Below are 70,082 nucleotides of genomic sequence, written 5' to 3'. Positions count from 1 at the left end.
TCAGTTTTCCAGGAATCTTCTCCACAGTCCTGTTTGCTCTTCTCAAGAACCTTTCCTGGAGAACCAGGTTGAGCTCCTGTCACAAGATGTGCCACCAACTGCAGCTTCTCTTGGCTTTCCACAGCGGGTGTGCAGCAGGACTCTTGCAGCAGAGCAGGACAAAGGTTTGGAGAACTTGACAGCTTGTCCTTTCTCTTCCTGGAGAGCTGGGGAGTTGTGCCAGTGGTGAGGTTTTCATTGTGACTGTTCCAGCCTTGGGAAACAGGAGGTGGAACCAGGACTTGTTAGGGAATACAAGCCTGACTGAATGCAGAGAAGGAATCTCCAGAGCCCGCAGCCAGAAATGGAGAGTTGTGTGATAATCATTCCCACATCTCCATGGACACCTGGAAAGTGATCTAGAACATGAAAATGGGACAGAGGGAGTTTGTTTTCTGTGTTCAGTTTGGGTGATTCTACATCTCCAGTGCTGGTATAAATCAAGAGCACAGTCAGTTCATGATAAGCACCAGAACAGGCTGGACCTCTGAGAGTAGGTGACCGAAAGGATTTGAAAAGGAGAAATGCAGGGAATAACTTGGTGGACTGTGCCAGGAGCAGGGCAGGTCCCTCTGCAGGAAAAGCCCCAGGCCAGCCCCAGCACAGGGAAGGCCTCGGGCGCAAGGGCAGAGTGCCGTGCTGGGAGCTGTGCCAGGGAGAGCCTGAGGCACCAAAGGCGCCTTGGCAGCAGCAGCTGCTTGCAGGGCATGGCCAGAAGCCTCCCTTGGCAAGCCGGCCTGGTGGCCAGCACTGCAGAGCTGCTGCCTCAGGGCTCATTTCTGGCTGGGCTCGGCCCCAGCCCACAGAGTGTGACCTCAGCCCTGACTCTGCCACGGCCCTTGTGCCTGAGCCCTGCAAAGCCCAAAGGTCACCTGTGCCCCCCTGGCTGTGCCAGCCCCTGGGGCAGGGGGAGGAAAGGCAGAAAGGGGCTGGGTTTGGCTGTGGGATGTGGGGTCCAGCAGAGACCATGAGGAGTCGAGGCAGTGGATGGAGTGCACTGAGCAGCCCCTTCTGCCCATGCAGTCCTGGAATGGTTTGGATGGGAAGAGCTCTGCAGTGCTCATCTCATCCAAACCCCGCCATGAGCAGGGACATCTTTCACCGGATCAGGTTGTTCAGAGCCCTGTCCCAGCTGGACTTGAATGTTTCCAGGGACGGGGCACTGACCACCTCCCTGGGAACCTGTCCTGGTGTATCACCACCCTCATCATCAAACATTTCCTCCTTATCTGTTCTTATCTGAACCTCCCTTCCTTTAGTTTAAAACCACCCCCCTTTGTCCCGTTGTGACAGGCCCTACTAAAACCTTTGTCCACCCTTGTATTTCCAGTGAGCCGGGTTTCCATGGCAACTGCCAGGACAGGTGACCCAGGTGTCACCCCCAGTGAGGGCTGCCATGGAAACAGTGCCCAGCACTGCCCCTTTCTGTCTGGCTGACCTGGCCTTTGGCCCTGGCCCTGGCGTTTGCTGCTGGTTCCGCGGCGCCTGACCGGCCAGCGCGGCACAGGGCAGGTGGCCGTGGCACAAGCCCCCAGCAAGGGATCCCCTCTGGCTCTGGGCAGTGACAGCAGCCCTGAGCAAGGGGCCAGGGCAGGTTTCCATGGCGAGCAACCATCACAACGGCTCCAGGAGCAGAGTGACTCTTGCCAAGGAACTTTGTGGTGCTGTCGCTTAATATTAAATCTGGTTTTTGCTGATCCCTTGCTGGGGATTTTTTCAGTGCTCTCAAGCCCTAGTTGGTAACAGGGTGAAGGAGCCCTGGCCCAGGCTCTGGCCCTGGGGGACACGGGGACGCTGCCGGGGGGTCCCTGTCCCCCTGTCCCAACCCCACAGCCCCAGCCCCCGTCCCCGTGTCAGGCTCTGGGGTCGATCTTGTGGAACATCCTCTGGGGGAGGCTGCGGTGCCGGGGGCGGGGGGACCCGGGGGGACAGGGGACCCCGCTGTGCACGAGCAGCGTTGGACTTCTCTGGGGGAACTGGGAGGGGGGGCTGGGGTGGAGTGACCTCCCCAGTGACCTCACACAGCCCCTGTGATGTCACACAACCCCTGTGATGTCACACAGCCCACTCTGAGATGTAACAGGCCACCTGTGATTTCATACAGGTGTCCTGTGAGGTCACAGCCGGCACTTTGAGGTCCCAGTCTGCTCTGTGATGTCACAAAATCTGCCCTGTGATGTCACAGCCCAGCCTGTGATGTCACAGACACCCTGTGATGTCACAGCCAGCCCTATGATATCACAGCCACCTTTGTGAAGTTATGCAGCCTCGCTGTGATGTCACAGCCTGCTCTGTGATTTCACAGTCAGCTCTGTGATGGCACAACCCACTCTGTATTGTCTCAGCCTTCTCTGTGACATCACACAGCTGCTCTGTGATGTCACAGAGCCCTTTTCTATGATGCCAGAGTCTTCTCTGTGGCCTCACAGCCCGTTCTGTGATGTCACACTGCCAGCCTGTAATGTCACAGCTGACTTTGTGACATCACAACCTCCTCTGTGACATCACAACCTCCTCTGTGATGTCACATCCTGCTTTGTGATGTCACATAATAAACCAGTGATGTCACAGCCCACTGTATGATGTCACAACCTGGTATGTGATGTCATACAATCACAGAATCACAGAATTGCTGGGTTGGAAGAGACCTTTAAGGTCATCAAGTCCAACCCATGCCCTAACACCACCTCAGCTAAACCATGGCACTGAGTGCCACATCCAGTCTTTTATTAAACACATCCCAGGATGGTGACTCCACCACCTCCCTGGACAGACAGTTCCAGTACTTCATCACCCTTTCCATAAAAAACTTTTTTCCTAATATCCAACCTAAATTTCCCTTGGTGCAGCTTAAGACACTGTCCTCTGGTCCTGTCAGTTGCTGTGAGGAGAGAGACCGACCCCCACCTGACTGCAACCACCTTTCAGGGAGTGTGGAGAGTGATAAGGTCACCTCTGAGTCTTCTCCAAGATAAACAGCTCCAGCTCCCTCAGTCATTCCTCACAGGACTTGTGTTCCAGACCCCTCACCAGCCTTGTTGCCCTTCTCTGGACACGCTCCAGCCCCTACATGTCCCTCCTAAATTGGGGGGCCCAGAACTGGACACAGCACTCGAGGTACGGTTTCACTACAGGGGAAGAATGCCAAGCACACTAGAGCCAGCTACAGGGGAAGAATGACCTCCCTGCTCCTGCTGGCCACACCATTCCTGATCCAGGCCAGGAGCCATTGGCCTTCTTGGCCACCTGGGCACACTGCTGGCTCATGTCCAGCCGGCTGTCGACCAGTGCCCCCAGGTCCCTTTCTGCCTGGGCACTGTCCAGCCACGCCGTCCCCAGCCTAGAGCTGTGCAGGGGGTTATTGTGGACAAAATGCAGGACTTGGCACTAGGACTGATAAAACTTCATCTTACTGGAATCTTCCATCTATCCAGCTGTTCCAGGTGTTCCTGCAGAGCCCTCCTGCCTTCCAACAGATGGACACATGCTCCAAGTTTAGTGTCATCTGCAGATTTACTAATGAAAGCCTCAATCCCCTCAGCCATGTGGTCAATAAAAATATTGAACAGAGCTGGCCCAGCACAGAGCCCTGAGGGACAGCACTGGTGACTGTCCCCAGCTGGATGCAGCACCGCTCACCACCACTCTCTGGGCCGGCCATCCAGCCAGTTCTGAACCCAGCACAGAGTGCTCCTGTCCCAGCCGTGGGCTGCAGCTTTTCCAGGAGTGTGCTGTGGGAGACAGTGTCAAAGGCCTTGCTGGAGTCCAAATAGACACATCCACAGCCTTTCCTGCATCCACCAGGAGGGTCACCTGGTCATGAAAGGAGACCAGGTTGGTCAAACACGACCTAGCCCTCCTAAACCCCTGCTGGCTGGGTCTGACACCCTGGCCATCCTGGAAGTGCTGTGTGATGGCACTCAGTGTGAACTGTTCCATGACCTTACCGGGTACTGAGGTCAGGCTGACTGGGCTGGAATTACCAGGATCCTCCTTCCCACCCTTGCTGTGAATGGGTGTCACATTGGGCAGCTTCCAGTCATCTGGGACCTCACCAGTGAGCCAGGGCTGCTGGTAAATGATGGAGAGTGGCTTGGCAAGCTCATCTGCCAGCTCCCTCATCACTCTGGGGTGGATCCCATCAGGTCCCATGGATTTATGAACATCCAAGCAGCTCAGCAGTTCTCTGACTGCCTCTTCTTGGATAACAGTGGCCCACTCTGCTCCCTGACACCATCAACCAGCCCAGGAGGAGAGTTGTCCTGAAGGCAAATCGTCTTCTCACTAAAAACTGAGGCCAAAAATGGCATTAAGCACCTCTGCCTTCTCCTCATCTGCAGGTATTAAATTCCCTTCCACATCTAATCAAGAACAAAGGTTGGTCTTACCCTTCCTTTTACCATTGATATATTTATAAAAACATTTTTATTAGCCTTTACAGAAGCTGTCATTTGAAGTTCAAACTGATCTTTGGATTCCCTAATTTCTTTTCTGCATGCCCTTGAAAGCCCCTTAAATACTTCCTGAGAGATCTGACCCTCCTTCCAAAGATGATACATCCTCTTTTTATTCCTAGGTTCCTTCAAAATCTCCTTGCCCATCCAGGCTAGATGTTTTCCTCGTCGACTCGTCTTTTGGAACACAGGGACAGTCTGTTCCTGTGCCCTCAAGATCTCTGTTTAGAAGTTTCCCACCTTTCCTGAACTCCTTTGTTTTCAAGGGCTGCTTCCCAAGGAACTCTCTGAATAAGTCTCCTAAGTAGGCCAAAGTCTGCCCTCCAGAAGTCCAGTGTAAGGGTTTTGTTTGTGTTCTTCCTCATCTCACCAAATATCGAGAATTCTATAATTTCATGATCACTGTGCCTAAGTGACCTTCAAACACCACATCTCCCACCAGCCCATCTCTGAGCCGCCTTTTCTCTTTCAGCTGCCTCAGGGGGCAGCCGGAGGAGTGAGCCCGGGGCCAGCACCAGGACGATGCCCAGAGATGCCGGATCACCCTGAGGATGCCCAGCTCCCAGGGGCAGCGGCAGCTCCCAGAACAAACGGCAGCAGGGAGAGAAAAACACGGGGTACACACCGATGGGTGGGTGGGTGGCGCCCAAGGCAGGGTGACAAGGACTAACGTGACACTGCTGGTGACAAGAGTCTGGACCTGTACTTTGTTCAGAGAACTGAATCAGCCCAGGCAGTGTGTCAGTGATATCCCGTACCCGGACCCCAGGGAGGCAGCAGACCTCTCTGTGGGGTGGGTCTGGTCGACATATGGGGCCCTCTGTTCCCCTCAGGAGGGAGTCACCCACCACGATTACCCTTCTTTCCTTTTTGATGTTAGAGGTGCTGATCTGTCTCACAGATGAATCATAATTGGGAGGCTCACTGGGCAGATAATTTTCTTCTAAACCATCTGGCTGACTCTCCAGATCCAGGGGATCATACCGAATCTGAAGTGGCACCTGGCTTGGGAGAGGGGGGTGGGAGGGATTTTTATTATTACCTCCTCGAGTAGGTACCCACTCCCACTCCCCTTCATCAGCCAGGTGTCCTTCTATAGCCTGACAGTGGGAGGTGTGGGAGACAGCGGGAACCAAGGAGAGCATTGCTGCCCTGCCAGACCTCATGGAACCAAGGATCCATTGTGACACTGCAGGGCCCTGGGGCACCACGGTGCCATTGTGACACTGCAGGGCCCAAGGATCCAAGGGACTTTGTGACACCAGAGGGACATTGTGACACTGGGAGGCCTCATGGAATCATGGACAGCATTGGGACACTCTGGGGCCTCATGGAACTGTGGTGACACCAAGTTGTCTGGGAGTGTTGATCTGCTGGAAGGCAGGAGGGCTGTGCTCAGGGACCTGGACAGGCTGGATCCAGGACCCAAATCCAACAAGGTGAGGTTTAACAAGTCCATGTGCCAGGTCCTGCACTTTAGCCACAACAACCCCTGCAGCGCTACAGGCTGGGGACAGAGTGGCTGGACAGCAGCCAGGCAGAAAGGGACCTGCAGGGACTGATGGACAGCAGGCTGGACATGAGCCAGCAGTGTGCCCAGGTGGCTAAGAAGGCCAATGGCTCCTGGCCTGGATCAGGAATGGTGTGGCCAGCAGGACCAGGGCAGTGATTCTTCCCCTGTGCTGGGCACTGCTTGGGCAGCACCTCGAGTGCTGTGTCCAGTTCTGGGCACCCAAATTTAGGAAGGACATGGAGGGGCTGGAGCATGTCCAGAGAAGGGCAACAAGGCTGGTGAGGGGTCAGGAGCACAAGTCCTGTGAGGAGCGGCTGAGGGAGCTGGGGTTGCTTATCCTGGAGAAGAGGAGGCTCAGGGGAGACAAGGCGGTGTCCGGGCACAAGGTGTACTTGATGATCTCCAAGGTCTTTTCCAGCCTTGCTGATTCTGTGATTCTCTGAAACCACCCTTGGAGCAGTTGCAGGAGGAGCCCTGGGCCTCCTCTTCAGAAGCTCCAGCAGCCCAGGTCCCTCAGCTTCTCCTCACAGCCCCAAAGCCCATCCTGTCAGTCCTGCAGAGCCTCTCCAGCCCCTCCTCACTGCCCAGAACAGGCAGCCCCACAGCCAGACACAGCAGCCCAGATGTGCCACCTGGCCTGGGTGCCTCTGGCAAGGGAGCAGCACCAGGCACTGCAAGAGCCTGCAGACAATTCCTGCAGCACTTGTGGGATGATCCTGCTTCCCAAGGGCCGCTCCCATGGTGCCAAGTCAGGAACTGGAATGGGGAGTGGGGCCAGACAGGAAAGGGCAAACAGGGATGGGCTGTTTGCAGGGGAGGGAACAGGGGTGGGCAATGGGAACAAATTTGTATCAGGAAGAGTAAAGAAAGCAAAGGTGAAGCCAAGGAAATGCTTAGGGCAGTCTGGGGGTGGCTGCCAGGCAGCCCTGGCTCTGAGCAGCAGCGTCTGCAGTGGGACAGGAAACTCCCAGCTGATGGGAACAAACTTTCTGGCTGACTGCAGAGGCCAGGACAAAGCTGAGTGGTTTCCCTGGCGTCCCCCAGCCCTTCCTGGCCCCAGAGGCTGATGGCATTTGTGCTCCCTCAGGTTCATGTCCCCACAGCAGCAGCATGGGGGTGCTCCCGCCTGCTGTGTGCAATGCAAACAGGGGCTCCTGAGCCAGTGCTGCCGTGGCTGTGCCTGCAAGGATGCGGCACCTGTGTGAGCTGGGGGAGAGGCCAGGGCTGCAGAGGGGGGATGTTGTTGGCAGCTCCATGAGGACGCTCTGGGACACTGCCCTGGGCTGTCCAGCGCACTGGGGATGGATCAGCCCCTGCTCTGCTGCTCCTTCCCGTCTCCCCCAGGGCCCTTGCAGAGCACCAGCCATGATGTTTGCCCCCAGCCTGCCCACGGCCAGCCTGGGGCTGCTCACGGGGGTTTTCTGTGCTGAGCATTGGCCTGGCCGTGTCCTTGAGAGAGCCTGGGCAAGGAGCCTGGAGCCCCCAGGCCCTGGCCTGAGGTGTCAGCGCTGCCCCAGCAGTGCCCATGGCCTGTCCCTGCTGCAGCCCCGGCACTGCCACCCCCAGGACTGTGCCCGGCCCCGAGAGCACTCAGGCCCTGCAGCAACACCAGGGCCACCAGGGCAGCGGGGCAGGGCCACGGGAGCAGCACTGGCAACACCAAGTGCTGCTGCTGCTGGGCACAGCTGCTGTGCCAGCACTGATCTGCCCCCAGCTCTGCACACAGACATTGCTGCTGCAGCTCCAGAGAAGGCAACAAAAGGGCATCTCTGCAGAAAACTTTGATGGGACATCCTTGAGTTCCTTTAAAGCCACCGAGACTGCAGCCCCTCATTGACACAGTCTGTGGCCACAGGGAAGGTAGAGAGAAATAAAATGAGAAATGGCACAAACAATGACATTTCTTTTTGGACTATACTGAAAAAGTAAAACAATGAAAAAGAACCTCCAAAACAAAATCAACAAGTAGTATCAAAGATGACTTTTATTAGAAGTGATTTGCTGAAACTGGCCAGCAGTTTAATGTTTCTGCAATTGCCCAGTCATCAGTGTCCACACTGCAGCCTTGAGCTCCTGGTTCCTCAGGCTGTAGATGAGGGGATTCAGGGCTGGAGGCACCACCGAGTACAGAACTGACAGGGCCAGATCCAGGGATGGGGAGGACATGGAGGGGGGCTTCAGATGAGCAAACATGACAGTGCTGAGGAACAGAGAGACCACGGCCAGGTGAGGGAGGCAGGTGGAAAAGGCTTTGTGCCGTCCCTGCTCAGAGGGGATCCTCAGCACAGCCCTGAAGATCTGCACATAGGAGAAAACCATGAACACAAAACAGCCAAGTCCTAAACAGGCACTAACAGCAATGAGCCCAAGTTCCCGGGGGTGGGATGTGGAGCAGGAGAGCTTGAGGATCTGTGGGATTTCACAGAAGAACTGGCCCAGGACATTGCCATGGCACAGGGGCAGGGAAAATGTATTGGCCGTGTGCAGCAGAGCATTGAGAAAGGCACTGGCCCAGGCAGCTGCTGCCATGTGGACACAAGCTCTGCTGCCCAGGAGGGTCCCGTAGTGCAGGGGTTTGCAGATGGACACGTAGCGGTCGTAGCACATGATGGTCAGGAGGGAAAGCTCTGCTGAGATGAAAAAGACAAAAAAAAATAGCTGTGCAGCACATCCTGTGTAGGAGATGGTGGTGGTGTCCCAGAGGGAATTGTGCATGGCTTTGGGGACAGTGGTGCAGATGGAGCCCAGGTCGCTGAGGGCCAGGTTGAGCAGGAAGAAGAACATGGGCGTGTGCAGGCGGTGGCCGCAGGCTACGGCGCTGATGATGAGGCCGTTGCCCAGGAGGGCAGCCAGGGAGATGCCCAGGAAGAGGCAGAAGTGCAGGAGCTGCAGCTGCCGCCTGTCTGCCAGTGCCAGCAGGAGGAAGTGGCTGATGGAGCTGCTGTTGGACATTGGCTGTGGCTGCACATGGGGACCTGTTCATGGAGAAAGGACAGTGACAAGTAAGGAGAGGTTGCTTGGAGCCAAACCTGGCCCATTCCCTGTAGACTGTCCTGCTGGGACTCACCCACCCTTGTTCCTGATCTGGGAAAACCTTCACCCAGGTCCCTGCCTGAGCTCCAGTTGTGCTGGCTGTGTGTGCCAGGAGCAGCCAGGGCTGTGCATGGGAGCTCTCGAGGAGACATCCCTGCCCCGCTGACCTGGGTTTGTGGCCATGTGGCAGAGCGACAAGGATTTCTCAGGGGAATCACTCCTAACACAGAAAGGGTTGGTAGCATCTGCACTCAGACTTCTAAGGGAAATAGATGGCAGGAGTTGGATTTAAGAATTGTCTTCCTACCCACACATCATTCCTGGCTCTCTGAGGTCAGAAATCTCCAGCATTCCTGATGCACTCAGAGTTTGCCACTGAGAAATGTGAGAGGCAAAGGATTACCTGTGGCTGAGGGAAGGTGAGGGGCTGGATGGGCTTGTTCCCCCTGCACTGCTCTGTTCAGCCCCCTCTGCTTCCCTGAGCATCTCCCTGGGCCTGGACATTCCCTCCTGAGAGGTGCCTTGTCCCTGCCAGCGCTCACAGAGCCCATCCCACCCTGTGTGCCCTCGGCCCGGCCCTACAGAAACCTGCCTGTGTGCAGGGCCCTGGCTGGGGCAGGGTCTGTGTGCAGCTGGGCGAGGGCAGCTCAGGAGAGCCCTGCTGGGCCCTGCAAAGGTGATGCTGCTGCTGTCCAGGGCTGAGGAGTGGCTGAAGGCCCTTTGGGAGGCTGCCAGCAGAGAGACTGACCACCCAAAGTCACAGCTCAGGAGTCTCTATAAATGTTCAAACATTGCTCTGATGATCCTGTGTGTGCCTTTCAACTCAGAATGTTCTGTCATTCTGGGATTACAATTCATGCTCTGCTTCTCTCATCCCCCTGTAGTTTATAATCAAAAGAGAAAAAAATCCCTTGTAATAGTGTTAGACCAGTAAAGTAAAAACCAGACCTTTATTGGAAGTTTCCAGGTGTCCCAGTGGGGATGGGGCACACCCCACCCCTGATTTCAACAATTTATTAAGGTTGATTAATCAGGATATTTTACAGGAACATCCAAAAGGAAATTCAGTTGCCCCAGTTAGACACCCCTGGCTCAAACCATTGGATTAGGTCCAAGGAATTATTTGCCCCAGTTTTTGTTATCACTGCTCACATTCAAAAACCAAGCCCTGGGCTGCAGGACCCTGCTCTGCAGGACAGCCCTGGGCACCCCTGGCTGCTCTGTACAAGAGATGATCAGAGAATGTACTCACAGGGTCTGTGGGCATTGGGATGTTCCAGCTGTAGGAGATCACTCCAGGAGCTGCAGCTGCATTGTCCTGCAGCCAGAGGTTCCTGTGCCAAGGGCTGTCAGTGATTCTGCCCCAGGCACTTCTCAGCACCTTCCCAGCCCTGACTGATGGAAGCTCTCTGTGCCTCTGTGCTGTGCCCGGGCTGGCTGCAGGCAGTGCCCCAGCCCTGCTGGGCTGGGAGAAGAGCTGCTCATCCAGAGAAATGTGCTTTTGAAGCTCTCCTTGGTTACCAGGATCACCCTCTGTGCCAGGAGCCCGGCCCAGCTCAGCAGCACAGACACAGCACAAGGACTTTAATGACCCTCTGGGGCTTTGTGCTCAGGCCCTGAACATCAGGCCCTGAGAGGGAGCTGCAGAAACCTCTCCAGAGCTCCAAGTCAGAATCCAGCTCCAAAGTTTCTTTGACTTTTAATGGGTCCCACTGAGGGACACGACTGAGAAAGTGTCCCCAGGCCCCAGGCAGAGCAGAGAACTGGAGGCACTGATGACAGGTGGGGACAAAGAGAAGCCAAGTCCTGGTGCCCTGGGGCACAGCAGGCTCTGTGCCACCAAGGGCTGTCAGGAGACACCTTGTCCTGAGGCACTGGGGCCTCCTGGCACAGCCCCAGCCAGGCTGGGCACTGTCAGCCCCTTGTCCTGCCCTCAGCATCCCCCCCTAGCCCACATCCCAGTGGCCTCAAGGATCTGCTGGAAGGAGTCCCTGGGGAGCCTTGCTCAGGAATGGCCCTGGGGGCTCCTTCATGCTCCCAGGGACTGCAGGTTTTTCAAAGCACGTTGGCTTTGGCTTTTGCCTTGCAGTCTCTGAGAGCTTTGTGCAATCATGGCCTCCAATTATCTGCTGTAATTAGTCCCTGGAGAGGCTTTGTCAGGAACAACACCCAGTGGGGCTCATAATGCTTCAAGGTACTTCAGTTCTTTTCAGGTACTTGGTGTTTCCCATTTGATCCAGACTCTGTGAGAGGTTTGTGCAATCATGGCCCCAATTATCTGCTTTAACGAGTCTCTTGAGAGCTTTGTACTGACACTCAGTGGGGCTCATTAATCCTTTGAGATACTCAACTTTTGTAAGGTACTTTGGATTTTCCTTTCCACACTGAGAGGTTTTTGTCCAGTTTGAGTCTCTGAGAGGTTTTTGTGCCATCCTGTCCTCTAATTCTCTCCTCCAAGGAGTCCATGAGGAGCCTGCGTTGGGGATGGACCTCAGTGGGTCCCATTTATGCTTTGAGACACTTTGGGGTTTTCTTCTGACTTTGGCTCCTGGAAAGGTTTGTGTCCACTCGGGCCCTGAGGTTCCAGGGCTCAGCTCCAAATGCACCACGGGGCTCATGAGGATCAAACAAATCCTGAGAAACCATGGCTGTGCCTTGGTTTCCCTCTTGTCTGAGGCAGTTCATCAGGAAGATTTTGCATTGGCTTTGCTTCTCCAATTTGAGATTTCTCAGCCAATGCGTTAATTACTGTGGTGGGTTCAGTGTTGGCTAATTACCTGGGCACTCACTAGAATATACTTACTAATTTCTTGCTCTGAGATAAGATAAGGAGAAAGGCAAAGTGGGCTCAAAACTCTAAAAGGGTATAAAGAAAATTTTATTAATAGTAACTAAAATAAAGAGTAATAAGAATCAGAACAAAACTTTCAGGACACTTCCTCTCTCCATACAACCTGACAATGTAAAGAAACAAAACCTAAAATTTTAAGTCAGTTTGGCACCTCTAGAATAGTCTTTCTTCAGTTCACTTAGGGAGAGAAGTTCCTCTTGTAAATGTTATGGAGACTTCTCCACAAGAAAACAGCTGTCTCATGGCTTTTCATTTCCATGAATAGCAGCTGCCTTCAATCGTGAAGTCCCTCCCATTTTTTCACAGCTTTTCCCACAGCTGTGTTTATGGGCCATGTCAACTTATGGGGTATGAGTTTCAAGATGAGCTGTTTAAAAGCAAAGGTTCTCTTCATTTATTTCTGAAATCATCTTCATCTCTGGAAACAGAGGTCTTCTTCTTCTGTCCCTGGGGGCATAGGTTCTCATCACTCTGCTCTCTTTCATTGTTCAAACTTCTCAGGGGATCACAGCTACTGCAACATTTGCTTACATTAGCATGGAGGCCTTTGCTGAACAAGTCATCTCCCAGTTATTTTCAAAGAGTTATCAGGAAAAAGAGAGTCTGATGTATCAATTACATCCTTCTCCATAGCTTTACCAGAGGATTTCAGCCCCAAGATCAAGGCATCTCCTCATCCCTCCACCTGGGACTCAACTTCCTCTTCACTGACCTCGGTGTCTTCATGTTGCTCCTCTGTGTGCCTGCACTTTGTCCTTTTCTCTCACTCGAGGGAGGATGGAAGCACTGGAAGAGTCAATATCTCAGCCGGGGCCTGCAGATGGTTCCGTGACCCCGGCTGGGCTCGGTACTTGCGGCCGGAGCTGTTTTACCATGGAGGTTTCTGCAGCGGCTGCGCTGGGGCTGTGTCAGGCTGGGCCGCGCTGGGGCAGGGCCAGGATCTCAGCAGCCAGGCCAGAGCACAGCAGCAGCACGGCCGGGGCCCATGGCTTCTCCTCCCCCTGCCCGCTGGTTGCGGGCGAACCCCAAGGGCAGCAGAACCTTGGCCGAGCCGGCCCGGCCCGGGGCTGCTCCTGGGGCCCGGCGGATCCTGGCTGGGCCCGGGCTGGCGGCGGGGCAGGGCTCGGTAGCGGCCAGATGTCAGCAACCGCAGCCACGGCCCGGCCCGGCCTCGGCCCCGCGGCCTCCCCTGCCCTGCCCGGCAGCCGATGGGGCCTGGCGGCTCCCTGGGAAGGGGCCCGGCCCCACGGCAGGAGCCGCCCGGCCTGGCCTGGCTGAGACGGGGCTGGGCCGGCCTGGTCACCTCTTTGCTGGCCAGAAGGGAAACAGACCCAGCCAGGCTTCTCCATCTTTAACTTGTGTCTTCACAGAGGCGTGTGCAGTTTCCTTAGTGGTTTAACAGATTGTCAGCTCTCAAAGCTAATTACTGATTGGTTTTTTGTCAGACACCGAGGAAACTGCTAGCAGCTTCTCTCAGGACATCACTTCCGTGATGCAAAACCACCACAACAGCACAGAGCACAGAGCTCCTTTGTCCATATGTAGTGGTCATGTGCCCAAGGCCCCAAAACCCCACCTTGAGAGATCTCTGGGCACTCTCCAGGGTGTTTTCAAATTAAAACATTCAGCTCATAATCGTAGAAAAACACCAGAGGACAGGGCCAGCCCGACCTGTCTGTCCTGGCTACTTTTGTCTGGGAGCAATCCTTGGATATACACAATTTGGGAGGCCAAATTCTAATTTTTGCCATGGTCTTTGGCAAGAAGGCTGTTTTTTATCCATAGGAAGGAAGGAACAGAGCCCTCTGTTTCAGGGGCAGATGAGAGGTGACCACTGGAGGCCAGGGCCAGCCAGAGCTAGCAGGTTTTTCTGAGAGATACCTTTGCATGGAGGAAATTTTAAGGGAGCTTACCAATTTTGGCAATGGGCATTTCAAAAGAGAGACAGTTCTTTCCCTTAGGAAGGAAAGCACGGAGCCCCAGTACTCCAGGAGCTGATGAGAGGCAGCCCTTGGCATTCCAACATCAGCCAGACCTGTCAGGTGGCCCCTGGGAGGCCAAGCCAGCCAGACCTGTTCCATGTTCCCTCAGTTCCATGAGGCCCACAGTGTCCCAATGGTCCCTTGCTTCCATGAGGCCCTGAGGTGTCACAATGCCCCCTTGGTGACACGAGGCCCTGAAGGGTCCTAATGGCCTCCATAGTTCCATCAGGCCCCACAGAGTCATAATGGTCTCTGGGTCCATGAAGCCCTGCTGTGTCACCATGGCCCCTTGGTTCCATGGGCTCCAGTGGTGCCACAATGATCCCCTTGCTTCCATGAGGTCCCCACAGTGTCACAGTGATCTCCATGGGAAGGAAAGAACCGAGCCCCAGTGTGGCAGGGGCAGCCACCAGAGGCCAAGGCCAGCCAGAATGGATGGTACTGGCAGATTTTGCCTGGGAGCAACCCTTGGATATAGGGAATTTGGGAGGTGGAGCCCCAATTTTGGCCATTTCTGCATAGATAAGAAGGACAGTTCTTTTCCACAGGAAGGAAAGCACAGAGCCCAAGTGTTTCAAAGGCAGAAGAGGAGAGAGGTGGCTCCTGGGAGGCCAAGCCAGCCAGACCTGTTTGTCCTGGCAGCTTTTGTCATGAAAGGATCCTTGTATATATGGAATTTGGGAGGAGGAATCTCAATTTCGACCATGGACACCTTGAGAAGAAGGACGGCTCTTTTCCATAGGAAGGAAAGCATCGAGCCCCAGTTTTTTGAGGCAGGTGAGAGGCAGCCCCCAGGGGGGCAAAGGCAGCTGAACCTTTAAGTCCTGGCTGCTTTCACTGGGGAGCAATCCTTGGATGTACTGAGTTTTGGAGGTGGAATCCCAGTTTTGGCCATGGGCGCCTGGTCAGGATGGATGGTTTTTTCCTATAGGAAAGAAAAGCACAAAATGCAAGTATTCTGGAAGAAGATGAAAGGTGGCCACCCTTAGGCCAAGCCAGCCAGACCTGTCTGTCCTGGCACCTTTCCTCTAGGGGCTATCCTTGGACACAGGGCATTTTGGAAGTGGAATCTCAATTTTGGCCGTGTGTGCCTGGAAAGGAAGAGGCGTTCTTTTCATTAGCAAGGAAAGCACAGAGCCCCAGTGTTTCAGAGCCACATGAGTGCCAGCCCTCGGGAAGCCAAGGCCAGCCAGACTTGTCTCCCCTGGCAGCTTTTGTCTGGGAGCTATCCTTGGATATAGGGAATTCTGGAGGCAGATCCCCAATTTTGGCCATGGGTACCTAGTTGAGATGGATGTTTTTTTCCCATAAGAAAGAAAAGTACATGGTCCCAGTGTCTCAAAGGCAGATGAGAGGTGGCCCCTGGGTGGCCAAGGCAGCCAGACCTGTCTTTCCTGGCAGATTTCATCTGGGAACAATCTTTGCATATAAAGACATTTGGAGAAGGAATCCCGTTTTTGGCCCTGGGTTCCTGGAGGAGAAGGACAGTTCTCTCCCACAGGAAGGAAAGCCACGAGCCCCAGTGCTTCAGGGCAGGTGAGAAGCAGCCCTTGACATGCCAAGGTGTCCTAGTTTAGGGCAAATTTGGGAGAAATCCTCCAGGAGGAGCCCCCAAAAAGTAATCCCCTCCCACGGCCCCTCCCCTTCCTGGTTCGGGAAGAATTTCCTTGGAGAGAAGTGGAAAAAAACCCTGTTATTCAACAAGCAAAACACTCCCCAATACAAAAAAACAACTAACTAATAAGCAAAAGCAAAAGCAAGGGCAAAGCGAAAGCAAGCAAGCCAGCAAGCAAGGAAGGAAACCTAGCCTCTCCTAGAGACAGACCATGGTGAGGGTGAGCTGGCTGATAACAAGACAAAACAAACGTTCACTTTCAGAGTCAGTCCTGAAGGCACAGAATGTAATATCAGGCACAAACAGAACACACGATTGGGGATGCAAGCACCATAACGTCACCCTAGAACATTCCACCCCATATCTCCATATCGTCAACGTAACTACCAAACATCATGTAAAAACTTCATCAAGTTAAAACTTCCATCTTTCACTTACCCATCCTTCCACCTCACTTGCTCAAACCTTCGACACTTACACATTTCCTTCTATCTCTCTTGCACAAACCTTTGACACTTACACATTTCCTTCTGTCTCATGTCGGTGTGGTTTAATGTACAGACAGTGGCAGTAACATCCAACAAACAGTGATATTTGCATATGAGTCTCACCCCACAATCAGATCTCCCTGAGGTGCACATCGTGTTCTTCCAACTCTCTGCATTATTCACCATGTACAACCTGGTCCCTGAGCAAAGACAATCCCACAAATGGGTTTGTCTGTACTCGAGGCAGAATTGATCCACACTGTCTTCCCTAACAAACCTCTGATATGTGCCACTGGGACTTTATCTCCGTCTGCTATATTCAGGGACTCAGACTGGGCAGGACCTGCTCCATTGGTGGAACCTCGGGTGTTAACTAACCAAGTGGCCTTTGCTAAATGCTGCTCCCAGTTCTTGAAAGATCCCCCACCCAATGCTTTCAAGGAGGTTTTTAACAGTCCATTGTACCTCTCCACTTTGCCTGCAGCTGGTGCATGGTAGGGGATATGGTACACCCACTCAATGCCATGTTCCCTAGCCCAGGTGTTGATAAGGCTGTTCTTGAAATGAGTCCTGTTGTCAGACTCAATCCTCTCAGGGGTACCATGCCTCCAAAGGACCTGCTTTCCAAGCCCCAGGATGGTGTTACGGGCAGTGGTGTGAGGCACAGGGGAGGTCTCCAACCATCCCGTGGTGGCTTCTACCATTGTGAGCACGTAGCGCTTGCCTTGGTGTGTCTGGGGCAGTGTGATGTAGTCAATCTGCCAGGGCCCCCCATACCTGTACTTGGACCACTGCCCACCATACCACAGGGGCTTCACCCACTTGGCCTGCTTGATCTCAGCACACATCTCACAGTCATGGATAACCTGAGAAACACTGTCCATGGTTAAATCCACCCCTCGGTCTCATGCCCACTTAGAGGTGGCATCTCTGCCCTGATGATCTGAGGCATCATGGGCCCATCGAGCTAGGAACAACTCCCCCTTGTGTTCCCAATCCAAGTCTATCTTTGAAATCTCTATCATTGCAGCCTGATCTACCTGCTCGTTGTTTCAGTGTTCCTCATTAGCCTGACTCTTGGGAACATGGGCATCTACAAGACAGACTTTCACAGACACATTTTCTACCCAAGAGGCAATGTCTTTCCACACATCAGTAGCCCAGATTGGTTTTCCTCTACGCTGCCAGTTGGCCTTTTTCCACCTTTCCAGCCAGCCCCACAGAGCATTGGCTACCATCCAAGAATCCATATAAAGGTCGAGCTTTGGTCACTTCTCTCTCTCAGCAATGTCCAGGGCCAGCTAAATGGCCTTGACTTCAGCAAGTTGACTTGATCCACCTTCTCCTTCGGTAGCTTGTGCTATGTGTTGTGTGGGGCTCCATACGGCTGCTTTCCACTTCCAGTTCATCCCTACGATGCCACAGGAACCGTCAGTGAAAAGAGCGTATCGAGTTTCCTCTGCTGGTAGTTGGTTGCATGGTGCACCTTCTTTAGCCCTTGTCACTTGTTCCTGCTGCTCTCCATCAGTGAGACCAAAGTTCTCACCAGCAGCCAGTTTGTAATTATCTCCAAAATCCCAGGGTGATTCAGGTTTCCAATCCGGGTGTGCTGCATGATGAGAGTAATCCATTTGCTCCATGTGGCAGCAGTGTCATGGAGGGTAGTGGGAACCTCTCCTTTAAAAATCCACCCCAGTGCTGTCAGTCAGGGTGCCAGGAAGAGTGGTGCTTCTGTGGCAATCACCTCGGAGGCAGCTTGAACTCCTTCATAGGCAGCCAAGATTTCCTTCTCTGTGGGAGTGCAGTTGGCTTCAGACCCTCTGTAATTTCAGCTGCAGAATCCCAGTGGTCGGCCTCAAGTCTCCCCAGGCACCTTCTGCCAAAGGCTCCAGGACAAGCCATTGTTCCCAGCTGCAGAGTAGAGCACATTCTTCACCTCTGGTCCCATCCTGACTGGGCCAAGGGCTACTGCCTGAGCAATCTCCTGCTTGATCTGGGCGAAAGCTTGTTGCTGCTCAGGGCCCCAGAGGAAATCGTTCTTCTTGCAGGTGACCAGGTAGGGAGGGCTCACAATCTGGCTGTAATTGGGAATGTGCATTCTCCAAAAACCTATGGCACCTAGGAAAGCTCGTGTTTCCTTCTTGCTGGTTGGTGGAGACATCCCAGTGATCCTTTTGGAGACCTCGGTGGGAATCTGACAATCCGTCTTGCAACTTTAGCGCCAGAAACTGGATCTCTCGGGCAAGTCCCTTGACTTTGCTCCTCTTCATGGCAAAGGCGGCTTCCAGCAGAAACTGGATGATCCTCTCTCCTTTCTCAAATACTTCCACTGCTGTGTTCCCCCACACAGTGATGCCATTGAGGTACTGCAGGTGTTCTGGAGCTTCACCCTTTTCCAGTGCAGCCTGGATCAGTCCATGGCAGATGGTGGGGCTGTGCTTCCACCCCTGGGGCAGTCGGTTCCAGGTGTACTACACACCCCTCCAGGTGAAAGCAAACTGAGGCCTGCATTCTGCTGCCAGAGGAATGGAGAATAACGTGTTAGCAATGTCAACAGTGGCGAACCACTTTGCTGCCTTGGACTCCAGCTCATACTGGAGTTCCAGCATGTCCGGCACAGCAGCGTTCAGCAGTGGAGTCACTTCATTCAAGGCACGATAGTCCACAGTCAATCTCCATTGAGACTTGTGCACAGGCCAGATGGGGCTGTTGAAGGGTGAGTGGGTTTTGCTGACCATCCCTTGGCTCTCCACCTAATGGATCATTCTATGGATGGGGATCACGGCACCTCGATTCATCTGATACTGCCGGCGATGCACTGTCGAGGTGGCAATTGGTACTTGTTGCTCTTCCACCCTCAGGAGTCCTACTGCAGATGGGTGCTCTGACAGTCCAGGCAAGGTCTTCAACTGCTTGATGTTCTCTGCCTCTACAGCAGCTACGCCAAAAGCCCACCTGAGTCCCTTTTGTTCTTTGTAATTGCTGCTCTGGAGGAAGTCTATGCCCAGAACAGCCAGGGCCTCTGGGCCGGTCACAATAGGATGTTTCTGCCACTCCTTCCCAGTCAGGCTCTGTCACCAGAGGACACAAGGAAAAACGACGCACCACAGCTTTGGTCACCATGAAGAGACGAATTTATTTCCTCTGACTCCAATCATTTATAGTTCTCAAAAGGTGCCAGTGGATTGGAAGGTGAACGTACCACCTCTCCAACGACACTGGACAAACTACCAGTCTGTCAAATTTCTCGGCCTCTATGAAAGAATGCAAAACAATAGGTTGTTTACAGAAAGTTGCGTGAGAAAGTTCTCTACAAGAATGTAAATTCAGAAGGCTTTAGAAAATCCTAAGAAATCAGGGTGACATCTCACCCTTCTCAGTTTAAAAAAAAGAAAAAGGAAAAAGAAAAATGAACAGTGTTCAGTGTCTATTCATGGAGGAATCATCAGAGTGATCACTCGCATTGTCTGCATCCGAGTCATCACTCAGCGATTCACCCACTTGATGCTTTTCAGGTTGGTCATGGTTTCCATGTTGCCCGTCGGCCGGATTCTGTCTCTGTGGTCGCATGTCAGGGCGAACACACTTCGAAGGTACCCAGCGTGCCCCAGTATCTGTGGACACACAAGCATACCCACGCCCTGAAGCGATAAGGTCATAAGGACCTTCCCACTGTTTGGTGACTAAATTCCGCACTCGAACCTTTGCTCGAGGCTGATGTGCCTCGTCCACGAGCCTGCAACGAAAAATGATGGTTCAAAATGACAGGGTTATTTGAGTTCTGTTGCACCATAAGATGATTGATGGTGTACAATGCTTTTTCCAACCAACTGTGTGGGGTTTCACCCTGCATTCCCCTTTTCTGTTTTTGAAGAACCCGCTTCAGGGTACCATGAGCGCGTTCTACAGTAGCTTGACCAGTCGGAGAATGAGGGATACCAAACTTGTGTGACACACCCCACAACTGCAGGAACTGCCGCACCTTTTGCGATGCGCAAGCAGGACCATTGTCGGTTTTCACAGCAGAAGGTACCCCCAGGACGGCAAAAGCCTGCCGCCAGTGGGCAATGACATCGCGGGCCTTCTCTCCAGTGTGAGCAGAAGCCCACATTGCAGAAGAGAACGTGTCCACCGTGACATGCACATACTTAAGCTGGCCAAACTCGGCAATCTGGGTGACATCAGTCTGCCAAAGCTCCAAAGCCCTAAGGCCTCTGGGGTTTACCCCTGCTGGTAAAGGTGGAGCAAGCGCATGGCAGTCGTCACAGGACTCGACAATGTCCCGAGCCTCCGTTGGCGTCAGCTGAAACTGCTTCTGCAAGGTATGTGCGTTCTGATGGGAAAACCCATGCGATGCCTTGGCCTGCGCGAATGTATCAGGCTGAGGTGCTACCCACGCCGGGTTAGCCAACTTGTCAGCCCTCGCGTTACCTTCTGCCACAAACCCTGGCAAATTGGTGTGACTCCTTACATGCAAAACATAAAATGGATGAACCCGGGCCTGAATGGCACACCACAATGTCTTCAGTAAATGAAACAAGGCAGGATTACTGACCTCCTTCAACACTGAATGACCCAATCGCTGTGCAATGTCAGCCACATAGGCGGAATCCGTGACCAAATTGAAAGGTTCCTGGGAAAATCTCTCAAATGCCGTAACAGCAGTCCTTAATTCAATCAATTGGGCTGATCCATCCTGACGACCTTCCAGAACCTGCCATTCAGATCCATCCTGCCAGGTAGCAATGACCTTTCCAGTCTTCCCCGAGCCATCAGTAAAGACGGTGGGCCCTTGCACGGGTTCCTGACTATTTTTGGGCCGCAAAGAAATTTGTGTGGATTTCGCCACCTGCAGTAGGTTGTGGCTAGGCAGATGATAAGTGATCTGCCCTGAAAAGTTTTCCAGAGCACATTGCAGGGATATGCTGTGTGCCAAGCTCCAGTCAAAATCCTCCTGGGATACCGGGAGTATGATCTTTGTGGGATCTGCGCCCATCAATTGCAAACACCGTTGCCGGCATTTGGTTATCAAGCGAGCAAGCAACTCAGCCAATTCAGTTGCCGTCTTCTGTGGCTGATGGGGCAGGAAAACCCATTCCAAGATGTGCAAGAGATCAGACCATTTGTCACTCCATTGGCCAATGATACCTGTGGGATGCGAATCTGGAATGGTAACGAATACAGTGACATCAACGGAGAAATCAATGCGATAAACTTGGCGGGCAGAAACAGCCCGCTGAACCTCCTCCAGCACCTGACGTGCCTCAGGGGTCAATGTGCGAGGTGACTTTAGATCAGAGTCTCCTTTCAACAAATCATACAGAGGAGACAGCTGTGCGTCGGTTAGTCCCAGGTATGGACGTAACCAAGTGATGACACCCATCAACTTCTGGGCATCGTTCAGTGTCTTCACCGAATGCACAAATTGCACCTCCTGGTGTTGGATTGTCCGTTCCAGAATTTTGACCCCCAAATACTTCCAAGGAGGTTGTCGCTGAACCTTTTCTGGAGCCACCTGCAGTCCATGCTCATGCAAAGCATTGAGCAACCGAGGCTGAATCCTCAGCAGCTCATCCTGGGTAGAAGCAGCCACCAAAATGTCGTCCATATAATGATACAGACGTGCACCAGGAAACTGCTTGCGAACTCCAGACAAGGCACGAGCCACATACCACTGACATATGGCAGGGGAATTACGCATCCCCTGGGGCAAGACTTTCCATTGATATCGCTGTGCGGGCTCAGCATTGTCGATTGCTGGCACCGAAAAGGCAAATTTTGGTCTGTCATCGGGATGCAAAGGAATTGTAAAGAAACAATCCTTCAAATCCACGATGAAGATTGGCCAATCTGCAGGAAGCATGGTAGGCGATGGCATGCCTGCCTGCAAAGTTCCCATACTTTCCATCACGGCATTGACCTTTCGGAGGTCTTGTAACAACCTCCATTTTCCAGATTTCTTCTTGATGCAGAAAACAGGAGTGTTCCAGGGACTGGTAGAAGGCTCCAGATGACCCTGGTCCAACTGCTCCTGCACCAAATCCCGAAGGGCGCTCAATTTATCGTGAGGGAGGGGCCACTGGTTCTCCCAAACAGGTGTGTCCACCAGCCACCGTATAGGAGGCGTGGGACACTCTGCGCCCTTCGTCGCAGTGGCCCCCATCAAAAACCCGTCCCGATGCGCACCCCCTATGCAGACAGAACATCCCTTCCCCAGAGGTTAGCAGGAGTAGAAGTAACGTGGCCTAACCCAGGCCGTCTGTCCCTCTGGGTTTGTGATCAGCACAGACTGCTGGCTCACGTAACATCGTGCCGTCCCCCCCAGTCCTGCGACGGATGTCTCCACGGGACTCAGAGGCCAGTCCGGAGGCCAGGTGGCAAGGGAGAGAACCGTGACGTCAGAGCCGCTGTCGAGAAGCCCGCGGAGGTGAATCTCCGATGGCGTCGCACTGGGGATGGACAGAGTACATGACATCTCGGGACGGTCTTTGGTCAGGACAGCGGTCCAGTGAATTTGAGGCGTCCCAGTGGACCCAAAACCGCCGACTCCACGTGACCGGCCAGCTGTCCTGCGAACAGAAGACTTAAAAGGTACAAGTTGAACAAGCTGTGTCCCTTTCGGGATCGTGACGGGGGGGTGGGTGTGGAAACCATTGCACAAATCTGCCCTGTGAAGTCTGCATCAATGAGACCCAGGTGCACAATGATGCCCTGAAGGGTGGCACTAGACCTTCCCATAAGGAAAGCACTCATGCCTTCACCCAAAGGACCAAAAGCATCCAGAGGAACCTTGTGTATTTGACTAGATTCTAACACAACTGTTGCTGCTGTGCAGACATCCACATCTGCTGATCCACGGGTGCTGGCTGCAAGCTGGCTGAGCAAACCTCCATGGGCTCCGGGGTCTGGAGAGGAACTTGTGTCTGGGCACGCTTCCCCTTCGCGCTCCGCTTCCCGTTTCCCGGGCCCGGCAGCGCCTGGCCATTAACATGAACAGTTGCCTTACAGGCGTATGACATATGGTCGGGCCTTCCACACCGGCCACACAAGAACATGGGAAATTTTCCCTTCTGCACTTTCTTTCCCTGTTTGGTGCTGGCCCGAGCAGTCCCCCGCTGTTGTTGCCAGCCCTGCGGCACCGCCCAGACCAGCTGCGCAACAGTAGTCCAGGCAGCCGTCTTTTGAACCGAGGGGCTGAGGTCTGCACAGGCCTCTACCATCTGTGAGACAGTAGCTGTACCAGGAAGAGCCCCTATGACTCTCCTACAGTCTGCGTTACAGTTGCTCCTGGCCAGGTTTGCAAGCACAATTCTCCTCGCCTCAGGATCTGCTAACTGCTCTCCACAGAGGCAGTCAGTCTCCCTGCAAATTTCATGAAAGGCTCATCTACCCCTTGGACAATGGTTGCAAACGGCTGCAGAGGAGCAGCCATTTCCAGGGTCTGAACCAGCGCTGCCAAGCCTAGCGTCTGGCACTGGTCAAGCACAAGGGGATCATATCCAGCTTGCCCCTGAGGATCAACATAATTGCCTGTGCCCAGCAACATATCAGTGCCAACCGCACTCCTGGGATCCTGTGGCCCCCGCGTAGCATTCTTTTGCACTGCGCTGGCTACCAAACGAGCCCACTTGTCCTCAAAAACGTCAAACTGCACAGGGTCAAAAAGAGCATGTGCCACAGAACGGATGTCGGAAGGTGTCAGCATCTCAGCAACAAGCATGCGAAGCGTCTGCATAACTTCAGCAGACCCGACACCATGCTGGGCAACGGTATCACAGACTTCCTTCAGTGTCTTAAATGGTAAAGGTTGATGTGTGTTGTGAGTAACACCCCTAAGCACAGGGAAAGCCTGGGGACCCCTTGTCAAGGTCGCATCACCCGCCGTGTCCCGTCCCGTGGGCTCCACAGGGACAGCAGCAGCCGCCTGACTGTGAGGCAGTGCAGCATCACTTGACACCACGCTCCCCGCAGCATCAGCAGAGCCAGAGGAGCCTCCCCCGCGATCCTGCAGGCGCTGCGAGGAGACAAGAGTCGCACATCTCCTCAGCCTTACCCAGGACCTCCTGCCAAAACCGCCCGTGGTCCCTCGGACGCACGGTCACCTGGCAGGGGGGAAGGGTCCACAGGGCTGATGGAGAGGATCCGCGGCCACGGGAACCCACCGGTCTTCCGCCAGCCGCGTCAGCAGTCGCGCCAAAGGTAAACACCTCAGAGCCCCGCTGTACCGCAACCTCAGCCCCCGCGGCAGGCGGGGAAGGCGGAGCCGAACCAGCCGACAGCTCGGCGGTGCCGCCCGCCGCAGCGCTGGCAGAGGGCACCGAGGCGGACACAGGCTGCGGCGCGGAACGCAGACCCGGCGCGGCGCCCCCGCCCCCGGCGCGGGGAGGGATGGGGCACAGAGAGAGACGCGGTGTGCGGAGTCACGTTATCACGGGCCGACACAAGGCAGTCCGGCACGGCCCAAGGAGCGGCGGAGCCGTGCCGCGGAGCCGCGCAGCGGACACCGCCCCCGCCGGGCGGAGCGCTGGGCCGGGGCCCGAAGGAACAGCGGCCAGCGCCCCGGCTCCGGCGGCTCCCACTGCCGCCGCACGCCCAGCAGGCTGCGCAGGCTCAGGCACGGGAGACGACCTTCCCCCAGAAGATCGAAACGGGCGAACCCGCTCTCGCTGCCCCCAGGGGATATGTGGTAGAAACACCGCAGTTTGGACAAAGTGTTGTCACCGAATCAGACGCAATCAGAGGCGAGGACTGATCCACGGGCCCCTCTTCGCCCCCGAGCGCCGGGAAGGCACAAAGAGAGGGCGATTTCTCCCCCGACTCACCACATCTGCGGCGCGGGGCGGGGCGAGGCGGCCCGGCCGGCCCCGCCGGCTCACTGCGCCTGCAACGCGGAGCGGGGCGAGGCGGCCGAGCCGGCTCCACCGACCGCTCGCTTAAGGCCAGCGGGCTGGGAGCCCGATCCACCTCAGAGGAGGAACCACCTGCCAGCTCACCGTCTCGGGGAGAAGGGGAAGCACCCGCATCCTGCATAAACTCAAAGTCCCCGTCGTCCACGTCCGAGACAGACGGTTCCCCCAAAGAGCTCCGAGAGCTACCAAATTCAGATCCCGGCCAAGCCGCGTCCACTATTTTCCATTGCACCAGCAGTGGTCCAACGTCCACAGAGCAGTCATCAAACAGGGCGTCCATGAGACTGACCCCCAACTGAGACCACACTTCCCGGGACATCACCTCCCTAAAGTCAGAAAAGAACCCCTGCCGCCTTGCCCACAAAAACAGCCTTTCAAAATCACTCCAGGAGACGGAAACACGATTCCTCTCCAGGACATTCCTCCAGAGATCCAACATCAGAGATTCCATCCCGAAACCGATAGAGGTTTCCATCACTAACACAGCAGGCAAAACGCCAAAGAGGAGGGGGGGGTGAGCTCACTCTCACCCGACCTAAGCTGTAGTACACGCCGCCGGCCACCAGATGTCACCAGAGGACACAAGGAAAAACGACGCACCACAGCTTTGGTCACCATGAAGAGACTAATTTATTTTTTCTGACTCCAATCATTTATAGTTCTCAAAAGGTGCAAGTGGATTGGAAGGTGAACGTGCCACCTCTCCAACGACACTGGACAAACTACCAGTCTATCAAATTTCTCCACCTCTATGAAAGAATGCAAAACAATAGGTTGTTTACAGAAAGTTGCGTGAGAAAGTTCTCTACAAGAATGTAAATTCAGAAAGCTTTAGAAAATCCTAAGAAATCAGGGCGACACCCAGGGGCTACCTGACAGGTCCAGCTGATCTTGGAATGTTGAGGGCTGCCTCTCATCAGTCCCTGGAGAACTGGAGCTCTGTGCTTTCCTTCCTATGGAAAAGAACCATCCGTCTTTCCAGGTGCCCACACCCAAAACTCATACTTCTCCTGAAAAATTCCCTATATGCAAGGGTTCTCCCAGACAAAAGCTGGCAGGGCAGACACCTCTGGTTGGCCTGGTCCTCTGGTGGTCACCTCTCATCTCAAGGAAGTCCTGAGGAAAGTATTTGAGCAGGTTTGACTGCTGGAACATCAGTGAGTCTCTCATCCTCTAAAAAACTCAGATGCTCATCTGATCACATGTGTCTTTTCTTTCTCATTGTGTCTTATGCATGAAATACTATTTTCAGCTAAAAAATATTGTTCTTCTCACTCTACCAGTGTTTGCTGGCACAAAACAGCTCGTCTATGTATGGATCCAGGTCACCTGTGTAAGCAAACAGGTTAATAAAGAATCCAGCAGGAATGATTTGTCTCTGCTCCCATCTGTCACATCTCCTCTGGAGCTGGAGGTGCAGCCCCAGCACTCGGGAGGGCTCAGGGGCTCACCAGCTCAGCTCCCACACTGAGAACTTGCAGACCCTGGGCTGCTCTCCTTGGCCCCTGCACGCTCAGCCAGGCTGGGATGGACACTGATGGTTTCTGTGCCAGGCTCTCTGAGCCCAGCCCAGCTCCCTGCAAGCTCTGCCAGCTGCCCTGAGCTCTGTGCAGCACCCAGGGCCTCTCCCCAGCACAGCCCAGCCGGCTCTGGCCCCACAGCTCTGCTCAGCCCAGGCTGCTCTGGCCACTGGCCCCACGGCCTCAGCCCCTGGCCAGGGCACAGCAGCAGCTGCAGCTCAGCCAGGACTCAGCCCCAGCCATGGGGGAAGGGGCTTGGCCAAGGCCAAAGGAGGCTCCCTGGGTGCCCTGCTCCCCTCGGGCTGAGGTGCTGAGAGCTCTGCAGCCCCTGCTGCCATCCCATCTGCCCAGGCCAGCACAAGAGCCCGGCCTTGGGGCCCTCCAGAGCTGCTCCTGCTCCAGGCCCAGGGCCCATCCCAGAGCTGGGGCAGCCACAAAGCTGTGCCCATTGCTGGTCATTGCTGCTCTGATGGGGATGGATCCTCAGCCCCTTGGAGGCTGGTGATGAATTTTTCTACTCCAGAGGCCTCTTCTTTGTTGAGCTCTTCAGTTCAGGAACTCAGTGAAAAAGGCTCATAACTATTTATTTAAAATTCCCAAACAAGAAATGCCGCTGGGGATAATTGAAGTTTTCAATCCTTCTGAGGTTAATTAGACAGATTTCAGAAGTGTATTTAAAGTGAATATACTGTTTTGAAAACTATGCAGAGAGAACTGTTTTGTCCTGTTTTCCTGTTTTTCCTGTTTGTAGTTTGATATCAGCAATGTCCAATTGATATTGACCCCCAGCACCTCTTAATGCAGTCTGAATTAATGTGTAAATCAAGACCCTTCATGGCTGACAATCAATCACACTTTGTCCCCAACCCCTCCCCACCATTTCCCTCATCCAAACCCTGGCACTCAGAGCAGCTGAGGAATGGAGTCACATCCAGGGATGTCCCCAAGGCTCAGGATTGGGGCCAGGTCAGTGAAATCTCTTTATTGCTGATCTGGACGAGGCCATCGAGGGCACCCTCAGTCAGTTCCCAGGTGAGCCCAAGCTGGGTGGGAGTGTGGCTGTGCTGGAGGGCAGGAAGCTCTGCAGAGGGATCTGGACAGGCTGGAGCCATGGGCCCAGGACAATTGGATGAGGTTCACCAAGGCCAAGGGCTGGGTCCTGCCCTGGGCTCACAACCACCCCAAATCCCTGGCTGTGCCCTGCCCCTGATCCCCACAGCCTGTCCTGTTTCCTTCATCCCTGCATTGCCAGGGACTTTCTGGGACAAGGGAGCTCTGCTCTGGGGATGGAGGGAGGTCCAAGCGCCACCACTGGAGTGGGAACCACAACTCATCAGGTTTGTGTCCTTTGGAGGTCAGGAACTGGTGAGACTCAGAGGCACAAAAAGTTTCTCTTCATGGCCAACAGACCATGGTTGAACAGGACACAATTTAATAACAATCACGCTCTTCCCTGAGCTATGTGCAACGTCCCAGCAGTGTCTGATGAGTCCAGCATCCACAATTGATTTCCATATTAAAATTGATTTTAGACAAACGTGGTTCTGTGATAGAAATAAACACAATTAAGTTCCTGTATCAGGATGCTCATCCTGGAGGGGGACCAAAACAGCTCAGAACAATTCCTGATTTGCAAAGCTGTCAGTGGTGGATGGAGAAGGGAGGTCAGGCTGCTTTTGGTGTTGAGGAAATGCTGAAACCAGCCTGACTCATTCCATCTCCTCCTGGCCTGGCTGATCCCCCCTCTTTCCCCTTCCACCCATTGGCTTTTGTCTCCCACCAGGCCTCCCGGTGAAGAGCCTGGCTCTGTGTTCTCCATCCCCTCCTCGCTGGCACTGCCAGGCTGGGATGAGGAGCCCCTCAGCCTTCCCTGCTCTGGGCTGGACAAGCCCAGCTCCCTCAGCCTCTGCTCACAGCCCAAGGGCTCCAGCCCCACCTTGGAGGCCCTTCCCTAACCCTGCTCCAGCTGCCAGACTTCTTTCCTGCCCTGGTGAACCCAACCCAGGCCACAGGGACCTGGATAATCCACATCCTTGATGTCCTGGTCACACAGCCCTGGCCCTTTTCCCCATGTCAGGCTCTGGGGTGGATCCTGTGGAACATCCTTTGGTGGAGGCTGTGGCTCCAGGTGGACCAGGGGGATACCGGGGGACAGGGACCCTGCTGGGCATGAACAGCATTGGACTTGTTGGGAGAAACTGTGAGGGGGAGCTGGGGCAGAGTGACCAACCCAGTGACCTCACACAGCCCTCCTGGGATGTCACACAGCCCCTCTGTGATGTCACAGCCTGCACTGACATGTCACAGCCCATTCTCTAATGTCACACAGCTGGTCTCTGATGTCACAGCCAACTCTGTGATGTCATAGTCTGTTCTGTGATTTCAGACCTCTGTCCTGTGATGTCACAGCCATCTCTGAGAGGTCACAGAGGCAGTTTATGTCATAGCTGCTCGATGACCTCACAAAAACCACTCTGTGATGTCACGGACCATTCTGTCATAGATCACTCATGTGATGTCATAGCCCACTCTGTGACCTCATGTTACCAGATGATAAATTGTCTCCACCAGGTGAGCTGACACCTGGAGCTTGTTCTCCAAAACCCCAGGCCTATGGAAACCACACAATGCCCATTGTGTCAGAAGGGGAACTGGAAGTTCACCAGCCTCAGTGTCCTGCCAGCTCAGCCAGGCCCATTGGAACATTGGGGTCCACGACCACCAGGCACCACCAGAGAGACCCCCAGGACAGAAGAACACATGGGTAAAGGGGAGGGGAAATATGTTAATGATTCTGGGGAAATGATTATCAGATGTGTGTTTAGTCCAGGACAATCAGTGAATATGTGTGCAAAATACAGAATATGAACTGAAACTTTCCTGCACTCAGCATGCTCGGCTTTGGGAGGAGCTATCCCCCGTGCACCCAGCTGAATAAAGAATGCTGCTTCTTAATGCTGCATTGGTGTGAAGGAGTTTTCTGTTTTACCGAATTTTTGGTAACACTCCCATGCCCAAGGAAAGCTCTGTCTCCTGCTGCTCACAAACAGAGAAGGGCTGGTGGCAGATGTGGGGTTCGTTGGCTGCCTGGGGCACAGTGACCATGAAATAATCAAGTTTTCAATGTTCAGTGAAAGAAGGAGGGGCAGCAACAAAACTTCCATACTGGAATTAGGAAGGGCAGACTTTGGCCTATTTAGGATGCTGATTTGGGAAGTACTGAATCAGGTACTGATTTTTTAATGGGAAACAGCCCTTAAAAACAAAGGGGTCGAGGAAGGAGGGACACATTTTCAGAAAGTAATCTTAAGGGGGAAGGAGCAGCCTGTCCCTGTGTGGCCAAAGATGAGCTGGTGAGGAAAATGACTGCCCTGACTGCCCTTGGAGCTTTTGTGGGAACTTAAGGGAAAAAAGAGGGTGTATTAACTTTGGACAGAAGGTCAGGCAACTTAGCAAGTGTTTAAGGATGTTGTTAGGCCATGCAGAAAGAAAAGCTGAGAGGTGAAATCTCAATTAGAGCTTAACCTGGCCACTTCTGTGAAAAAAAGTTAGAAAATGTTTCTATAAATAAATTAATAGCAAAAGGTGAGATAAGGAGAACCCAAATTCTTTATTGGATGCCGTGGACAATATAGTAACTTAAGATAGGGAAAAGTCTAAGCTACTTAACACCTTGTCCCAATTGTCTCAATTTTAATATATGGACAGGTTGTCCTCAGGACAAGTGTTCTCCTGAGCTGTTAGATGGACACAGGGATCCATCCTAGGGGCAAGAGGGAGCTGGTGGATGAGCTCCCCAAGCTGCTCTCCATCATTTACCATCAGTCTTGGCTCACCAGGGAGGTCCCAGAGCACTGGAGGTGCCAGTGTGAGCCCATCCCCAAGAAGGGCTGGAAGGAGGATCTGGGGAACTCCAGGCCTGTCAGCCTGACCTCGGTGCCCAGCAAGGTTCTGGAACAGATCACCCTGAGTGCCATCACAGGGCACCCACAGGATGGCCGAGGGGTCAGAGCCAGCCAGCGTGGATTTCAATGTCTGCATTGATGGTCTGGATGAGGGGTCTGAGTCCAGCATCAGCAAATTTGCAGATGACACCAAGCTGGGTGTGGGAGTGGATCTGCTGGAAGGCAGGAGGGGTCTGCACAGGGCCCTGGACAGGCTGGATCTAGGGCCCAGATCCAACAAGGTGAGGTTTAAAAAGTCCAGGTGCCAGGTCCTGCACTCTGGCCACAACAACCCCTGCAGCGCTACAGGCTGGGGACAGAGTGTCTGGACAGCAGCCAGGCAGAAAGGGACCTGCAGGGACTGATGGACAGCAGGCTGGACATGAGCCAGCAGTGTGCCCAGGTGGCCAAGAAGGCCAATGGCTCCTGGCCTGGATCAGGAATGGTGTAGCCAGCAGGTGCAGGGCAGTGATTCTTTCCCTGTGATCAGCACTCGTTGGGCAGCACCTCGAGTGCTGTGTCCAGTTCTGGGCCGCCCAATTTAGGAAGGACATGGAGGGGCTGGAGCGTGTCCGGAGAAGGGCAACAAGGCTGGTGAGGGGTCTGGAGCACAAGTCTTGTGAGGAGCAGCGGAGGGAGCTGGGGTTGTTTATCCTGGAGAAGAGGAGGCTCAGGAGACACAAGGCGGTGTCAGGGCACAGGCTGGACTTGATGATCTCCAAGGTCTTTTCCAGCCTTGCTGATTCTGGGATTCTGTGAAACCACCCTGGGAGCAGTTGCAGGAGGAGCCCTGGGCCTCTTCTCCAGCAGCTCCAGCAGCCCAGGTCCCTCAGCTTCTCCTCACAGCCCCAAAGCCCATCCTGTCAGTCCTGCAGAGCCTCTGCAGCCCCTCCTCACTGCCCAGAACAGGCAGCCCCACAGCCAGACACAGCAGCCCAGATGTGCCCCCCTGGCCTGGGCTGCCTCTGGCAAGGGAGCAGCACAAGGCACTGCAGGAGCCTGCAGACAATTCCTGCAGCACTTGTGGGTTGATCCTGCTCCCCAAGGGCTGTTCCCATGGTGCCAAGTCAGGAACTGGGATGGGGAGTGGGGCCAGAGAGGAAAGGGCAAACAGGGATGGGCTGTGTGCAGGGGAGGGAACAGGGGTGGGCAATGGGAAGAAATATGTACAAGGGAAGGAAAAAGAAAGCAAAGGTGAAGCCAAGGAAATACTCAGGGCAGTCTGGGGGTGGCTGCCAGGCAGCCCTGGCTCTGAGCAACAGCATCTGCAGTGGGACAGGAAACTCCCAGCTGATGGGAACAAACTTTCTGGCTGGCTGCAGAGGCCAGGACAAAGCTGAGTGGTTTCCCTGGCTTTCCCCAGCCCTTCCTGGCCCCCGGGGCTGATGGCATTTGTGCTCCCTCAGGTTCATGTCCCCACAGCAGCAGCATGGGGGTGCTCCCGCCTGCTGTGTGCAATGCAAACAGGGGCTCCTGAGCCAGCGCTGCCGTGGCTGTGCCTGCAAGGATGCGGCACCTGTGTGAGCTGGGGGAGAGGCCAGGGCTGCAGAGGGGGGATGTTGTTGGCAGCTCCATCAGGACGCTCTGGGACGCTGCCCTGGGCTGTCCAGCGCACTGGGGATGGATCAGCCCCTGCTCTGCTGCTCCTTCCCGTCTCCCCCAGGGCCCTTGCAGAGCACCAGCCATGCTGTTTGCCCCCAGCCTGCCCACGGCCAGCCTGGGGCTGCTCACGGGGGTTTTCTGTGCTGAGCATTGGCCTGGCCGTGTTCTTGAGAGAGCCTGGGCAAGGAGCCTGGAGCCCCCAGGCCCTGGCCTGAGGCGTCAGCGCTGCCCCAGCAGTGCCCATGGGCTGTCCCTGCTGCAGCCCCGGCACTGCCACCCCCAGGACTGTGCCCGGCCCCGAGAGCACTCAGGCCCTGCAGCAACACCAGGGCCACCAGGGCAGCGGGGCAGGGCCACGGGAGCAGCACTGGCAACACCAAATGCTGCTGCTGCTGGGCACAGCTGCTGTGCCAGCACTGATCTGCCCCCAGCTCTGCACACAGACATTGCTGCTGCAGCTCCAGAGAAGGCAACAAAAGGGCATCTCTGCAGAAAACTTTGCTGGGACATCCTTGAATTCCTTTAAAGCCACCATGAGCACAACCCCTCATTGGCACAGTCTGTGGACACGGGGTGGTGTAAAGAAACAAAAGGAGAAATGGCAAAATCAATGGCATTTCCTTGTGGTCAATATTAAAAAATAAGGCAAAGTAAAAAAACACACCCACTACCAAGCCAACAAGAAGTATCAAAAATTACTTTTATTTCAAGTGATTTGCAGAAATATGCCAGCGGTTTAATGTCCCTGAAAGCATCCAGTCATCAGTGTCCACACTGCAGCCTTGAGCTCCTGGTTCCTCAGGCTGTAGATGAGGGGGTTCAGGGCTGGAGGCACCACCGAGTACAGAACTGACAGGGCCAGATCCAGGGATGGGGAGGACATGGAGGGGGGCTTCAGATGAGCAAACATGACAGTGCTGAGGAACAGAGAGACCACGGCCAGGTGAGGGAGGCAGGTGGAAAAGGCTTTGTGCCGTCCCTGCTCAGAGGGGATCCTCAGCACAGCCCTGAAGATCTGCACATAGGAGAAAACAATGAACACAAAACAGCCAAATGCTGCACACACACTAACAGCAATGAGCCCAAGTTCCCTCAGGTAGGATTTGGAGCAGGAGAGCTTGAGGATGTGTGGGATTTCACAGAAGAACTGGCCCAGGACATTGCCATGGCACAGGGGCAGGGAAAATGTATTGGCCGTGTGCAGCAGTGAATAGAGAAAGGCACTGGCCCAGGCAGCTGCTGCCATGTGGACACAAGCTCTGCTGCCCAGGAGGGTCCCATAGTGCAGGGGATTGCAGATGGACACGTAGCGGTCGTAGCACATGATGGTCAGGAGGGAAAGCTCTGTTGAGATGAAGAAGGCAAAAAAAAAGAGCTGAGCAACACATCCTGAGTAGGAGATGGTGCTGGTGTCCCAGAGGGAATTGTGCATGGCTTTGGGGACAGTGGTGCAGATGGAGCCCAGGTCGCTGAGGGCCAGGTTGAGCAGGAAGAAGAACATGGGCGTGTGCAGGTGGTGGCCGCAGGCTACGGCGCTGATGATGAGGCCGTTGCCCAGGAGGGCAGCCAGGGAGATGCCCAGGAAGAGGCAGAAGTGCAGGAGCTGCAGCTGCCGCGTGTCTGCCAGTGCCAGCAGGAGGAAGTGGCTGATGGAGCTGCTGTTGGACATTGGCTGTGGCCACACATGGGGATCTGTAAGGAAAGTAATCATGGAATAGTTGGGTTTGGAAAGGAATTTAAGTATCCCAGCACAGCTTGGGGACACTTTCCCCACCCCTGCCTGCCCAGGGCTCTGCTGCCTGGAGCTGTCCCTGCCAGCAGCTGCTTCCCTGTGCCCAGGGCTGGGCCCTGCCAGTGCTGCCAGAGCCCAGCCCAGCCCTGGGGGCTCAGCTCTGCCCTGCAGACCCCCCCAGCTCAGGCACTGCCCAGGGGCAGCTCTGGCTCTGCAGGCTCTGATGGCAACGTCAGAGTAACCCTGAGGAGGCTGGAAAAGCAGCACTGATGCTGCCTGTGAGGGGCCCTGTGCTGATTTCTGTCACTGCCTGGTTTATTGACTCCTGAGAGAAAACTTGTTTATGTTTCTCAGCCTGAACTGAGTGATGAATATCTATGTGCAATTTCCCATCCAATCCACACAGATCAGTAGATTAAAAAAGCAGGATTTCCCCTTTTATGCAGCCCCTGCCTTGCTGAGCTCCCATATAATATACTTGGAAATGTTCTGCATTTAAATGCCATGCTGGGAGCAGTCCTGCACAATGCAGCATCCTCACCACACATGAAGAACACTTCCAAGCCCTACCAGCTGTCTCCTTCCACCCCCATCTTGTCCCCCAGTGCTGGGAGCAGCTCCCCGGGCCGGCTGAGAGCTGTCCCTGGCAGGCAGCAGAGTCCCTGGCCCAGCACAGCGCCCTGGGCTGCAGGACCCTGCTCTGCAGGACAGCCCTGGGCACCCCTGGCTGCTCTGCACAAGAGATGATCAGAGAATGTACTCACAGGGTCTGTGGGCATTGGGATGTTCCAGCTGTAGGAGATCACTCCAGGAGCTGCAGCTGCATTGTCCTGCAGCCAGAGGTTCCTGTGCCAAGGGCTGCCAGGGATTCTGCCCCAGGCACTTCTCAGCACCTTCCCAGCCCTGACTGATGGAAGCTCTCTGTGCCTCTGTGCTGTGCTCGGGCTGGCTGTAGGCAGTGCCCCAGTCCTGCTGGGCTGGGAGAAGAGCTGCTCATCCAGAGAAATGTGCTTTTGAAGCTCTCCTTGGTTACCAGGATCACCCTCTGTGCCAGGAGCCCGGCCCAGCTCAGCAGCACAGACACAGCACAAGGACTTTAATGACCCTCTGGGGCTTTGTGCTCAGGCCCTGAACATCAGGCCCTGAGAGGGAGCTGCAGAAACCTCTCCAGAGCTCCAAGTCAGAATCCAACTCCAAAGTTTCTTTGACTTTTAATGGGTCCCACTGAGGTACACGACTGAGAAAGTGTCCCCAGGCCCCAGGCAGAGCAGAGAACTGGAGGCACTGATGACAGGTGGGGACAAAGAGAAGCCAAGTCTTGGTGCCCTGGGGCACAGCAGGGTCTGTGCCACCAAGGGCTGTCAGGAGACACCTTGTCCTGAGGCACTGGGGCCTCCTGGCACAGCCCCAGCCAGGCTGGGCACTGTCACCCCCTTGTCCTGCCCTCAGCATCCCCCCCTAGCCCACATCCCAGTGGCCTCAGGGATCTGCTGGAAGGAGTCCCTGGGGGGCCTTGCTCAGGAATGGCCCTGGGGGCTCCTTCATGCTCCTAGGGACTACAGTTTTTTCAAAGCACTTTGGCTTTTGCTTTTGCCTTGGAGTCTCTGAGAGCTTTGTGCAATCATGGCCTCCAATTATCTGCTGTAATTAGTCCCTGGAGAGGCATTGTCAGGAACAACACTCAGTGGGGCTCATTAATGCTTCAAGGCACTTCAGTTCTTTTAAGGTACTTTCTGTTTCCCTTTTTATACAGATTCTGTGAGAATGATTGTGCAGTCACAACCTGAATTTATCTGTTTTAATTAGTCCCTTGAGAGCTTTGTACTGACACTCAGTGAGGCTCATTTATGCTTTGAGATACACAAGGAGTTTAAGGTACTTTGGATTGTCCTTTTCACTCTGAGTCTCTGAGAGGTTTTTGTGCAATCCTGTCCTCCAATTCTCTCCTCCAAGGAGTCCATGAGGAGCCTGCATTGGAGATGGACCTCAGTGGCGCCCATTAATGGCTCAAGAAACTTTGGGGTTTTTTTCTGACTTTGACTCCTGGAAAGGTTTGTGCTATCTCCTCTCAGGGCCTGAGGTTCCAGGGCTCAGCTCCAAACGCACCACGGGGCTCATTAGGATCAAACCAGTCCTCACAAAACCATGGTTGTGGGTCGATTTCCCTTTGCTCTAATGCAGTTCATTAAGAAGGTTTCCTTTCACAGTTATGGAGAAGTATTTTAACGAGCTGCTAAAAATATGTATTCCTATTTAAAGAGTGTCTTTATTACTGCTCTCTTTAGAGAAGAGCTGATTGCAGCATTCTGTGATTGATATTGATGTAGGGCCTCTCCTAAGGAGGTGTGCCCAGGTCAGAGAAGTTTTACCTTGAGGTCTGAGCCAGTGTGGACAACCTTGCCCCACATTCCCCAACCCCATGTGAGAAACAATTTTCACTTTTAATAATTTAAATGGTTTCATTAAGACCTTATCGAAATACAACAGACAAGTGAATAAAGTAAAGAATACAGCACCAGGAGCAAAGGATTCAGTCACCATGTGCTCATCTACAAAATGGATGTTCTGTCTTTTATACCTCCAGCCCCTCCCAAAGTCTTGTCAATCCACTCCTCCTTCGCTGTCCAGTGGTGGAGATCACTTTCTTACAGCTTGATTGGAGCTCAGGTGCTGCCATAGCAACAAGCCGACCCTCCCAAATGCCCTGACTACTGAGGGCATCCCATGATAACAATGCAAGGGGGAAGGGAAAGATAACTATACACCTACACAACTTCTCTTAACATATACTTAATATTCACCCCTTAATTGTGAGAGTCAACCATAGGATTACTCATCTATAACAAATCCCCCGTTTTCTGTTTTTACAAGTCATTTTGCTGGAACTATTAAGTAAAAAAAATTCTCTCTCTCTTGAAAGAGTCATACTAGCATCTGTTGATGTGGGCAAGGACAGTGGGAACAGGAGAAAAATCTCAGGTTTTCCTTAGACACACTTATTTGGAATGGACAAAAGGGCCTAACAGAGGTCCAGGATGGCTTTGACTGCCATCTATCATAGCTATGTGGTTGCTACCCATAGTCAGTGTACCTTAGGGGTCCAGAGGCCAGCTCGGTCTTGTCCTCCAGTCCCTTTTGTATTCAAAGACAGTTGGGGAATGACAGTGGTCCGATATGGCCTTTTGTCCCTACCTTACCATTCCTACGAGGTTGCTACCCACAGCAGGGCTATGGAGTCTTCTTGGTAGCAAACAAAGGGGTCAACCCGGTCTTGCCCTCTATTCCTTGTCTTACTTCTTAAGGATGCTGCCCCATTACCTCTTATGGTCCCTTGTGTACTTCCCCTCAACAGGTGCTGGTAATTCTCACCCATTAAAACAGGAAGACAGTTCTCAAACTGGTTGGTGGAAGCTTGACTCTACTTTTTGGGTTTGATGTCTTTCTGGTTGCCTCTCGGTCTCTAATTGAGTCAATCTCATTTCCCCTGGCCTGGATGTTACAGTCCACTCATTGTTTTTTTCCTGCTGGGCCTGTAACTCTGTGGGCATGAGTCCATCTGTTGGCATGAGTCCATCCCCACTCTGCAGTTCACACGGCCGATTTGGTGGTGAGCAGTACCTGAAAGGGACCTTCCCACTGAGGAGTTAAATGCTGATCTCTCCATGACTTGATCATTACTTGATCCAATTCCTAGAATTAATATTATGGATTCTGAAATCCAGGGTGGCTGCTTGAGGAATTGCCCCTTTATGTCTTAGCCCTTCAAAGGTTTCTGCTATAGACATAACATATTTCTTGGCATTGGCTTCCCCTTCCTCATAGATGGCAACCCTCTGGGGTGAGGTCAAAAAGGGTAACCCAAACGTCATTTCATAGGGTGAGCCCCCCAGATCTGACTGGGGTTGGGTTCTAAATCTTGACAAGGCTAAAGGGAGACATTTTATCTATGACATCTGGGTTTCCATCATCAGCTTAACTAGAGCTCTTTTAAGAGTTTGATTCATCCCCTCAGTGTGACCAGAACTCTGTGGATGCCATGGAGTGTGTAAGCCCCATTTACTCCCAGGGTTTGAACAACTTTTTGCAATATTATAGAGGCGAAATGAGTTCCCTGGTCTGAATCAATCCTCTTCACCATCCCATATTGGGGAATGATTGATTCTAGAAGTGTTTTACTCACAACGTTGACATTGACTTTAACCGTGGGTACCGCCTCTACCCAATGAGTCAGGTCACCTACTATCACTAGTAGAAACTTCCATCGTTGTACCTGGGGAAGCTTGGTAAAGTCTACTTGGATGTTTTGAAAGGGCTGTAAGGCTAGTTCTTGCCGTCCTCTGGGTGTTTTCCTCATGACCTTCTCATTTACTTGTTGGCATATCACACACCTTTCAATTACCTGCTTAGCTATCCCAAAAATTCCTATGCAGCCCCAGTCCCTTAGAAATTGATCACTTAGCGCTTGTGTACCGCAGTGTGTTGTCCCATGTTTGCCTTCTAGCATTTTCCTGGCAAGGGGTTTATTCAACATTTGCCTCCCATCTGCTGATCTCCACTTCCCTTTGTTATCTTTCTTGGCTCCTGTTTTGAGGAATTCTTTCTCTTCTGTCTCACTGAATACAGGGACTTCTTCCATTTCTCTCATAGGGGTTAATGCTATCATTAGTTTTCCTGCCCCTGATTTGGCTGAATTCTTAGCATCTAAATCTGCTAAATGGTTCCCTCGTGCTTCTTGAGTCACCCCTTTTTTATGTCCTTTAACATATACTGCTGCCACTTCTTCTGGCAATTGTAAGGTTTCTAACACTTCTAAAAGAAGTTTTTAGTGAATCAGTTCCTTTCCCCTTGAATTTAATAGCCCACTCTCTTCCCAATTTTTTCCAAAGGTATGCAGTACTCCAAAAGCATATTTTGAGTCTGTATATATTGTTTCTCTTTTCTGTGTTCATATTTCCAGAGCTCACTTTAGGGCATACAACTCACATGCTTGGGCTGACCAGTTGGAAGGTAACTTTCCTTTTTCTGGGGCCACTAACTCTTCATCTGCTATAGCCTACCCCAATACCCTGTGCCCTGGATTACCCGTGAAAATCCATCGATGTACAATCGTTTCCCACTGTGGAGTGGTTGATCCGTTAGGTTCTCTCTTACTTTAGTTTGATAGTTTATAACCTCTAGGCAATTATGTATAAATTCCTCACCTGGTTTTCCATCTAAAACTGGGCAGGGTTGAGTTGGTTACTCACGACTAGCTCTAAACCATTATCTATTAAGATGGCTTCATATTTTAGTACTTGGGGATCAGTGAGCCATTTCTCAGCCTTTTAGCCGAGGATACTCCTTACTGAGTGTGGGGTATATATTTTCAATTTTCCTCCAAAGGTTAATTTTTTGCTTTCTTCTATGAGTGGGGCGCTCGCCGCCACCACCTGAATGCAGGTTGGCCACCCCCAGCTGACAGGGTCTTGCAGTTTTGATAAACAGGCCACTGGTTTCCTGGATCCTCCCCAGTCCTGGGCTAACCCTCCATGTGCTGCCCCTTTTTCTATATCCACAAACAGATAGAAGGGTTTGTCTAAGGCAGGAAGACTCAGTGCTGCTGCACTGACTAATTTTTACTTTAAAGCTTCAAAATTTACTTGTTGTCTTCTTCCCACCTAATCTCTTCTTCTACTAACTTTTCAAACAAGAACCTGATGGCCTGTGTGTATCCTTCAATCCATAACCTAAGATATCCCAACAGGCCTAAAAACCTTCTGACTTCTCTCTCTTAGTTTTTGGTCATGGGAGTGAGGCTATCCCTGCAATTCTCTCAGGGTTCAGCTGCCAGCTCCCTTGACAAATCACATGTCCCAGGCATTTTACTTCCCTCCCTACAATTTGGAGTTTCCCTTTTGATACTCAAAGTCCTTGGTCCCCCCAAAAATTTACCAGTGCTGTGGTGGATTCTCGAACTTTGAGATACCCTGAGAGCAGCCCAGTGCTCCTTGCTCCCCTGTGCTGACACGTGAGTGTTTGTCTGGTTTCGGGATGGCCCTGGCTGTGTGAGGGGTGCTACGTGGACACGAGACAGCCGGTCCTGTCCCGCTGGGTCCCAGCAGTGCCTCACAGCAGTCCTGCATCCACGTCAGGATGCTGGCCAAGAGAGGTCCTGGAAGCTGAGGCAGCTGATTTTAAGCTTGTGCAGGTGCCTACAGGCCAAGGCCAACGGTGTTCCCTCAGGATACAGCAGTCCTGAGGGGTCTCCCTCATTCAAAGAAATCGGCAGACAAATGCATTGTCAGCCAAAAGCCCTTTTATTGACCTGGCAGGAGGTCAAGGGTCTGCACCCACTAAAATGTTTCTCCACCATGTATAAATTTCAGTGGGTTGACGTAGGAGTTGTATCAAAATCACCATCCATCTTTACACTGCTGAGGTGATTCCATAGGCAGGCGGTTGGAAATACATTCTGTCAGATTCCCATACTTGAAGCTGATATCCAGGCCCTGGCCAGGAGCGGTCTTGATGCCCCAAAGCAGCACAAAGTCTTCCTCAGGGCTTCCCTGCACAGGGCTGATTCCACACTTGCCCTTAGTTCTTCTGGTAGACTGTGTCTAAAGCTTTTTGTCAGGTCACTCTCATGTCAAGTTAGGCCTGCCAGGTTTTTGTTATGCTAACTGGTGCTAAGTACTTAGGCATGTCTGTGCTAATTACTTGTTTACTCATGTGAATTGCTTGTGCTTACTTATGTCAAACCAAGGCCTTGTTCCATCCCCAAAGGTGCCTGAGGCCACCCGCTCCTTGTGGCACCAGTTGCTTTCCTGTGGAATGTTCTCCCTCCCTGAGGGTAAAGAGGGAGCTGCAGAAAGAGCTTGCCAGGCTGCTCTCCATCCTTTCCCAGCACTCCTGGTGAAGTGGAGAAGTCCGAGCTGAGCGCAAAGGTGCAAATGGAGCAGCCGTGCACAGGAAGGCTCGGTGGGAAGGATGATCCAGGATCCATAGGCCTGGCAGCCTGAGCGTGCTCCAGGGGAAGGCCTTGGAGCAGATCCTCCTGAGTGCCATCCCACGGCACCTGCAGGGAACCAGGGCGTCTGCTGGAGGGTGGGAAAGCTCTGCGGAGGGACAGGGACAGCTGGGGCTCCTGGCGGGGTGTTGAGGGCTTCTGTGTGGGAGTTTGGGGGGCTTGGTGCTGGTGGGGTGTTGGAGAAGGAGTTGTCTGGAAGGTGAGAGGTCTAGGCTGGAATTTGACTCAGTTTGAAGGCAGCATCTGTGCTTTGGCACAGCTTTGGTTATGGAGGGCAGAAGGAATATCTGTGACTTTTCCTCCTCATGGTCCTGATTCTCCTGCAGGGAACAAGAGGGGAGAGCTGTACTTTACTGGCCACTCAGATCTCTGTACCAGGGGGAGGATTAGCCTTTTTGCCATCTACTCAATTCTGTGAGCTACTTTTCTACCACTGAGTGGACTTTGATTTCTTGAGAGCTTTTATTTCTTTAGAGAATTAGGATATTATCATCCGTTCATAGAAAACCAAAGAATGGCCCTTGTTTTTTCCCTTTTTTTGTGTAGTGTTATGTTCTGTAAAGTGGCCCTCAGTGGATGAGGTTAAGGCAAATGAGTTGCTGCTTTGAGATTGGAAGCAAAATTCCAACTCTTCACCTCCTCAGGCCATCCCAATTAATTTGGGAAGTTTGCAACTTTCTGGAACTACTTGAGTCGAGCAATGGGAAGTAAAGCTTTCCTGAATTGAGGATTCTTACTTGCGAGACTCTTCTGTGCCTTCGCCGCTAAGGTGTTTTTGTGCTGAAGGCAGAAACTTCAATGAGAAAATAATTTCATCATGGAGTAAGAGCTTCTGACAGAGACCAAGTGTTGCCAGCAGTTGCTCCAGGTGCTCCTGCCAACAGCCCCTGCAGGCAGGAGCGCAGCCCCCAATGCACGTGGGCTTTGGCTCCCTCTGGCACAGAAGCCCCCCACAGGCACAGGTCTCTGGGGCAGGAGACGGGCACCGGTGCTGCCAGGGCTCGGGGGGTGGCAGGTCTGCTTGGGCAGGGACTGTGCCACACCTGCTGATGTCAGCGCTCCCCGGGCCCCAGGGGTCAGAGCAGCATTCGTGCCCTGGCCCACACGTTCCTTGTCTGTGTCACACCCACGGGTTTAGGATGGCCACCAGCCGGGACGTGTCCCAAGAGGCCATGCCAGCTTCTGTGAAGGCCCCGTGCCCTTCCCAGCACGGCTGCGTCGGCAGCCCTGGGGGCTCCTTCTGCTGCCCTGAGCCCGCAGAGCAGGGCAGCGTTTGCTGATAGTTTCAGCCATTCCTAAAGATCCTGTTGGGCTGTCTTAGACACTTGGGGTGAGGGATTCCTTCCAACCTGAGCCACTTTGGGTGGGCTGGGGGCAGCCCCAGGGCAGGGGGCAGTGTGTGCAGGGGACCTTTGTGACACGGTGCAGCATGGTCACCGTGGCATGGAACGGGACAGCGTGTCCAAGGGCCCTTTGTGACACGGGGTGACATAGGAATTGGCGGTGACAAGACCACGCCACAGTGCTCGGAGCACGCGACGGGACAGGACGGGACAGAGCGGTGCCGTGAGGAGCCCCCGCACAGCGCACTCATTCGTGTCTTACCCGGAGCTTTTCTGAGGTGTTATTCCTGCGGCTGACCTCGAGGCCAGACCACAGGACTTGGTGACCCATGGCCTTTCTGAGGCTTCTCTCCTGCAGGTGTCCTTGAGGGCAGACCTTGGGACTTGGTGCCCTGGAGGCATCTCCCATCCCTGCCTCCGGTGCCCTCGAGGCCAGACCACAATCCTTGACAGGAGTCTCCTGTCCTTGTGGCAGGAGCCCTCGAGACCAGAGTGCAGGACTTGCTGTCCTGTAGCCTTCCTGAGGCTTCTCTCTTGAAGGTGCCTTCCAGGCGCGACTGCAGGCCTTGCTGACTCAGAGCTTTTCCGAGGCATCTCTCCTGCAAGTAGCCACAAATCCAGTCACTGACATGGAGCAGAGACCCCACAAGAGTGCCCAAGCTGGCCTGGGTGGAGGAAGAGGAAGAAGGCCCTGGAGCTGGCCCAGCACAGGAGACTGAAGAGGTGGTGCAGTTCAAGCCTCAGCAGGAGGGTGAGTGGCAGAGCTGGGCTGCTGGGCTGCTTGGCCACATCCCATCCCATGGCATCCCATGGCATCCCATGGCATCCCATGGCATCCCATGGCATCCCATCCCATCCCATCCCATCCCATCCCATCCCATCCCATCCCATCCCATCCCATCCCATCCCCTGGGGACATGCCCATGGACAGGACGGAATAGGGGCCAGGACAGACACCCCAGAGCCGTGCTCCATCCCTTGGGACATCCCGGGGCTGTTCCTACCTGGGGAGCGCAGGGCTGGGCTGTGTTCTCCGGCCTCTCCCGCAGCCCCTCAGCTCAGGCTGCGCTCGCTCTTTGCCAGGTGCAGCTGTGCAGCGCACACAAGAGCAGGACCCCGCCCGTGGCCTCTTCCACAGGACAGCGTAGGTACCTGCAGCCATCCCCAGCTGGGCTGGGCCTGCTGTCACCGCTCAGCCGAGCACTGTGCTTGGAGCATTCCGTGGAACATCCCTGGCTTCCTGCCCTTCTCCTACAGCTGGTTTGCAAATTCATCAAGAGGATTCGGGAGGAAGAAACCAGCACCATGGGCACAGGGCTCAGAGCATATTCGCACATCTTCAAAACCAAGACCTGTGCTGCCCTGCTGGATATGCTCGTAGAGGAGGGGTTTTGCAATCCAAAGCAAGTAAGCAGCCTGTGGCCAGGATTTCATCCTCCCAGAAATTGCTTGGCCTCCCAAGCCATGCCTACTGGTCACTGGAAGCCTTTGAGGCCATGGCAGTGTGGTGGCAAGGGAAGCACTTCTCTGGGGAAGCTGGGGACATTCCTCCCTCTGGCAGCTTTCCAAGTCTCCCCGTGCCTTCTCCAGGTGCCTGCCATGGTGAGGTACATCCACCAGTGGCTCATGGCCAGTCAGTTTGCTGAGGACAGGCTGAACAGGGCCCTGCTGGATCTCACCAAAGAACAGCCTGCTGATGTAGTAATGTGTCCTGGATTGGGGCAAATTTGGGAGAAAACCTTCAGAAGGAGCCCCCAGAAAGCAAACCCCCACGGCCCCTTGCTCACCTGGCTCGGGAAGAATTTCCCCAGAGAGTAGTGGAAACAACCTGTTTATTGAGCAGGCAAAGCACTCCCCAGCACAAAAAATGAACAACCCCAGATGACAAAAAGTCTTTCTACGCTCTGAAGAGGTGACAAATTCAGAATGTCTCTCCTGGGAGTGGTTGCCCAGTTATTGGTCTCTGGCACTGGGCATGGCTGCTGCAGGTAACAAAATGCTGGCACTCGGTGTGTCTTGGTGTCTCCCATGTCCCAGTCCTGAGCAGGTTGAAATGGTATTCAGGAAAGGGAAAGAAAAAAAACAGTCCAGGGAAAAAATTGGATTGCCTAGCTAAACTAATTAATAAGCAAAAGCAAGGGCAAAAGCAAAAAGCAGGAGCAAGAGCAAAGTGAAAGCAAGCAAGCCAGCAAGAAAGCAAGAAAGCCAGCAAGCCCTAGCCTCTCCTAGACACAGACTTTGGGGAGAGGTGAGCTGGCTGATAACAAGACAAAACAAACCTTCACTTTTTGGAGCCAGTCCCGAAGGCACAGAACATAACATCAAGCATAAACAGAACACACGATTGGGGATGCAAGCACCATAACGTCACCTTAGGACATTCCACCCCTTATCTCCGAATCGTCAACATACTACCAAACGTCATGTAAAAACTTCATCAAGTTAAAACTTCCATCTTTCACTTACTCAGACACATTTCCTTCTATCTCACTTGCTCAAACCTTTGACACACATTTCCTTCTATATCACTTGCACAAACCTTCGACACTTACACATTTCCTTCTGTCTCATGCCTGTGTGGTTTAATGTACAGTGGCAGTGACATCCAACAAACAGTGATATTTGCATATGAGTCTCACCCCACAATCAGATCTCCCTGAGGTACACATCGTGTGGTTCCATATTTCTGCATTATTCACCATGTACAACCTGGTCCCTGAGAAAAGACAATCCCACAAATGGGTTTGTCTGTACTCGAGGCAGAGTTGATCCACACTGTCTTCCCTAACAAACCTCTGATATGTGCCACTGGGATTTTATCTACCTGGATCGGAACAGCATATAAAAAGGAGCAGTTCCAAACATATGGCACATTATGCCAATCAGCCTTCTGATGAGCCTGTGACATTTCTTACTCAACAGTGACATTGCAGTGGTGGGCACCAGGCCGGCTTGCCAAGGGAGGCTTCTGGCCATGCCCTGCAAGCAGCTGCTGCTGCCAAGGCGCCTTTGGTGCCTCAGGCTCTCCCTGGCACAGCTCCCAGCACGGCACTCTGCCCTTGTGCCTGAGGCCTTCCCTGTGCTGGGGCTGGCCTGGGGCTTTTCCTGCAGTGGTACCTGCCCTGCTCCTGGCACAGGAAAGGCAGTTCCTGCTGGAGCAGGAGGGCTCAAACCACTCCAGCAAGGCCCTGGAGACGTCAAAATTGCTTCCTAGAGCAGAATAGTCTATAATTGGTATAGCTCCTATATTGAGGAGTAAATAACTATTTTTAAAATTTTATTCTGTGTTGTAAATAGACCATTTTATCTAATAATGATCAGAATCAATCATAGCTGTATTTATACAGATTTATCTGGTATTACATCATTAATCTTTTGGGACAAATTGCATTAAGGTTCAATTCCACCTGTCCAATCTGCAGGGTCGGGATGGGATCCAGCCGCTGCCAGTCTCTTCTATTAGAAGGAATTCTAGAAGTCTAGGGGTCCTGCAGGGGTTTGAGGATCTGTGTTGGCTGTTGGGGGACATTTCTCCACCTCATGACTCAGCAGGAGTTTCTCCAGTAAGGAAATAAAGCTTTTGCCTGAAGCTCCCACTCTGCCCATGACAGGAACCCCTGTGAGCGCCCGTGACATCCCGGCTCTTTGGCAGCCTGGGGACTCCTGGGATGTCACTGTGGAGCCCCCGTGAGTGCCTGTGACAGATCGGTGCCTTTGCAGCCCAATGTCCCCTGGGATGTCACCATGGGATGGCTGTGACTCCTTCTGACCACACGGCTCTTTACCATCCCCAGAAACCCCTGGGAGGTCTCCATGGAGCCCCTGTCTCTGCCTGTGACATTCCAGCTCTTGAACAGCCTGGAGACTCTTGGAAATTCCCCATGGAACCCCTCTGAGTGCCTGTGACAAATCTGATCCTTAGCAGGCAAACATCACCAGGAACCCCTGTTGCTGTGGTCAGTTTCCATGGCAACCATCACCAGCCCCTGTTGCTATGGTCAGTTTCCATGGCAACCATCACCAGCCCCTGTTGCTATGGTCAGTTTCCATGGCAACCATCACCAGCCCCTGTTGCTATGGTCAGTTTCCATGGCAACCATCACTGGTTGCTGTGGTCAGTTTCCATGGCAACCATCACCAGCCCCCTGTTGCTGTGGTCAGTTTCCATGGCAACCATCACCAGCCCCTGTAGCTATACTCTGTTTCCCTGGCAACCATCACCAGCCCCTGTTGCTATGGTCAGTCCCTGGGCAGCTCCATGGAGACCCCATGCCAGGGGTGGTTGCCATGGACACCAGCTCAGACCTGGAGCCAGAGCCCGTTGCCGTGGCAACCATTGGCAGTCCCCTCCCCAGGGCCATGGGATCCCAGAACCACAGAACTGGCTGAGCTGGGAGGGGCCCATCAGGATCCTCGAGTCCAACTGCTGGCCCTACACAGGACACCCCAACAATGCCAGCCTGGGCCTGGCAGCGGTGTCCAAACGCTGCTGGAGCTCAGAGAGCCCTGGAGCTCTGACCCTTCCCTGGGGAGCCTGGGCAGTGCCCCAGCAGCCTCTGGGCAAAAACTTTTTCCTGAGATCCAACCTCAGCCTGCCCCGACTCAGCTGCAGCTGCTCCCTCCAGTCCTGTCCCTGGGCACCAGAGTGAAGAGATTCCCACAGCCCCAGCCAGGGACCCGCTCCCAAGGCTGTGTCCATGGCCACCAGGGCTGGGACCAGCTGGGGTGCTCGGTTTCCAAGGGCCGGGGTTCAGGAATGGGATTCCCCAGTTTCCTGCTCCCGCTAAAAACCATGCTGCCGCTCGCTGCCCTCCCGCCTCCCATGGAAAGCACAAAAGGCAAAGATCCCAGGCTGGGAGGAGAACAATTTACTGGGAACAGCAACGAGACAAGGAACAAACAGGAACAGAAAAAATATTGAAAACAGAAGGGATAAGAAAAACTATTTACAGGAAAAACTACATCACAACTGACTGGCTCTTCCTGGCCATGTATTTCCGCCTCCCTGGAAAGGACACCCTTCTCCTCGGGGACAGAGAGAGAGAGAGAGAGAGTCCCTTTCCTGCCCCTGGCAATGACCTGAGGTGGGAGTGAATGTAATGACAGGGCCATGGCCAGACCCTCATGTTCTTTGATCCCACACCATGTCATTGGCAGGGGCAGGAAAAGGGAAAGATCTCTTCCCAGCATGGATCACAGGGAACATGGATCACCAGGGCTCTTCCCAACATGGGTTCTCCCATGGGGGATGAAGCTGGAGCAGTGCACAAAGCTCTTCCCGGAGCTAGGGCATTTGCAGGGCTTCCCTTACTGGTGTCTCCGTTGGTGTCTGGCCAAGTGAGAGCTGCTGGAGAAGCTCTTCCCACACTGGGGACACTTGTAGGGCCTCTCCCTGGTGTGGATGCGCCGGTGCCAGGTGAGGTGGGAGTTTTGCTTGAAGCCCTTCCGGCAGTGGGAGCAGCGGAAGGGCCTCTCCCCAGTGTGAATCCGCTGTTGCTTGAGAAGAATGGATCTGGTCTGAAAGCTCTTCTGACAGTTGGGACATTTGTAGGGCCTCTCCCCAGTGTGGATCATTTGGGGATGATCAGTTGGGACTTCTGGCTGAAGCTCTTCCCACATTCCCCACATTTGTATGGCCTTTCTCCAGTGTGGATCCTCTGGTGGCTGATCAAGTGGGACTTCTGGCGGAAGCTCTTCCCACACTCCCCACACTCATAGGGCCGTTCCCTGGTGTGGATCCTCTGGTGGCTGATCAAGTGGGACCTTCGGCTAAAGCTCTTCCCACATTCCCCACACTCATAGGGCCTCTCCCCGGTGTGGATCCGCTGGTGATGGAGGAGACTGGAGCTGGTCTGAAAACTCTTCTGACACTCGGGACACTCCTAGGACCTCTCCCCCGTGTGGATGCGTTGGTGGATGGCGAGGGCAGAGCTGCAGCTGAAGCCCTTCCCACACTCCCCACACCCGTAGGGCCATTCCCCAGTGTGGATCATCTGGTGGCAGAACAGGTTGAAACTCCTCCTGAAGCTCTTCCCACACTCCAAGCACTTGTAGGACTTCTCCCCATCATGAAGCTGCTCATGCACCACCAGCTCTGAGCTCTGGCTGAAGCTCTGTCCACCTTCCTGGCACAGGGAGGTCTCTTCTCCTCAGAGCACCCTGGGTTGTGTTTGCAGCCCCTCCTCCTGCGGGATCTCCGGGGCTTTTCCTCCCTGTTGGATTTCTGCGCCATGGAGTTGCTCAAAACGGCCTCTTCCATGAGGTTCTGCCGCGGGGATTTGTCCTCCCTGGTCTCCATCCTCAGCTCCTTCCCTGGGGGAGGAAGGACAAGGAGAGGATGGGATTTGCCTCCATGCCAGAGGGAAGGGGAAGAGAATCCCCCCAGTGCGTCCCTGGCAGGACGGCGTCGACAGCAGGGTTCTCCTGCAGCCGGGAGCCACGCTGGGCTGGGAGATGGAGCAGGAGAGAGGGGGAAAGGGGCACTGACTTCCTCCTCAGCTGCCCGGGGGTGCCAGGCCTCCTTTTTCTTCCTCGCAGCTACCTCCTCCATCTGGTGAAGTGTTGGAGATAGGAAATTCTGTTTTGGGAGAAAAACAAGGGATGAGCACATTGAGTTTTGTACTGGTTTGAAGGCAAACCAGGGGGAGAGTCTAAGCCAGAATTACAATTTAGTAAGAATATTAAGATCAAGGCAATGAAACAGAAACACTGGCTTAATCTGACAGAGTCAGGATTTAACCTGACACCCCGTTGGTCAGGGTGGTGGTAGCCGTCGGATGAAATGGTGGCTGCAGACCTGTTGGAGTGATGAACGTGATTCTGTCAAAGCGGTGATCCTGTGGAAGGGTCTGGTCTTCCTCTGAAGGTCCAGTGGTGATTATGGGGCTCTTGTCCTCTGGGAATCCAGTAGGCAAGGTGGTCCTGGTGTTGGAAGGATGAGATTATATCCAGGTAGGAATGCTTGGTTCCTCCCCCTGGGCGGAGCATCCCACAATGGGATGATGTAATTTTATCAGTCCTGCAGTGGCACTCAATGGCTCATTAACAGAAGACAGCCCCTGGAGGGCGTTATCAGGGTTGAGCCATGGAAGAGATAAAGAACACTGCCCCACCTGTTTATCACAGTTTATGAAGATGGTGACTGAAAACATACTTTGGGTTACATCTTACATTGCACCCTGAAACAGTGAGGCAATCCCTGCTCGGGGTGGGGGGGTGAACACCACCCCCCTTTCCAAACTGGCTCAGGTGTAAAACCCCCACCCTGGGAAGGCCACACACACAGGGGACAATGTCACACTTGCCCCACCTCAGGGGAGGTCTCTGTCCCGGTCACTCCCTGGCTCTCCCCCCTTTTCTCTTTCTTCCATCTCTCTCTCTGCCTCACATTTACTGTTCAATAAAATCCACTTTGGATTTGGTCTCGTTAGCACCTTAATTGGGGCAGAGGCATCTCTCTAACAATTTTATTAACCAGATTGAGACATTATTTTGGTGCAGTGAGTTCAGGGCACTGATGTCTGACCCCAAGTGCCTTTGACAACAGCATGGTTCCCTCCTCTCAGGAGGTTCTGTCTCTTTCTGGAGGATCTCTTGGAAACTTCAATGCAGCTTCCTCTGAGCGACTTCTGGGAGAATTTATGAGGAAAATGGCTGTTTTGGGTGGCCAGTGTAAAGAAAATATTTTGTTGTCCTTCCTAGAAAAGTTTGTTAAAATCACTGCAGGAAAGGGACCAAATGATACCAGCAAGACTGACAAGGATCATTCACCACAAGGTGAGGAACACAAGGCTACTAAAGTCCTACCAGAAGCCCAGCTCAAGTGTCTAAATTCCCAAATAACTCCCGAATTCACAGGCTTGGGGGCTTTGCCAAATGTGAGAATCATTATTTTCTTTGTCCCTGTCTCCTTTGTGACAGCTACACATAGCTTTGCCTTCCTTTTAAAAATCTGTATTGGTATAAATTTTCACTTTTCTTTTATCAGAACCTGCCAGCAGCTGAGCTGGAGCTGTGCAGGAACCGATGAAACTTGGAATTGCCACAGAATTGCTTCTATTGTCAGGTTATTCATGTTTGGGATTTGTTTGTGTTTCCATCACAAGTGACTTGGGGGAAAAACAAATATCCGTCAAGTATTTTATGCAGAGGTAAGTTTGATTTCTTATATCTGTTTAAAAACTCAAAAAAACTCAAGGTTTTTTTTTTCCGGTCCCCAGGGGATGCTCGAGGGGTCTCTGTGCCTCTCGCCCTGGGTGATGCTTGGGAGGGGCTTGGGGGGGTTGTCCCTGTCCCTGTCACCCCAGGCCATTCTCCTGGGGGTGTCCCTGTTCCTGTCACCCCAGGCCATTCTCCAGGGGTCTCCATCGTTCTCACCCCAGGGAATGCCTGGGGGGTCTCCCTCCCTCTCACCCTGTGCCAGGGGGTGCTCGGGGCAGTCTCTGTCCCTCTCAGCCCAGGGGATGCTCGGGGTCTCTGTCCCTTCACCCTGGGGGATGCTCGGGGTGTCTCCATCCCTCCGGCCTCAGGGAATGCTTGTGCAGGGCTGGGGACCAGGGGCTCTGTGTCCCTCTCAGCGCTGAGGGTGCTCGGGGCTGGGCGGTCTCCGACCTTCTCATATCTGATACCCCTCCTCTGCCTGCCGGTACCGGGTGATCGCCACGTGGCACGCCCCAAGGTCCCTGCAGGGGCATTTCCGGCTCTGCTTTGGGGTCCTGCAAGACCCAAACATCCCCTGCCCTGCCAAACAACCCTGCCGGAGACCCCGCGATGGATTCGGGGCGAGCTGCCCCTCCCCGCTCCCCTGCGGTTCTGGGGGGGCGATGCCGGCGGAGCCGCAGGAGCCGCGGCCCGAGCGGGGGAACCGCGTGGGGTTGGGGCTGGGGCTGCTCCTCCTCCCGCTCCTCCGCTGTCCCTCCTCCCGCTCCTCTTCCTCCCGGTCCTTCTTTTCCTCCCGCTCCTCTTTTTCCCTTTCCTTTTCTCCCTCCTCTCTCCCTCTTCTCCCTCCCGCTCCTCCTCCGCTCCCAGCCCGGCTCGGGCGGTGCCGACACCCAAAAGCAGCCGCGCTCTGCCCTGGGGGGGTTCCAAAGCGGCCCCGCCCCGCCCGGCACTGGGAGCGCTACTGGGAGCACTGGGAACGATGGTGAGAGCACCGGGAAGGAGCTGGGAGCGCTCTCCCTCCCAGTACCGCCTTACTGGGAGCACTGGGAACGATGGTGAGAGCACCGGGAAGGAGCTGGGAGCGCTCTCCCTCCCAGTACCGCCTTACTGGGAGCACTGGAAACGATGGTGAGAGCACCGGGAAGGAGCTGGGAGCGCTCTCCCTCCCAGTACCGCTCTTACTGGGAGCACTGGGAACGGTGGTGAGAGCACCGGGAAGGAGCTGGGAGCGCTCTCCCTCCCAGTACCGCCTTACTGGGAGCACTGGGAACGATGGTGAGAGCACCGGGAAGGAGCTGGGAGCGCTCTCCCTCCCAGTACCGCCTCACTGGGAGCACTGGGAGGGAACTGGGAGCAAACAGCGCCCGGAGGCGGCTGCAGCCGGCGGGGGCGGGGCCAGGCCAAGGGGCGGGGCTATGCAAATACGGCGGGAGCAGCGCGGGGTTTGCTCGGTCACGTGAGGGCCGGGGGGGCTGGAGCGATGGCGGCGGCGTCGGTGAGAGGGGACAGGGAATGGGAATGGGGACAGGGACCGGGAATGGGGACAGGGAATGGGAATGGGGACAGGGACCGGGAATGGGGACAGGGAATGGGAATGGGGACAGGGAATGGGAATGGGGACAGGGACCGGGAATAGGGACAGGGAATGGAAATGGGGACAGGGACCGGGAATGGGGACAGGGAATGGGAATGGGGACAGGGACTGGGAATGGGGACACAAAGTGGGGACAGGGATTGGGAATCAGACCGGGAATGGGGACAGAGACCAGGAATAGGACTGGGAATGGGACCGGGAATGGGGACAGAAACCAGGACTGGGGACAGGGACTGGGAATGGGGACAGGGACCGGGAATGGGGACAGGGAATGGGAACGGGGACCGGGAATGGGAATGGGGACAGGGACCGGGAATGGGGACAGGGAATGGGCACAGAGACCAGGAATAGGACTGGGAATGGGAACAGGGACAGGGAATGGGGACAGGGACTGGGAATGGGGACAGGGAATGGGAATGAGCAAAGGGAATGGGGACAGGGACTGGGAATGGGGACACAAAGTGGGGACAGGGACAGGGAATCAGACCGGGAATGGGGACAGAGACCAGGAATAGGACTGGGAATGGGACTGGGAATGGGACCGGGAAGGGGGGCAGAGACCAGGAATAGGACTGGGAATGGGACTGGGAATGGGGAGAGGGACTGGGAATGGGACCAGGAATGGGGACAGGGACAGGGGGTCCTTGACCAGCTTCCCCAGAACCTCCACCAGGGTCTCCCAGTGCAACCGGAGCCGCTCAGCCTGGTGTCCCCAAAGCCCTGAGCAACCCCCAGGGCCCTCCCAGGAACCCTCCGGTCCCTCAAACCCAGCATCCCCCACATTCCCTGCAAGACCCCCATGTCCCCATCCTTGTCTTAGCTCAACGTCTTTATTTTTACCTGCTTTTGAGGGTTTTGAAAGGGCAAAGAGAAATGAAAAAAAAAATCCAGGCCAAGGGGAGCCATGAGGATGTGGAGCCCCCAGCCAGGTGTCTTCCCAACACGGATCAGCGGCACCACGGATCACCGGGGCTCTGCCCACCGGGGCTCACTGGGGATCATCCAGCACGGATCCTCCCGTGGGAGATGGAGCTGGAGCAGCGCACGGAGCTCTTCCCACACTGGGGGCACTCGCAGGGCTGCCCTTGGTGGTGCCTCTGTTGGTGTTGGGTCAAGGCTGGGCTGTGTGAGGAGCTCTTCCCACACCTGGAACACTCGTAGGGCCTGGGACATGACAAGGAGCAGGGCTGGGATGTGCTCTGGTGCTTGGGACACCACCAGGAGCGGGGCTGGGATGTGCTCTGGTGCCTGGGACACCACCAGGAGCGGGGCTGGGATGTGCTCTGGTGCCTGGGACATCACCAGGAGCGGGGCTGGGATGTGCTCTGGTGCCTGGGTGTCAGGGTCCACAAATGCATGCAGGGTCCCTGATAGGTTCTTTTTGGAGATCTCAAAGCACAAAAGACACAGCAGGGGACACAACACTTTGCTTAAACAAAAATGCACTTTTATTTAGTGCCAACAACTGCGATAGTGGGAGAGAAATAAAGAGATAGAGTGAAAGACAGAGAAAGAGGGGAAGGGGATTATAGCTACCAGTCTGAAGAGACGAGGCCCTCGGAGCTTGACGAGATGCTCATAGGCTGTCTTCTCCAGGTGGGGTCCGGACAAAGTCCTCAAAACTCCTTCAGTCTTTTATAGGGTTCCTCAAAGCGGGTGGCATCTGGCCAAAGCGGCAGCTCTCCTGGCTACACGGTGGGTGTGGACTCGTTGTTTTGGGAACCAGTCGCAACCGTCGCGTCGGTGCCGGACCAAGAGTACAGGACCGAAGGTACAGGACGAACTGATTAGGGCTCAGTCCACCATGACCAGTCCATTGTTCTCGCACTGAGTTCCCATGGCATCGCATACCAGTCCTTAAGGCTTGGCAGACTTTCCACCTCCGCCAGGCTAGAGCTACTTTTCAGGGTCTAGGGTCTCAGTCCTTGGAGGCAGTCGTGAGGCAAACATGAGGGATTTTCGGACAGACCCTGACACCACCCCGTGACTCACGACTGGCGACGAGAGTACTCCATCAGCAAGGTCTGCAGCGTTGTCGCAAAGTCTTCAGGGCTCGACTCATCAGTGTCTGGCAGCATATATCCCAGAAAAACAGAAACAGGAAAAGATATCGAAGAGGAAGAGGGAAAAAGTAAAAGAAACAAGGACAGGGATTTAGAAAAGATAAAATAGGAAATAGTGATCAATATTGATTATAACAATTTTTCTTATAATTGAAACAATTTCTTTGAAAACAATCAAAACAAATCACAAAATTCTTTTACAAATTTCTTAAACAAAAAATCTCCAAACAAAAACTTAATCACAGTATAAAACAAACAATACTAATCAAGACAAACAATGAACAACTAATTAATTTGCTGTTGCAGGCCTAATTTTTTACTGCTCGTGTAGTTCTTCTTGTGTCAATAACTCTAGGAATGTCTTTAACAAAAGGGGTTTTTACTGAACTGTGTGCATCTATAATTGATGTCAATCGGGTCAGCTGCCTCATCATTTTCCAATTCAAAATGTATAAAATGGCTGATAAAACAAAACCAATTAAAACCAAGATCAAAAGAACAACAATAGGATGGCACACTTTATTCAGGATGCCTGTAGCAGTAGGTGACCACCCAAAAAGAGTATCCCACCATCTGTGTTCAGCATCCTTCCTTACTCTTTCTAAAACGTGATGTATCTCCTTCACATCATGATGGACTGTTACCAGGGTCTTTTGCCCATTTCTCTTGACCTTTTCTAAAATTTCAATTAAGTCCTGGTGAAGCAACAATTGCTTAATCAAAGTTAAATTCATTCCAATAGAGGCAGGCAATATCTGGTGAATTAGTGTAAAATTGGATTGTAAAAGGTGGTAAGACATAACTGGGACAGTATAAGAAAAATCACATCCTGTAATCGTGGTAAAGTTACAGACACAAAAATTTGAATGATTCTTTGGATTCACTGCTACATTTTCTATAAACACTACATCACAAGCAGTCCTTACACACACACAGCCATTACCTATGTACACTAATATTGTTACAGGAGTTTCATCAGGGTGAACTTCAAAATGGCAAATATTCTGCTCTGTGTCCAAACAAATGTCTTGAGCTATAATTGCTTTGCTTTCACAAATAAAACCTTGTTGCTCCCGGACAATACAAGATTCCAAATTTACAGTTTGCCATTTCTTATCAATTTGACGGGCCCATTCTCTATGCTCGGAAGGATAGAGAATAGCTCCGTCATGATTCAGTCCTAATGCAATGATAGGGAAAATCAAATGCACTGAAGCATTAGATATCGTTAACACAAAAGCTGTGGCTGTGTTTGTACTCGGGCTGTAAGTGAAGTTCACCAAGTTCCACCAGGATTGGAATTCCTTTTCAAAATCATTTGCATTGTCCCAAATTATTTTTCGAATTTCAGTAGGGAAAATGCCTTCTTCACCTTCTCTTATAATTGAGGCAACAACTGTCTGCATCCAGAGCTGTGCCTGGATGCAGCTAAGGGCCAGGGAAATGTTGTTTTGTGCAACACTAAGTGCATCAATTATTAATTTGTGATCATTCACATTTACCTTTTCCCAATTTGGTAATATGTTCGATAACAACCACTGTTGTGTTCCCAGGGCGGATAAAGAGGACTGCAAGGGTTGTTGTAATTTTGTCAAGTCTCTTGTGGTGGCAACCAGTTTATTCATCAATACTTCTGAATCAATACTATTTAGGATTCCCAATCCTGTTCCCACAACACCGGTTATGTCTCTTGCCATCCGTTTCTTGGAAGGGTTCCATTTTCGCAGCCAGGTGGTCCATCCTTGAAACTAAGTTTGCAAAAAGGGTGAACAGTTTGGCTGAATTTCTGAAACATTGTTCTGCATCAGTAATTTAATCTGAAACATTGTTCTGCATCAGTAATTTAACTTGTTTAAGAGACCATGCCGGATTGAACAATATTTGTTGTTGGCCAGTTTTCTTTATTACATATGGTCCGATTTCCAAGATTTTCGGGGTGAGCGTAACCGGTGGTTGGGTGGTAGGTGTCACAACATTAACATCAAGTCCTCCCCAGTATTTAAACTTAAAAGAAAGCACTTCAGTATTTTTGGACCAAAACCAAATTACTTCTACAGTTTGTGTTAATGTGAAATTGTGCCAATAACCCTGTACGCTTGGGTGCGTACAAACCTTTTTGTGCTTAAAGAGATCCTTTCACCTTTTCAGCATGCTACCACAATTATTTCAGACCATGGCCACTCAGCTGGTTTCTGGCCATGGGGTTGTGGTAGGATGCAGAAAAGTATCACCAGTTTTATCATGGATTAGGTGGTCTTCATGTCCCTCGGAGTTCTTCTGTAAAAGTAAACACAACAGAATCCTGCCACTATAAGGCAGAAAAGGTTAGAATGATGGAATTATCCGGCGTGTTTTTATCCAGTGCTCTTTTCTTAGAGCATCAGAAGCTGTCCATGCATGTTTATTCAGAGAGGGTTTTAGCACAAGTGGTACTAGCCCTATAGTAAGGGAGGTCCACCAGAACAGGTTGGCCAGGGTAATGTGCTGGATTGTTAGGATTATCTGGTACACAGCATAGGAGTCAGTGTAGTTACAGACAAGAGAGGTATTCTGTACCTCACGTTGGAAAACACTACAAACAGCTGTCAGCTCCCCAGCCTGAGCACTGCCTTCTCCCTCAGTAATAATTAGTTCACCAGAGGAAATGTGGGGGGCTGCTGCCCTGTATCTCCACACCTTCCCCTCTCGTTTAGCAGAGGTGTCAGTGAACCAAGAACTTGCTGATTGTTCAGGGGAGAAATGAGGAGCTACTTTGATTACAGAGGCAGGTTTGTCATGGCTGCTATCCAAGCTCTCAGTTTCTAGGATTGCTATAGTTTTTACATCTCCTTCTGTCATTGAGAAAAAGTTACAGTAATGTTCAACCTGAGCATACCACTTTCTAACTGAGGCCCTCTGAGCCACCCCGTCAGGAGGGGGGGTTCCACTAGTGACTGTCTTAATAACCTTGAAGGGGCCCCTTAGCACAATAGGTTTTTGACGTGCTATTTTTTCCACTTCAATGAGAGCCAAACTAACCACAAACAGCCCCTTTTCCCAGGTAGTGTATCTTTTCTCAGCGTCTCTGAAACCACGAGAATAAAAACCAACAGGCCTTGTCGGGCCCTCAGGACACTGCTGCCACATGTGTACTGACAGTCCTGAGGAGGCAAATCCCCATTCCACCTGGAAAGGATCTGTAGGATGGACAGTGCCAAGTGCTTGATAAGCTGTTGCTTCAAAAATCAGCAATTGCAATGCTTCTTCCTGAGAAGGAGTCCAATCCCATTTTACCCCTTTCCTCAACAAGTCATACAGGGGAACAAATGGGTTGTTCAGGTTACTAGGAAATCTATCTGGTCTTCCTACAGGACATACAGCTGCTGTGGTTTTTTGAATTAAAATCACTGTAGGTTTGAGTGATTCTGGAGGCCCTTGAATTAAAGGGGTCATTATTTTGGGCTTCACAGGTAATTGCATCCGGGATTCAAAACCAGGAATTAATTTATTTTCATGAATCATTTGCAGGCAAGCAGCTTTGTGCACACTTTCTAGGAGTTGGTCGGGGGTACTAATTATAGCTATGGGGTCTCCCCTTTCCAAGGGGTTCATTCCCCTGGTCCAAAAAGCCACACGCTGTGTCAGGGACCATGTGTCACATTTATCTCCCGTTGTTAGGAAGACACCATGTCCCCAATACCCACTGGCTTCTTGTTCTGTTAATTTAATTTGATCTCCTCCAGTGAGTGAGACTCTAAACACATATTCAGTCTCTGATTCTTGAGGGAGATGTGAATATTCTTTCTTTAATTTGGCTAATTCAGTGGCAGTGTATGGTATTTCTTCGGTAGTAATGTGAGGATCAAAATCCTCTTCATTTATAAAATTGTATTCTGTTTTAATGAGAGGTCTCAAATTGGAACAACAAGATTCTCCACAATTTTGTATGTGTACCAATTCTTTCTGGGGGTATATGTGTTTAATGTGGTGTTCTTCTTTCTCTTCTACTTCTTTTGGTGATTCTACATGTTTTAAGTTTTTATCTCTCTCCTCTCTCAGACTTCTTTCATATTCTAATGCTTTCTGCAAAACTTCTACTAGGGTTTGTAGGGAGCCTATTACTGCTTTTTCTTCACTCACCCGTTTATCTCTCTCCTCTCTAATACTCCTTTCATGTTCTAATTCTTTCTGCAAGACTTCTACTAAATTTTGCAGGGAGTCTATGATAGCATGTTCCTCACTTCTTCGCTTGAAGCGAGTTTCTACGGCTGCCATAAGACAAGCTCCCAAAACTGAGCTCAAGATGGTTTTATTTTTGCCCAGTTTGAATTTGTATCATGTTGTAAAGCACATACTCTATCAACCACATTATCCAAATTAAACCAGTTACTTTGTGCCCATTCCTCTCCTCCTGGAGAAGGTTTGGCATTGTGCTTAGCTAGCAAAGCATAAAATCCAGCTTTAGTTTTGTCATTGAGGTTATCACTCATTTTGTGAAGGGACCAAAACCACTTTCAGGGAGGTACTCTTCATTTACACACAAGCACAGCTAAAACTGTGTTTCCCTTCGCTTCCCTGGAGTGGGTGAGGGGACCAAAACTGCTTGGCAGGTACTCCTTAGTTACAAATAGTTGTCTCCTCAACTGCACCAAACAGCTCAAAAACACACACAAAAAATAAAACAACAGAGTCCCATCTTTTGTACAAATGAGATCTTCTTAAAAATCCTGAAGACAGGGGATGCTTTTCACCTGGGTGTATGCAGTTTGCGGGAAATTCCACTCGCCCCCCTTGCTTTCTAGACAGCGCTCACTGGACGTGGCGTGCTAGGTGCGGCTGAAGCGAGGGTCCTTCCCCTGTTACAAACTACATACAACCCGCAACCCTTAATCTGTCTATCAAGATCCTGCCGACTACGCCAATTTAATGTCAGGGTCCGCAAATGCATGCAGGGTCCCTGATAGGTTCTTTTTGGAGATCTCAAAGCACAAAAGACACAGCAGAGGACACAACACTTTGCTTAAACAAAAATGCACTTTTATTTAGTGCCAACAACTGCGATAGTGGGAGAGAAATAAAGAGATAGAGTGAAAGATAGAGAAAGAGGGGAAGGGGATTATAGCTACCAGTCTGAAGAGACGAGGCCCTCGGAGCTTGACGAGATGCTCATAGGCTGTCTTCTCCAGGTGGGGTCCAGACAAAGTCCTCAAAACTCCTTCAGTCTTTTATAGGGTTCCTCAAAGCGGGTGGCATCTGGCCAAAGCAGCAGCTCTCCTGGCTACACGGTGGGTGTGGACTCGTTGTTTTGGGAACCAGTTGTAACCGTCATGTCAGTGCAGGACCAAGAGCACAGGACCGAGGGTACAGGACGAACTGATTAGGGCTCAGTCCACCATGACCAGTCCATTGTTCTCGCACTGAGTTCCCATGGCATTGCATACCAGTCCTTAAGGCTTGGCAGACTTTCCACCTCAGCCAGGCTAGAGCACTTTCAGGGTCTAGGGTCTCAGTCCTTGGAGACAGTCGTGAGGCAAACCTGAGGGATTTTCAGACAGACCCTGACAAGAGTTCAGCCTTTAACTCCTCAATGGGAAGGTCCCTTTCAGGTACTGCTCACCACTGAATCGGCCGTGTGAACTGCAGAGTGGGGATGGACTCATGCTGACAGATGGACTCATGCCCACAGAGTTAAAGGCCCAGTAGAAGAAACCAATGAATGGACTATAACATCCAGGCCAGGTGAAACAAGATTGACTCTCAAGCAGAGACTGAAAGACAACCAGAAAAACACCAAGACACTCAAAGTCAAGCTTCCACCAACCAGTTTGAGAACTGTCTTCCTGTTTTAATGGATGAGAATTACCAGCACCTGTTGAGGGGAAGTACACAAGGGACTGTAAAAGGTAATGGGACAGCTTCTTTAAGAAAATAAGACAAAGGAAGGAGGGCAAGACCCCTTTGTTCGCTACCAAGAAGACTCCATAGCCCTGCTGTGGGTAGCAACCCCGTAGGCGTGGTAATGTAGGGACAAAAGGCCATATCGGACCACTGTAATTCCCCAACTGTCTTTGAATACAACAGCGACTGGAGGGCGAGACCGAGCTGGCCTCTGGACCCCTATGATACAATGACTATGGGTAGCAACCACATAGGCATGATAGATGGGAGTCAAAGCCATCCTGGACCTCTGTTAGGCCCTTTTGTCCATTCCAAATAAGTGTGTCTAAGGAAAACCTGAGATTTTTCTCCTGTTCCCACTGTCCTTGCCCACATCAACAGATGCTAGTATGACTCATTCAAGAGAGAGAGAAATTATTTTACTTAATTGTTCAAGCATAATGACATATAGAAAAAGAAAATGGGGGTTTGTTATAGATGAGTAATCCTATGGTTGACTCTCACAGTTAAGGGGTGAATATTAAGTATATGTTAAGAGAAGTTGTGTAGGTGGATAGTTATCTTTCCCTTCCCCCTTGCATTGTTATCATGGGATGCCCTCAGTAGTCAGGGCATTTGGGAGGGTCGGCTTGTTGCTATGGCAGCGCCTGAGCTCCAATCAAGCTGTAAGAAAGTGATCTCCACCACTGGACAGCGAAGGAGGAGTGGATTGACAAGACTTTGGGAGGGGCTGGAGGTATAAAAGACAGAACATCCATTTTGTAGATGAGCACATGGTGAGCGAATCCTTTGCTCCTGGTGCTGTATTCTTTACTTTATTCACTTGTCTGTTGTATTTCGATAAGGTCTTAATGAAACCATTTAAATTATTGAAAGTGAAAATTGTTTCTCACATGGGGTTGGGGAATGTGGGGCAAGGTTGTCCACACTGGCTCAGACCTCAAGGTAAAACTTCTCTGACCTGGGCACACCTCCTTAGGAGAGGCCCTACATCAATATCAATCACAGAATGCTGCAATCAGCTCTTCTCTAAAGAGAGCAGTAATAAAGACACTCTTTAAATAGGAATACATATTTTTAGCAGCTCGTTAAAATACTTCTCCATAACTGTGAAAGGAAACCTTCTTAATGAACTGCATTAGAGCAAAGGGAAATCGACCCACAACCATGGTTTTGTGAGGACTGGTTTGATCCTAATGAGCCCCGTGGTGCGTTTGGAGCTGAGCCCTGGAACCTCAGGCCCTGAGAGGAGATAGCACAAACCTTTCCAGGAGTCAAAGTCAGAAAAAAACCCTAAAGTTTCTTGAGCCATTAATGGGCGCCACTGAGGTCCATCTCCAATGCAGGCTCCTCATGGACTCCTTGGAGGAGAGAATTGGAGGACAGGATTTCACAAAAACCTCTCAGAGACTCAGAGTGAAAAGGACAATCCAAAGTACCTTAAATTCCTTGAGTATCTCAAAGCATCAGTGACCCCCACAGAGTGTCAGTACAAAGCTCTCAAGGGACTAATTAAAACAGATAATTTCAGGCTGTGACTGCACAATCTTTCTCACAGAATCTGTATCAAAAGGGAAACAGAAAGTACCTTAAAAGAACTGAAGTGCCTTGAAGCATTAATGAGCCCCACTGAGTGTTGTTCCTGACAATGCCTCTCCAGGGACTAATTACAGCAGATAATTGGAGGCCATGACTGCACAAACCTCTCAGAGACTCCAAGGCAAAAGCCAAAGCCAAAGTGCTTTGAAAAAACTGTAGTCCCTAGGAGCATGAAGGAGCCCCCAGGGCCATTCCTGAGCAAGGCTCCCCAGGGACTCCTTCCAGCAGATCCTTGAGGCCACTGGGATGTGGGCTAGGGGGGGATGCAGAGGGCAGGACAAGGGGGTGACAGTGCCCAGCCTGGCTGGGGCTGTGCCAGGAGGCCCCAGTGCCTCAGGACAAGGTGTCTCCTGACAGCCCTTGGTGGCACAGACCCTGCTGTGCCCCAGGGCACCAAGACTTGGCTTCTCTTTGTCCCCACCTGTCATCAGTGCCTCCAGTTCTCTGCTCTGCCTGGGGCCTGGGGATACTTTCTCAGTCGTGTACCTCAGTGGGACCCATTAAAAGTAAAAGACACTTTGGAGTTGGATTCTGACTTGGAGCTCTGGAGAGGTTTCTGCAGCTCCCTCTCAGGGCCTGATGTTCAGGGCCTGAGCACAAAGCCCCAGAGGGTCATTAAAGTCCTTGTGCTGTGTCTGTGCTGCTGAGCTGGGCCGGGCTCCTGGCACAGAGGGTGATCCTGGTAACCAAGGAGAGCTTCAAAAGCACATTTCTCTGGATGAGCAGCTCTTCTCCCAGCCCAGCAGGACTGGGGCACTGCCTACAGCCAGCCCGGGCACAGCACAGAGGCACAGAGAGCTTCCATCAGTCAGGGCTGGGAAGGTGCTGAGAAGTGCCTGGGGCAGAATCCCTGGCAGCCCTTGGCACAGGAACCTCTGGCTGCAGGACAATGCAGCTGCAGCTCCGGGAGTGATCTCCTACAGCTGGAACATCCCAATGCCCACAGACCCTGTGAGTACATTCTCTGATCATCTCTTGTGCAGAGCAGCCAGGGGTACCCAGGGCTGTCCTGCAGAGCAGGGTCCTGCAGCCCAGGGCGCTGTGCTGGGCCAGGGACTCTGCTGCCTGCCAGGGACAGCTCTCAGCCGGCCCGGGGAGCTGCTCCCAGCACTGGGGGACAAGATGGGGGTGGAAGGAGACAGCTGGTAGGGCTTGGAAGTGTTCTTCATGTGTGGTGAGGATGCTGCATTGTGCAGGACTGCTCCCAGCATGGCATTTAACTGCAGAACATTTCCAAGTATATTATATGGGAGCTCAGCAAGGCAGGGGCTGCATAAAAGGGGAAATCCTGCTTTTTAAATCTACTGATCTGTGTGGATTGGATGGGAAATTGCACATAGATATTCATCACTCAGTTCAGGCTGAGAAACATAAACAAGTTTTCTCTCAGGAGTCAATAAACCAGGCAGTGACAGAAATCAGCACAGGGCCCCTCAGAGGCAGCATCAGTGCTGCTTTTCCAGCCTCCTCAGGGTTGCTCTGACGTTGCCATCAGAGCCTGCAGAGCCAGAGCTGCCCCTGGGCAGTGCCTGAGCTGGGGGGGTCTGCAGGGCAGAGCTGAGCCCCCAGGGCTGGGCTGGGCTCTGGCAGCACTGGCACGGCCCAGCCCTGGGCACAGGGAAGCAGCTGCTGGCAGGGACAGCTCCAGGCAGCAGAGCCCTGGGCAGGCAGGGGTGGGGAAAGTGTCCCCAAGCTGTGCTGGGATACTTAAATTCCTTTCCAAACCCAACTATTCCATGATTACTTTTCTTACAGATCCCCATGTGCAGCCACAGCCAATGTCCAACAGCAGCTCCATCAGCCACTTCCTCCTGCTGGCACTGGCAGACACGCGGCAGCTGCAGCTCCTGCACTTCTGCCTCTTCCTGGGCATCTCCCTGGCTGCCCTCCTGGGCAACGGCCTCATCATCAGCGCCGTAGCCTGCGGCCACCACCTGCACACGCCCATGTTCTTCTTCCTGCTCAACCTGGCCCTCAGCGACCTGGGCTCCATCTGCACCACTGTCCCCAAAGCCATGCACAATTCCCTCTGGGACACCAGCACCATCTCCTACACAGGATGTGTTGCTCAGCTCTTTTTTTTTGCCTTCTTCATCTCAACAGAGCTTTCCCTCCTGACCATCATGTGCTACGACCGCTACGTGTCCATCTGCAAACCCCTGCACTACGGGACCCTCCTGGGCAGCAGAGCTTGTGCCCACATGGCAGCAGCTGCCTGGGCCAGTGCCTTTCTCTATTCACTGCTGCACACGGCCAATACATTTTCCCTGCCCCTGTGCCATGGCAATGCCCTGGGCCAGTTCTTCTGTGAAATCCCACACATCCTCAAGCTCTCCTGCTCCAAATCCAATCTTAGGGAACTTGGGCTCATTGCTGTTAGTGTGTGTGCAGCATTTGGCTGTTTTGTGTTCATTGTTTTCTCCTATGTGCAGATCTTCAGGGCTGTGCTGAGGATCCCCTCTGAGCAGGGACGGCACAAAGCCTTTTCCACCTGCCTCCCTCACCTGGCCGTGGTCTCTCTGTTCCTCAGCACTGCAGTGTTTGCCTACCTGAAGCCCCCCTCCATGTCCTCCCCATCCCTGGATCTGGCCTTGTCCGTTCTGTACTCGGTGGTGCCTCCAGCCCTGAACCCCCTCATCTACAGCCTGAGGAACCAGGAGCTCAAGGCTGCAGTGTGGACACTGATGACTGGATGCTTTCAGGGACATTAAACTGCTGGCCAATTTCTGCAAATCACTTGTAATAAAAGTAATTTTTGATACTTCTTGTTGGCTTGGTAGTGGGTGTGTTTTTTTACTTTGCCTTATTTTTTAATATTGACCACAAGGAAATGCCATTGATTTTGCCATTTCTCCTTTTGTTTCTTTACACCACCCCGTGTCCACAGCCTGTGCCAATGAGGGGTTGTGCTCATGGTGGCTTTAAAGGAATTCAAGAATATCCCAGCAAAGTTTTCTGCAGAGATGCCCTTTTGTTGCCTTCTCTGGAGCTGCAGCAGCAATGTCTGTGTGCAGAGCTGGGGCAGATCACTGCTGGCAGAGCGGCTGTGCCTAGCAGCAGCAGCACTTGGTGTTGCCAGTGCTGCTCCTGTGGCCCTGCCCCGCTGCCCTGGTGGCCCTGGTGTTGCTGCAGAGCCTGAGTGCTCTCGGGGCCGGGCACAGTCCTGGGGGTGGCAGTGCCGGGGCTGCAGCAGGGACAGCCCATGGGCACTGCTGGGGCAGCGCTGACGCCTCAGGCCAGGGCCTGGGGGCTCCAGGCTCCTTGCCCAGGCTCTCTCAAGAACACGGCCAGGCCAATGCTCAGCACAGAAAACCCCCGTGAGCAGCCCCAGGCTGGCCGTGGGCAGGCTGGGGGCAAACAGCATGGCTGGTGCTCTGCAAGGGCCCTGGGGGAGACGCGAAGGAGCAGCAGAGCAGGGGCTGATCCATCCCCAGTGCGCTGGACAGCCCAGGGCAGCGTCCCAGAGCGTCCTCATGGAGCTGCCAACAACATCCCCCCTCTGCAACCCTGGCTTCTCCCCCAGCTCACACAGGTGCCGCATCCTTGCAGGCACAGCCACGGCAGCGCTGGGTCAGGAGCCCCTGTTTGCATTGCACACAGCAGGCGGGAGCACCCCCATGCTGCTGCTGTGGGGACATGAACCTGAGGGAGCACAAATGCCATCAGCCCCGGGGGCCAGGAAGGGCTGGGGAAAGCCAGGGAAACCAATCAGCTTTGTCCTGGCCTCTGCAGCCAGCCAGAAAGTTTGTTCCCATCAACTGGGAGTTTCCTGTCCCACTGCAGACGCTGTTGCTCAGAGCCAGGGCTGCCTGGCAGTCACCCCCAAACTGCCCTGAGTATTTCCTTGGCTTCACCTTTGCTTTCTTTTTCCTTCCCTTGTACATATTTCTTCCCATTGCCCACCCCTGTTCCCTCCCCTGCACACAGCCCATCCCTGTTTGCCCTTTCCTCTCTGGCCCCACTCCCCATTCCAGTTCCTGACCTGGCACCATGGGAACGTCTCTTGGGGAGCAGGATCATCCCACAAGTGCTGCAGGAATTGTCTGCAGGCTCCTGCAGTGCCTCGTGCTGCTCCCTTGCCAGAGGCAGCCCAGGCCAGGGGGGCACATCTGGGCTGCTGTGTCTGGCTGTGGGGCTCCCTGTTCTGGGCAGTGAGGAGGGGCTGCAGAGGCTCTGCAGGACTGACAGGATGGGCTTTGGGGCTGTGAGGAGAAGCTGAGGGACCTGGGCTGCTGGAGCTGCTGGAGAAGAGGCCCAGGGCTCCTCCTGCAACTGCTCCCAGGGTGGTTTCAGAGAATCCCAGAATCAGCAAGGCTGGAAAAGATCTTGGAGATCATCAAGTCCAACCTGTGCCCTGACACCGCCTTGTGTCCCCTGAGCCTCCTCTTCTCCAGGATAAACAACCCCAGCTCCCTCCGCTGCTCCTCACAAGACTTGTGCTCCAGACCCCTCACCAGCCTTGTTGCCCTTCTCCGGACACACTCCAGCCCCTCCATGTCCTTCCTAAATTGGGGGGCCCAGAACTGGACACAGCACTCGAGGCGCTGCCCAACCAGTGCTGATCACAGGGAAAGAATCACTGCCCTGCTCCTGCTGGCCACACCATTCCTGATCCAGGCCAGGAGCCATTGGCCTTCTTGGTCACCTGGGCACACTGCTGGCTCATGTCCAGCCTGCTGTCCATCAGTCCCTGCAGGTCCCTTTCTGCCTGGCTGCTGTCCAGCCACTCTGTCCCCAGCCTGTAGCGCTGCAGGGGTTATTGTGGCCAGAGTGCAGGACCTGGCACCTGGACTTGTTAAACCTCACCTTGTTGGATCTGGGCCCTGGATCCAGCCTGTCCAGGGCCCTGTGCAGACCCCTCCTGCCTTCCAGCAGATCCACACCCCCAGACAACTTGGTGTCATCTGCAAATTTGCTGATGCTGGACTCAGACCCCTCATCCAGACCATCAATGCAGACATTGAAATCCACGCTGGCTGGCTCTGACCCCTCGGCCATCCTGTGGGTGCCCTGTGATGGCACTCAGGGTGATCTGTTCCAGAACCTTGCTGGGCACCGAGGTCAGGCTTACAGGCCTGCAGTTCCCCAGATCCTCCTTCCAGCCCTTCTTGGGGATGGGCTCACACTGGCACCTCCAGTGCTCTGGGACCTCCCTGGTGAGCCAAGATTGATGGTAAATGATGGAGAACAGCTTGGGGAGCTCATCCACCAGCTCCCTCTTGCCCCTAGGATGGATCCCTGTGCCCATCTAACAGCTCAGGAGAACACTTGTCCTGAGGACAACCTGTCCATATATTAAAATTGAGACAATTGGGACAAGGTGTTAAATAGCTTAGACTTTTCCCTATCTTAAGTTACTATATTGTCCACGGCATCCAATAAAGAATTTGGGTTCTCCTTATCTCACCTTTTGCTATTAATTTATTTATAGAAACATTTTCTAACTTTTTTTCACAGAAGTGGCCAGGTTAAGCTCTAATTGAGATTTCACCTCTCAGCTTTTCTTTCTGCATGGCCTAACAACATCCTTAAACACTTGCTAAGTTGCCTGACCTTCTGTCCAAAGTTAATACACCCTCTTTTTTCCCTTAAGTTCCCACAAAAGCTCCAAGGGCAGTCAGGGCAGTTATTTTCCTCACCAGCTCATCTTTGGCCACACTGGGACAGGCTGCTCCTTCCCCCTTAAGATTACTTTCTGGAAATGTGTCCCTCCTTCCTCGACCCCTTTGTTTTTAAGGGCTGTTTCCCATTAAAAAATCAGTACCTGATTCAGTACTTCCCAAATCAGCATCCTAAATAGGCCAAAGTCTGCCCTTCCTAATTCCAGTGTGGAAGTTCTGTTGCTGCCCCTCCTTCTTTCACAGAACATTGAAAACTTGATTATTTCATGGTCACTGTGCCCCAGGCAGCCTCCAACCCCCACATCTGCCACCAGCCCTTCTCTGTTTGTGAGCAGCAGAAGACAGAGCTTCCTTGGGAGTGGAGTGTTACCAAAAATTTGACAAAACAGAAAACTCCTTCACACCAATGCAGCACTAAGAAGCAGCATTCTTTATTCAGCTGGGTGTACGGGGGATAGCTCCCCCCAAAGCCGAGCATGCTGAGTGCAGGAAAGTTTCTGTTCATATTCTGTATTTTGCACACATGTTCATTGATTGTCCTGGACTAAACACACATCTGATAATCATTTCCCCAGAATTATTAACATATTTCCCCTCCCCTTTACCCATGCTCTCTTCTGTCCTGGGGGTCTCTCTGGTGGTCCCTGGTGGTTGTGGACCCCAATGTTCCCATGGGCCTGGCTGAGCTGGCAGGACACTGAGGCTGGTGAACTTCCAGTTCCCCTTCTGACACAATGGGAATTGTGTGGTTTCCATAGGCCTGGGGTTTTGGAGAACAAGCTCCAGGAGTCAGCTCACCTGGTGGAGACAATTTATCATCTGGTAACATGAGGTCACAGAGTGGGCTATGACATCACATGAGTGATCTATGACAGAATGGTCCATGACATCATAGAGTGGTTTATGTGAGGTCATCAAGAAGCTATGACATCATAGGTCATCTCTGTGACATCACAGAGCAGGCTTTGGCATCACAGGACAGATGCCTGACATCACAGAGCAGATTATGACATCACAGAGCAGGCTGTGACATCACAGAGGGGCTGTGTGACATCCCAGGAGGGCTGTGTGAGGTCACTGGGTTGGTCACTCCACCCCAGCTCCCCCTCACAGGTTCTCCCAACAAGTCCAATGCTGTTCATGCCCAGTGGGGTCTCTGTCCCCCGGTATCCCCCCGGTCCACCTGGAGCCACAGCCTCCACCAAAGGATGTTCCACAGGATCCACCCCAGAGCCTGACATGGGGAAAAGGGGCCAGGGCTGTGTGACCAGGACATCAAGGACGTGGATTATCCAGGTCCCTGTGGCCTGGGTTGGGTTCCCCAGGGCAGGAGAGATGTCTGGCAGCTGGAGCAGGGTTAAGGAAGGGCCTCCAAGGTGGGGCTGGAGCCCTTGGGCTGTGAGCAGAGGCTGAGGGAGCTGGGCTTGTCCAGCCCAGAGCAGGGAAGGCTGAGGGGCTCCTCATCCCAGCCTGGCAGTGCCAGCGAGGAGGGGATGGAGAACACAGAGCCAGGCTCTTCACCGGGAGGCCTGGTGGGAGACAGAAGCCAATGGGTAGAAGGGGAAAGAGGGGAGATCAGCCAGGTCAGGAGGAGATGAAGTGAGTCAGGCTGGTTTCAGCATTTCCTCAACACCAAAAGCAGCCTGACCTCCCTTCTCCATCCACCACTGACATCTTTGCAAATCAGGAATTGTTTGAGCTGTTTTGCCTCCACTCCAGGACGAGCATCCTTGTACAAGAACTTAATTGTGTTTATATCTATCACAGAACCACGTTTGTCTAAAATCAATATTAGTATGGAAATCACTTGTGGATGCTGGACTCATCAGACACTGCTGGGACGTTGCACATAGCTCAGGGAAGAGTGTGATTGTTATTAAATTGTGTCCTGTGCAACCATGGTCTGTTGGCCATGAAGAGAAACTTTCTGTGCCTCTGACTCTCACCAGGTCCTGATCCCCAAAGGACACAAACCTGATGAGTTGTGGTTCCCACTCCAGTGGTGGCGCTTGGACCTCCCTCCATCCCCAGAGCAGAGCTCCCTTGTCCCAGAAAGTCCCTGGCAATGCAGGGATGAAGGAAACAGGACAGGCTGTGGGGATCAGGGGCAGGGCACAGCCAGGGATTTGGAGTGGTTGTGAGCCCAGGGCAGGACCCAGCCCTTGGCCTTGGTGAACCTCATCCAATTGTCCTGGGCCCATGGCTCCAGCCTGTCCAGATCCCTCTGCAGAGCTTCCTGCCCTCCAACACAGCCACACTCCCACCCAGTTTGGGCTCACCTGGGAACTGACTGAGGGTGCCCTCGATGGCCTCGTCCAGATCAGCAATAAAGAGATTTCACTGACCTGGCCCCAGTCCTGAGCCCTGGGGACACCCCTGGGTGTGACTCCATTCCTCAGCTGCTCTGAGTGCCAGGGGTTGGATGAGGGGAATGGTGGTGAGGGGTTGGGGACAAAGTGTTATTGATTGTCAGCCCTGGAGGGTCTTGATTTTCACATCTATTCAGACTGCATTAAGAGGTGCTGGGGGTCAATATCAGTTGGACATTGCTGATATCAATCTATAAACAGGAAAAGAAATCAGGGCAAACTATTTCAATATAGTCTATTCACTTTGAATACACTTCTGAAATCAGTATAATTAGCCACAGAACAATTGAAAGCTTCCATAATTCCCAGCGGCATTTTTTGTTTGGGAGTTTTAAACAGATCACTGAATTCCTGAACTGAAGAGCTCAAGAAAGAAGAGGCCTCTGGAGTAGTAAAATTCATCAGCAACCTCCAAGGTGCTGAGGCTCCATCCCCATCAGAGCAGCAATGACCAGCAACGGGCACAGCTTTGTGGCTGCCCCAGCTCTGGGATGGGCCCTGGGCCTGGAGCAGGAGCAGCTCTGGAGGGCCCCAAGGCCGGGCTCTTGTGCTGGCCTGGGCAGATGGGATGGCAGCAGGGGCTGCAGAGCTCTCAGCACCTCAGCCCGAGGGGAGCAGGGCACCCAGGGAGCCTCCTTTGGCCTTGGCCAAGCCCCTTCCCCCATGGCTGGGGCCGAGTCCTGGCTGAGCTGCAGCTGCTGCTGTGCCCTGGCCAGGGGCTGAGGCCGTGGGGCCAGTGGCCAGAGCAGCCTGGGCTGAGCAGAGCTG

The 70,082-nt window shown here is 53.0% G+C and overlaps 3 protein-coding genes, 1 long non-coding RNA gene and 1 pseudogene across 4 annotated transcripts; 2 read left to right on the top strand and 3 right to left on the bottom strand.

Moving 5' to 3' along the window:
- Window positions 1–8,025: 8,025 nt before the first annotated feature.
- Window positions 8,026–8,577, bottom strand: LOC137463962 (olfactory receptor 14J1-like; the record flags this gene model as incomplete). Its single annotated transcript, XM_068175304.1, has 1 exon — window positions 8,026–8,577. A coding segment is annotated over one exon (552 nt), but the record flags the coding sequence as incomplete, so codon positions are not given.
- A 24,109-nt stretch (window positions 8,578–32,686) lies between these two features.
- LOC137463961 (olfactory receptor 14J1-like) lies at window positions 32,687–33,274 on the bottom strand. The gene has a single exon (XM_068175303.1). The coding sequence runs from the start codon at window positions 33,272–33,274 to the stop codon at window positions 32,687–32,689; it is 588 nt and encodes a 195-aa protein (XP_068031404.1).
- An 8,956-nt stretch (window positions 33,275–42,230) lies between these two features.
- Window positions 42,231–43,733, top strand: LOC137463933 (uncharacterized). The gene is made up of 4 exons (XR_010994022.1): window positions 42,231–42,782; window positions 43,115–43,179; window positions 43,289–43,438; window positions 43,622–43,733. It is a non-coding gene; the product is annotated as an uncharacterized lncRNA (long non-coding RNA).
- Window positions 43,734–46,884: 3,151 nt separating this feature from the next.
- Window positions 46,885–48,329, bottom strand: LOC137463959 (zinc finger protein 551-like; annotated as a pseudogene).
- Window positions 48,330–63,483: 15,154 nt separating this feature from the next.
- Window positions 63,484–66,310, top strand: LOC137463958 (olfactory receptor 14J1-like; the record flags this gene model as incomplete). Its single annotated transcript, XM_068175302.1, has 2 exons — window positions 63,484–63,945; window positions 66,197–66,310. Coding segments are annotated over 2 exons (576 nt in total), but the record flags the coding sequence as incomplete, so codon positions are not given.
- Window positions 66,311–70,082: the final 3,772 nt, after the last annotated feature.

Source organism: Anomalospiza imberbis, chromosome 32 (assembly GCF_031753505.1).
Source record: "Anomalospiza imberbis isolate Cuckoo-Finch-1a 21T00152 chromosome 32, ASM3175350v1, whole genome shotgun sequence".
Taxonomy (NCBI): Eukaryota; Metazoa; Chordata; class Aves; order Passeriformes; family Viduidae; genus Anomalospiza; species Anomalospiza imberbis.
The sequence above is the reverse complement of the archived record's forward strand: the minus strand, read 5'-3'. Positions and strand labels throughout refer to the sequence as shown.

What these genes read in the sequence shown, in the direction of transcription:
- LOC137463961 (XM_068175303.1), bottom strand. Translation starts at nt 33,274, where the DNA reads ATGTGCTACGACCGCTACGTGTCCATCTGCAATCCCCTGCACTATGGG.